Source organism: Bubalus kerabau, chromosome 6, assembly GCF_029407905.1.
Source record: "Bubalus kerabau isolate K-KA32 ecotype Philippines breed swamp buffalo chromosome 6, PCC_UOA_SB_1v2, whole genome shotgun sequence".
Classification (NCBI taxonomy): domain Eukaryota; kingdom Metazoa; phylum Chordata; class Mammalia; order Artiodactyla; family Bovidae; genus Bubalus; species Bubalus kerabau.
Window position 1 is genome coordinate 92,060,599 of NC_073629.1, and position 65,904 is coordinate 92,126,502.

The 65,904-nt window shown below is 46.8% G+C and overlaps 1 protein-coding gene across 1 annotated transcript; it reads right to left on the reverse strand.

Annotated features, from left to right (window-relative positions):
- Window positions 1–4,277: 4,277 nt before the first annotated feature.
- On the reverse strand, window positions 4,278–45,543 carry MROH7 (maestro heat like repeat family member 7). Its single transcript, XM_055586950.1, has 22 exons — window positions 44,245–45,543; window positions 35,211–35,284; window positions 33,962–34,045; window positions 32,992–33,071; window positions 32,554–32,683; window positions 30,414–30,509; window positions 29,687–29,791; window positions 29,339–29,474; window positions 26,268–26,380; window positions 25,687–25,863; window positions 25,187–25,341; window positions 22,667–22,805; window positions 20,252–20,442; window positions 18,930–19,067; window positions 16,807–16,921; window positions 13,193–13,333; window positions 12,332–12,511; window positions 11,304–11,459; window positions 10,897–11,019; window positions 7,125–7,227; window positions 5,142–5,204; window positions 4,278–4,602 (listed from the first exon to the last, which is right to left on the reverse strand). Exons 1-22 carry the CDS (start codon window positions 45,473–45,475, stop codon window positions 4,358–4,360), a joined length of 3,975 nt encoding a protein of 1,324 aa, XP_055442925.1. The 5' UTR covers window positions 45,476–45,543; the 3' UTR covers window positions 4,278–4,357.
- Between the last annotated feature and the right edge of the window lie 20,361 nt (window positions 45,544–65,904).

Consider the following 65,904-nt stretch of genomic DNA (forward strand, 5'->3'; position numbering starts at 1 on the left):
CTGCCCTCTAGGAGTTGATAAGGTAGAGGAGAGAAAGTGAAAGTGTTAGTCGCTCAGTGGTGTCCGACGCTTTGTGGACCTCATGGACTAGGCCTGCCAGGCTCCTTTATCCATGGAATTCTCCGGGCAATAATACTGGAGTGGGTAGCCATTTCCTCCTCCAGGGGATCTTCCCGACCCAGGGATTGAACCTGGGTCTACTGCATTGCAGACAGATTCTGTACTATCTGAGCCACCAGGGAAGCAGTAAGCAGAGGGGAGAGACAGACAACAAGTAAGATACGGGAGTTTGTCAAGTGGTAGCAAGAACTGTGGGAGAAAAGTTTTAAACAGGGTGGGCAGGCATTCAAGCAAAGGAAGAAGCTTGGAAGTGGCCCAGGGGGTGTCTGGGGAAGAGCCTTCCCCAAGAAGGGAACAGAGAGGGCTAAAGGTGCAAGGTGCAGAAAAGACAGTGAGTAGCAGGTAGGTAGGAAAGATAATGAGCTGTGATTCTGAGGGTTTGGGTTTTCCTCACAGTGCAATGGGACCCTTTGGAGAGCTTTGAGGAAAGGAATGATGTGATCAGACTATTTCTGATTGGGATTCAGAAATAGTCTGAATTGTGGTGGGCTAGTAGTAAAGAACCCGCCTGCCAAAAGATGCAGGTTTGATCCCTGGGTCAGGAAGATCCCCTGGAGGAGGAAAGGGCAACCCACTCCAGTATCTTTGCCTGGAGAATCCCATGGACAGAGGAGCCTATCAGGCTACAGTCCATGGGCTCAGAAAGAGTCAGACACGACGACTGAAGTGACTTAGGACACGTGCACAAACCCCTACCCCCCACAGCTGAGATGGCAACAAGGCCTCTGGGCCAGGTGTGCCTTGCTGCAACCACTTGGTTCCCGGCAAATGGCTGCTGGGCCCTGCATTGGATGCCCCAGTCTCAGGAGCTCACAGCCTGGTCTAGAAGGAAAGATAAGCACGCAGCAGACCAGTCTGAACCCAGTCTAGTCACAAGCCAGCTCAGTGGAGGAACAGAGGAATGGCTGTTCCTTGGGGGATTCAAGGAGGGTTCATTGAGGAAATGATGCAGATCTCAGAGCAGAGATGGGGAAGGTCTCTGCAGATGGATAGGGGCTGGAGGGAAGTTGGGCATTTTAGGCAGTGAAGTCCACGTGCAGAGACATGGGGGTGGGTAACAGCCTGCATGCTGAGTTAAGAGGAAGGTCAGCAAAGTAGGTGGGGTCATAGGTCAAAGGGTGAAAGGGTATCCTTTCACCCTTTATGCTGCAGAGGACGGTGAGATACTGACAGACATAAGGGAAAATTTGTCCTAGGAAGGCCTGGGTTGCCAGGTGAAGGATTGATAGGAGATGCTGGGTTAAGAAATTGACAAGGAGGATGCTGGTGAGAAGCCAGGGGAGAAGAGAGATCTGAAGCCCAGAAGCAGAGCTAGCAGGCTTGCTCTTTATTTGACGAATGAGACAGACAGCAGGGCTCAGGATGACACTTGGAGGGGCCATGAGCCCTTCAGGGCCAGGACTGTGTCATTTACCTTCTGTGTCACCTGTGCCCAGGGGAACACCTGGTCCGTATGCTCTCTTCTTGCAAATCTAAATTTCCTTTTCCACACTTCCTCCTCCAGCCTAGTCCCTAATGATTCCTGTATTATTCTCCTCTTCATTTCTTCTCTTCTTGAATACAGAGCCTGCAAAGTCATTTTGCTTCCATTTTAAAAGTGTGATTCCTATGAAATCCCATAAGAACTAGTTTTGCAGGTAATGATAGGGAAGGTTCAGAGAAGGGAAGTGCTCTTTGACCCTTCCAACTTGAGACTGTTTGGGGGCCGTTGCCAATAACTGAGCCTGCCAGGCATCTCTGTGCTTCGAAACCACCCAGACCTAAAACATGGCAGCTCTTCTTTGTCAAGGCCACCCAGACCTGGGCTCTGTCTAGTGAAAGTAGCAGTGTCTCTGGGTGGAAAGGTCTCAGGCATGGGAGTTGGGAGGCCTTTGGGATCCACACTTCTAATTGCTTCCTGGCGTGACATTAGACAAGAACCACCCATCTTTGAGCCCTGTCCTCATCTGTAGCACATGGATAATAAAGCCAGCCTGTCTTTCCCATGACTCTGTATGGCTACTGTGAGATTCAAATGGGGCAATGCTCATGAATATTCTTGGCAATGGACAAGGTTATGCAAAAGGACCACCCCCACTTCTTATTCTATCTCAGGCCCAGGATCCTGATGACCTTGGCCTACATTTGTTGGAAGATGATTGTGTGGTCATCTTACAGACTTACGTCTCTTCCTGCTCTGCACACGCACCCAGGGAATCTCAGCTCACACCTGTGCACAGATGAATATCCCAAATCTGTTTACATCTTGGATCCCTCTGCTGAGCTCCATGGTGTGCAGCCAGTACCTAGGAGATATCTCCACTATCATGGCAGACAAGCCCCTCAAGTTCACCATGTCCAGACTGAGCTCATCCCTCCCCAAACCTGCTCCTGGTCCTGAGGACCACTCAGTGGGGGACATCATTGGCCTGGTCATCTGCCCTGAAATCTGGGCACCATCCTGAGGTCTTGCTCTCCTTGCTGTCAACCACCAGATTCTGAAAATTCTTCCCCAGTCTCCCACAGGTCCAGTCATACTGTCCATCCTGCATTGTAGCCCAGGCCCCTGCCAGACCTCGAAGCCCCGGCCAGACGTCCTTGTCCATGTTCTTTTCCATCCCCCCCCCCCAGCACCTCCCCTCCGCTCCTGCATGAGCTTTCTTCCTCTCCTTTTTTTCATTTATTCCTCTGAGCCTTCCTCCTTTCCTCCTCCTATCACTCTAATGTGTTTTAATGTGCGTTTTTCAGTTTGTAAGTGTCCTTTGCAAATGTAACTTCTTTTGTACATGCATTTTATATGTTGTTTTTTTTTCCCCCTCAGCACTAGGTTTTAGGTCCCATCCATGGTGCTACATGTACCCTTACTGCTTCGAACTGCTGCATGGGACTCCACAGTGCCCATCCATCCCCTCAGGGTGGATCCCCAGGCTGCCTCCTGTCCCAGGCATCACAAATAACACTAAGAAAGACTTCCCCATACATCTCCCCTTATGGACCTGTGGGAAGATTCCCTGAGATGTGTGCCCACGGTGGAAGTGCTGAGTCATGGGCATGCATAAACTTAATGTGACTGCGGAGTGACAGGTTCCTGTCCAGAACGGCTACTGCCATCCCCACAGCAGCGCCTGTGTGTGCAAAGGAGGAAGCTCTCTAAAGCAGACATCCTCCTGCATCTCCCCCTGCTTGCCTCTCCCCTTCCTACCACACCTTCCCAGGCTCTCTGAAGTCATCTCCTTAACACAGGCTCCAAGGCCATACTAACCCAGCCCTTGTCCTCCTCTCCCCTCCCACTCTGAGCTCCAGAGCACCTTCAGATCTGCCGATGATTCTTGGTCTCATGTGCCCTGCTCTTCTCCATACATGCCTGATGTGTAGGCATCTTTCCAAACCCACTGGAGGGGGTGTCTCTTTTCTGGGAATCCTTCCCTGATCTCCCACCCACAGTTAGCCTCTGGACTTCACAGTCCCCACACCGCTGTTCAGCACAGCATTGACCTGCTGGGCTGTTGGTGTTTTACATCTCTAATACTTCCATGAGGCCAAAGTTTATCAGCCTCAGCACTTTTGACAATTTAGGATGGGCGTGTCTTTGCTGTGGGACTGTCGTGTGCACTGTAGAATGTTTAGCAGCATCCTTGGCCTCTACCCACTGATGATAACAGCCCCCTCCCCAAGTGGAAACATTGGGGAGGATGCCTTCAGACCTGTCCAAATCACCGCCAGTTGAGAACCACTGCATCAGACTATCAAATGCCCGGGGCCTGGGGCTGAGTCTCATTCATGTCTGTATCTCTGGCACTCAGAGCAGGCCTGGTCCAGGTTAGGTGTTCAGTAAATGTTGCCCAAATGAGTGGTGGCCAATCTCTGGGCAAAGACTCAAGGGTGGGGCTCAGAGATCAGGATTCTGGGATATGCATATCATGGGGTGGGGATGGGGGGGTCTCTTCTTTTCCTTCTCCAAAGCTTACCCAAATCATCATCTCCTTTTGTTCTTATTCTCTCCCTGTAAGGGAGGGGAAGCTGAGACATCTAGAAAACTTACTGTGTGACCTTAAACAAGCCATTCCACCTCTCTGGGCCTCAGCTTCCCCATTTATAAGACAGCCTACGGGCATCTATGAATGTTGACTGAGTCAATAATAAAGAACTTGCTCATCTCACAGGAAAAACTCCATGGGGAGAGGCAAGCTATTGGCATTTATAGTGAGTGTGGCTGGGGCCATGGCCACCTCCAAGGAGGGCTGGGGGCTCAGGAACATCACTGCTTCAAAGATATCTTCCAGGAGCCCAGCACCTGCATGATCCAGGAGCGCCGCTGGTGGGAAGTGGGCAAGTTCTCACAGCTAGGGCTCCAGCGGTGCGTGGTGGCCGGGTCACACACCCATGCATCCCCGTGTGGCAGTGGCCAGGAGTTTCGCCAGCAGCTGGCCAGGATGTTGTCCTGGGCCTGGGCAGCATAGATGCACACCGATGCTTCTGGGTCGTGTCTCAAGTTTTCCAGAGCTGAGTTATGGGGAGGAGAGAGGTCACTTGTTAAGTCTAGGTCCCCACCTGAGTCTCACACCTCATCCTTCTCACTTCATATCTTAGCTTGGGTACTCTGCTCAGCATCCCCTCATCTCCCAGCTCTTCAAATTGTGTGTGTCTTTCAAAGCTTGGATCAAAACCTGCCTTCTCCAGGAAGTCTTCTTGGACTGCCCAAGCCTTCCTTCATGCTCCCACCAGCTTTCCCAGTTATGAAATTAACATGCCCCCTTAAGAGTGTGAACTACCTGCTCTGCACTAAATGGTTTTTGATCTTGTTTGTTGAGTCTGGTTTCCTGGATTGTAAGCTCCCCTAGCAGGTGGACTGTGTGTTCTGTGTCTTATCGACTCCACAGTAGCTAACATGTACTCACCTGGGTCAGTGATAGCACAGCTGGACTGAGCTGAAGCCCCTGGCATTGGGTCGTGTGTAACCCTCCCCTCTCCCATTCCCTGCTGCGAGCCTACTCATTCCCACACTGGCTCTGGAAATCTCGCCAGTGCAGGACAGGACTCACCAGCTTTAACTTCATTCATACGATCTTCTGTCATGCTGCTCTCCATACAGGGGACCAGGGACCCTTGAGCATAATCCAAGATGTGAGTGGGTCCATCTCCTGATTCTGACCACCCCCCCTCAGACCAGACCTCCTCGGAAAAGCTCTCCTGGTCCCACAAACGAGGACACAAACAGAGAACTTCGTCTTGACCCTGGGTTAGATTTCTTGAGAGGGGTCCTGGGATGGGTGGAAGATCCAGTTGGCAGAGAGGGCAACAGGACAGAGACAGGAGCAGGGCCGCAGCTGACTCCGAGAGGTGGTCCTAGGAGATCCCTTCCCCAGGCTGGTCTGTAGTGTTCTCATCCAAGACTCAGGGAGGTGCTGCCTCGGTGCCCCCTCTCCAAGGAGCAGTAACAGGAGGGTACCAAGTGCCTCGCATACCTTCCCCTCAGGTGGTTGGTGGGGTCCCTGGAGAGGCTGAAACTCAGTTCCTCGGCAACATAGCTCAGCCCTCCCCTGCTGCAGTGGCTCCTGAAGTACCTGCAGATCCTTGAATGTGCCCTACCTCTCAGAAGGCCCCTCCCGGACTTTGTTCCTTACTAATTCCTATTTGTCCTTGAATATTCAATTTAACGTGGCTGCTCCTCTAGGAAATTTTTCCCTACCTTGCCCCAAGCTAGTTATAAATGCCTCTTTAGGCTCCCAGAGTCTCTGTCTCCACCTGTGTACACACTGTGATGTGTTTTACTTGTGATTCATGAACATCTCCCACCAGACGTGGGGTTTCTTCAGCTTAGATCTGCTAGGGATGGGGGAGGGGGAAAGATAGTCTGAGGGCCTTTGAGAGACTTGCTCAAATGCATGCGTATGTGCATATTACTAGGGCAAGTGTTCCTAAATTTCTATAGGGTCTCACAAAAGATCTGTAACCCGCAAGAGGTTAGGAATCAAAACACCAACATTCTTGGAAGTGATTAGTTTGGAACAAGATTTAGAGAAGCCAGAATTTAGGAAATACATCACACTGTTTGAGGAGCTCCCCCTGAGCATGTCCCCACAGCCCAAAGGATGCCCCCTCCAGCCTGGGCATTGCTTATCTGTCCCAGAACTGACCATGTTAACAGCTGCCCCCACATCTCCCCAGTCCTGACCATCGGCATCACCTCCTGAAAATTTCTTTGTTTCTCTAGACTAAGCGCAGTGCCTGACACAGAGCAGAGGCTCAATCAGTGTGTGAGGCAGAAGCCAATGGATACAGGCATGGATGACAGGACAAATGAAAAATTGCACATGAATTGGACAAAGGTACAAGGTGGGGGCCTCTCCAAGCCTCTCTGCAGTAGAGTCTCCTGCAGACCCTTGAAGGATATGTGGCTGTTTGGGGGAGGGAAGGGGAGTGGCTGAGAGGAGACGGCATACTAACAGAAGTGTCCTGTGGAGGATTCTGAGTGAAGGGAACCTACTTGGTTTTTTCCCCGGAAAGACAGAGGTTGGGGTTATGGGAAGAAGGAGGAAGGTGACTGTCACTGGGGGAGAATCTTTATCTGCCAGTCTTCACATTTTAAAAAATTCTCATCCAGGCCACAAAGCAGGAGTTGATCCCTATCTCGCCAATCGCCTTACAGATCTTACAGAGGAGGCTCAGTTGGCATCACACAGAAAGGGGATTATGGAGCTGAGATCCTAGTTCGCTTCCCCCTGTGCAGAGTGGTGCTTCCTGCTTCAGGGCAGGCTCCTGCTGTGCCTGAACCTTGCTGTACTGGGGGCGGGAGGTGGGGTAGGTGAAGCAGCGATTCTACTGCCTACACATGCCAAGGTTATGACCTTGGTCCACTTCCCAAGCAGTGATCTCAGAAGAAGGGAGACCTTGCTAATTTATATCAAAGCTGTGTGCTGGCCAAGCCTTGCATACAAAGGGAGGCATCCACCCTGGGCCAGAAGGGCCACTGTTTCCTTCCAAGGGGAGGAAGCAGCAGAACTAGGTCTGCCAGGGCAGGTTACCTATGAACATGACTGAGGACTTCCGGAGGGAGGCCCGAGGACTCTTGGCATACTCCAAGCTCTGACTGAGGAACGTGAAGGCGCTGTCTCGATGGGTGTCCACCTGGGACAAAGACAAACCAGAGAATGCTGGGCCCTCAGAGGGAATAACCACCCATCTACCCCTCCCAAAGCTAGGAACCAGGACCCAGTCAGGCAGCTGAGCCCTGGCCCTTTGCCTCCTAAATAACTCTGCTACCCATTCTGGACTCTTCCAGCAGCCAGACTTCATGTTCTCTTAGCTGACTGCAACAATCATGTTAATGATCTTCCTGCCTTGGGTGTCTCCTTTTCTAATCCACCTACCTGCTACATGCCAGAAGGCAAGTTCTAAATTGCAAGTCCAGCCAGAGCTGAGAATGGATATGGCATGTGAGGGACATGACTAAGGAGACGGGTCTAACTAGGGTGAAGGATTCAAGTTACAAAGCAGTGGGAATAAACTACAGACTTAGGAGGGTCTTAAAAGTCCTTCAAATACAAACAGAAATAGGGCTTCCTTATGCATTAAAAAATAAGAAGCCAGCATCCATTCTTAATAGGGAAATGACAAAGTAATGTTTTAGGCAAAATAGTCTGACAGTGGTGTTCAGTTGGGTTTGATCAAGTAGAAACCAGGGGGCAGGCAATCTGCTAAGAGACTGTTGAGGGAGATAAAGGGAGGTCTGGTCTGATCACTCTCCTATTGACAATCTGCATGTCAGGGAGTAACTGTGGTGCTGGAGAAGACCCTTGAGAGTCCCTTGGACAGCAAGGAGATCAAACCAGTCAGCCCTAAAGGAAATCAACCCTGAACATTCGTTTGAAGGACTGATGCTGAAGCTGAAGCTCCAATACTTTGGCCACCTGATGCAAAGAGCCAGCTCATTGAAAAAGACCCCGATATTGGGAAAGATTGAGGGCAGGAGGAGAAACGGATGACAGAGGAAGAGATGGTTGGATGGCATCATCGACTATATGGACATGAGTTTGAGCAGACTCCAGGAGATAGTGAAGGACGGGGAAGCCTGGCATGCTGCAGTCCATGGGGTCGCAAAGAGTCAGACACAACTGAGCGACTGAACAACAAGCAATAACAATGTCAGGGAGTAAACTCCTGGGATTAATGTGCAAAGTGTTCATGATCATGTTCTTTCTCAGCCTTAGGTCTTTCTCTACCACTGCCTCCATGCACACTATGCATGCTCCAATCCCAGGTCGAGGCACAACTCTGCCCAAGTCCGTGCCCGACACAAGCCATTGCTCCTGATTGGAGTCCCTTTCCCTCTTTCCTTCCTGATGAGTCCCCTCTCATTCTTTGAGGCTCAGCTCAGAAACCGTCTCCTCCCTGAAATTTTCCACAAGCCTCCGGCAGAGCTAATCTCACCACCCTCGACATCCCTGCAGCGCGTTGCACAGCCTTTGTCATGGCACCTATGACACTGGGCTTATAATTACTTATACCTGTCTCCCCCCCTGGATCTGTAGTTCCCCCCAAAGAAGGGACCTTCTCACTCAGCTCAGAGTCCTCAGCACCCTGGATGGAGCTTTGCATGGTACAGGTGTCCAGAAAGTATTGGATGGATAAATGAATGAATGACTAGGTTACTGACCCCTCCCTAAAGCTAAGGCTAGAGGTTGACCTTCATATGAGCAGAACTGTTGATGCTTGGAGAGCAAAGAAGAGACTGAGAATCCAGAGGGTCTAATACAGAGGTCACAAGCTGGCAGCCCACAGGCCACAAATGGCTGGCAGGGCAGAGGCCTGTGCTTTAACTAAATTGATTGTTAATTAAAGTCTTATAAAAATCTAGCTTTTCTTGTGAAACTGAAGGCCCTGCTGAGAGTTGGCTGCATGGTGGCTGGAGCTCTCCATTCGTGATTTCAAAGAGCCTGGCCCCTGCAGGTTGCCATGGCCCTACCACCCCTACATCACTTATCTGCCCAGTCACTGGTCATGGTTAGTATTTGAATTAGCAGCAATGACCAAACACTTCCTCCAGGCCTCTTTCCCTCTGTAAAAGGAGGTAACAACATTAAGCACTGGATTGCAGAGGCTTTGAGCACTATTGATAATGATTATTACTGCAAAATAACAATGTGTTCTTTTGTTTATTTGTTAGGTTGGTGGGGGAATGGGGATGCTGCATGCCCCACCCAGACCTCCCTTAGGGTGTGAAGGGTTTATTCCCCCAAGTACAGATTGCCTTGGTGGAAGAGAACTGCTGGCCCAGTCATGTCCTTTCCCAGGCCAGCTGGCAACTGATGACAAGGCAAACCACAGCCTCAAGACCTTCTTCAAGGGGCAGAACCAGAAACTGACAGACCACTCAGTCGGTGTGGAAACCTGACCGCCAGCCCCCGTGTGAAGAATCTCCGCATCATGCTGGCTGAGACCTTCCCTGAAACCACACTGCAGCTTGACCCCTCTGCCACTTCCACTCCCTGCCCTCCCTTCCACAGCAGCTGGTCCCAGGGTGCTCCCTAATAAACCTCCTGCATGCTAACCTCTGCCTCAGAGCCTGCATCCCGGGGAACACAGCTGGCGACTACAGGAAAGGTAGATGGGCCTAGATGGCAAAGCGTCCGAAAAGGTGCGTGAAGGAACCCGGCTGCATCCTGCAGTGCAGATTGTCACTGCGTGTAGGGCTCTCTCCTACCGCATAATGTTCTCAGGTGTTACCTGGACAGGGGGTTCTGTGGCTTAATAATTTGGGGAAACCATGAATCAACCACGAAATTTCCTCAGCACAGAGCATTTCAGAGTTCTAAGGTGCTGGTGAGACTGCAAATCTCCGAGAGGAAGATAATGACGCAGTCTTTCCCAAACTTACTTGTCTTGGATCTTTTCTCTCCTGGGGGGCATTTCTTGTAGGACTGCCATCACAGCGAATACACGCTGGAAATTACTGTTGTAGAAGAGGGAGCTGGTAGAGTCCCTCAGGCAGGGATATGATATAGACAGACTCGGGTTTTAACCAGATCATTCTGGTAGCCTGAGTGGGGAATGGATTGGAGGGGCTGAGATTCAAGACTGGGGGACTCACTGGATGGCTGGACCCATCTGAGAAACATTTATGACCTGAACTAAGGGAATAATAATGGGAAGGGGGAGGAAAAAACAGATTCAGAGGTATTTAGGATATTTAAGATTGATCAAAGTGAAGGTGAGGGGGATCAAGAAGCCTTGGATGGTTTTAGGTTTCAGCTTCGGGGATTTAGAAGGAGAGAGAACTGACCTTGGGAAGGCCTTAAGTTCAGAAGAGATATGCTGAGTTTAGTTGTGTGTAGTCATTGTGGGCAGGGGAGGGCTTCCCAGGTGGCCCTAGTGGTAAGGAACCTGCATTGCAACACAGGAGACATAAGAGACATGAGTTTGATCCCTGGGGTTGGGAAGATACCCTGGAGAAGGGAATAGCAACCCACTCCAATATTCTTGCCTGGAGAATTCCATGGACAGAGGAGCCAGGTGGGCTACCATCCATGGGGTTGCAAAGAGTAGGACAGGACTGAAGCGACTTAGCATAGCACACACACAGTCATTGGGGGAGATGTCCAGTAAGCCTTGGAGAAGGAACACCAGAAGTGGGGAGAGAAGTCAGAGGCAAAGATGAACTTCCAAGAGCCAACAACTTGTAGGTGATAATGGAATTGTCAGTAAGGATGCTCATGTAAAAAGGAGGAAGAGACAAGGAAAGAACTGGCCACCTCCAACACACTCATAAGAACCCACTGTAGTCTTAGAAGCACTCACAAGGTACTTGCAAATTTTGGCCACCGTCTGCTGCTGGTTGTCCCAGGGCTTCCAGCTGTAAGCTTTTTTTGGCAATTCCCAAGCCATGAAGCAAGAACAGCGGAACAGGGTCTTCACACATTTCTGGGGGCCAATAAGAAGAGAATACCAGAGCTATGCAATTCCAGAAGAGTTGAACTATGCTCCAGAAAAAAAAAAAAAGTATGAAACTGGATTTGGGGAAAACAATTCCTATCAATATTTGAAACATACAAGGAAAGTTGGGTGTTTTGAAAAGAAATACTGGCATGGGTACCTTTTGGAAACAGGCTTGGCCAGACTTGGTTGCATGATGGATTGTCTGTGATTCCAGGCTGGGTTCTGTAAAGCGGACTGCACCCTCAGGACTCAGGGCTATGCACACTCACCTGGCTCACCTTGGCGTTGCCCTCTTGCATGGTCAGCAGCAGGGGCACCAAGGTGCTGATCAGCTGCTCCTCCACAGCTGGGGTGCGGGGCGACCGCAGCTTCTGAACTACCTTGCCGTACAAGTTGATGCAGGAGGTGCGCACGTCCTCTCGTGACTGGAGAAGATCCAGAAGCTCAGGTGAGCTCCATCCTCCAGAAGGCTGCCTGCACCTCTGTGCCCCACGTAGAGGCTCATGGCCTTCTTCCCACTCATTCTGAGGGCCCCTCCGAGCACAAGACCCACAGAGACGAAGAACACTGAAGGCCACCTGATGGGGCTGATCTGGGGCTGGCTTCCCCCTCAATAGAGCCTGGGTCAGGAGCTCTGCCCACTCTTCCCAGCAGGGACCCCACTGTCCTAAAAGGTGCCTTTGTGCCAAGTAGAAAAATGCTCCCCTTTGCTGAGACCAATCAAAGAATTGTGACCCCCCCACTTAAGGGAAGAATGGGGGAAGGGAGAGTTAGGAAGTTTGGGATTGACAGGTACATACTGCTGTATTTAAAATGGATAACCAACAAGGACCTACTGTATAACTCAGAGAACTCTGCTCAATGTTATGTGGCAGTCTGGATGGGAGGGGAGTTTGAAGGAGAACAGATACATGTGTGTGTATAACTGAGTCCCTTTGTGGTCCACCTGAAGCTATCACAACATTGTTAATTGGCTATACTCCTATTACAAAAAAAAAGTTCAAAGGAAAAAAATTGTGACTCATCTAGATGGACCAATCACAGAGAGGCAAGTCTCTGGGGTAAGGAGCACACAAAAAGACCTCCCTCTATGAGAACCAATTAGAGAAGGAACTTTCTCTGTGCAAACCAATTACAAAGAATTTGGACCAGTTGGGATGAGCACCCCTTCCCCTGGGCTGACTCAGCCCTGCTCAGGTCCCAACGGGCCGTGGGAGCTATTACAACCCCCAGAGCAGTAAAGAACTGCCCTCCAGGTGTTACACCCCCATCCTTCCACCCTCACGGAATTCCTTACATCACTGAAGTGTGGCAGCAGAATCTGCAGTATCTCCACATAGACTGAGTTGTCCATCAGCTTCCGATCCTGCCCCTTAAAAATGGTCTTGAGGTTGTGGACCGCCTCTACCACCAGCAGCCCATCCACACTCTTCAGACCCTTCACCATGGAGGGCAGGAGGGCCTGCACCTTGGCAGCCTACGGAGAAGGAGTATTTGGGATGGGGGCTCCTATCTGATCTAACAGGTGAGGGGCCTGGCCTCTGAGTCACAGAGATGAACTTGGTCAAGCAAGTCCTACCTCCAGTCTTTTGCTTATGTTATCCCGCCTGCCTGGTACGCCCTCACTCAAACTTCTGTGTCTCCAAAGCCCTCTCTGGCCTCACTGACTCCTTCCTAGCCTGCAACCCTGAGGGCTTTTGCTGTCTCCCCACTTCTTGGCACTATCCATAGATGATACTCTGTGTTGTTAGTTTTCTGAGTCTATGTCCTGTCCCTTTGTCCCTCTAAATCATAAGCTGTAACGACAGTGCTTAGTAGAGAAAAACACAGCACTTTTTAAAAGGCTAATGAAACAACAACCTGTGACTCAGCTTCCTAATCTCTAAATTAGGAATAATTACTGCTATCCCCAGCCCCTCCTAAACATACTGCTCTTAGGGTCATTGTGAAAAATCTGAATTCGGAAAGTACTTTTCAAAAAATAAAGCATATAGGGAATTATTAAGGGATATCCATTTTACAGATGGGATAATTAATACAGAGACAGATATGAGCTCTGATTCCAGTCACCAGCATTGGAGAGTTGGGAATGGCCAAGCTCCATCCTTCCTCTTGTCGAGACCCTGGCTGAGTGGGCTCTCCCCTGCCTTCCACTCACCTTTTCAGTCCTTTGAGCCAGGATGACCAGGCCTCGGATGGACAGCACCTTCATGATGGGGTCCCGGTGGCTCAGGCCTTCTGCCATCCGCCCCAGAGAGTACTCCTCAGGGATCCGCCGTACCTGCTCCATCCGGAGGAGCTGAGGGAATAAAGAGGATTACTCGCCAGCACAAGGAGTACCCTCAGTGCCCATGTGCCTCTGGGGCCTCATTCACACCTATCCACCCTCTAGTCTGTATTCTCACCACCAACGAGCTTCTAACCAAGCTTCCCATCATTCATGGAATGACCCAGGCTGTTGTCCCTTCTGTGTGGCCAGGGATGCTCTTCTGCCAGGCCTCTCACCTCCACTCTAGCCCCAGCTCACCATGCACGGCTCCAGCCAAAAGTCAGCCCCCTGACGCTGTGTTTGAGAGACCCAGGCCTCACCTAGGCTGACTGCTCCCTTCTCTGCACCCCTGGGGACCCTGAACACAGAAACCTTATTGCCCCCATGTGCTTATGCACCTGCCCCCTGTATCCTATCCCCCTGGAGCTTCTTTGAGGACACAAACTGAGCCTTCCTTCTTGGGCACCAGTTACTGATACAAGCTCTGGGATGGAGTGTGTGCTCAGGGAACCCTGGTTGCATGAGTTCACAACCAAGAAATGGTTCCTTTCCTTCTTGGAATTGTCCTCCTCCAGTGCCCACCATTGCAAGGTTAGTACCATCAGCCCCACTTTGTCCCAGCCCCAAACCAGGCATCATCCCCATCTCCTTCCTCTCCCTCTCCCCTGCCACCTCCAGCACCCAATCAGTCTTCAACTCCTGCCTAGTCATCCTCATAAGCACTTCTCCCATCTGTTCCCTGGCCCTGCATCTAGTGTGACTATTGAGACCACGTGTCTATGATGAAAAGAGAAAGCTGGAGAGAGCAGACAGGACAGCTGATGGGGTGGGGGTGGGGAAGGCAGGAAAGGTGGGGCTCCACCTACCACCCGCCCTCCACCCATCCGTAGAACTACACTCAGCTGCTCTGCAGCAGGTTCTGGGCTGTGACTAGAGACACAGAAATGTGACGATCGTAAGAGCAACAGAGCTGACTTGGGGAGTGCTTCCTGCGCTGGCTCTTTACATGAACTCACTTACTCCTCATCAAAACCCTTTGTGGTTGGCAATTCATCATCCTCGTGTTGTAAATGAAGAAAGCAAGGCACAGACAGGTTCAGCAACTTGCCGAGGGTCACACAGCTCCCTTGAGGACTCCACCCACCACTGGGAGAAGCAAGTACCCCCTCAGGCACAGCATGGGGTCTAGGGGAGCCGCGAAAGGACATCTGAGCAGCATCAAAGCATCACTGTAAACATGCTGGGCCACCACTTCTGAGGAGAGAGAGAAGGACTTGAAGCTGGGTGAGGACCCCAGTCCCAGGGAGGGAGGGCCACTGCTCAGGGCTCCAGGGGAGTGCTGGAAAAGATTAAACCTACAGTCCCTGACCTTATGGAAATGCCTCTCCCAGAAGGCTAACCAAGGAAGAGGAGCCAGGTGGGCAGAGCTGGTCTGAATCTCTCTGGACAGCTTGAGCTGTGTGACCTTGAAAACTTCCCCTTATCTCACCAACACATGAGCGTCACGATTCCTGCTTTGTGGGGCTGCTGTGCAGATGAGTGGGGTCGTTCAGCATGGTGTTCAGCACATGGTACGCCCTCAAGAAATGATACTTTCCCAGCTCCTCACCAGGGTCACGGGGATCCCGGCAGAGCTGAGACTGTAACCTGGACTCCCTACCCCAAGACACATGCATATCCTCCTGAGGTGACACATTCTGCTGGTGCCTGCAGGGCCAGGCAAAGTGCTTACCTGGGTACCCACTCACCCATCCGATCGCCTCTTCTTAGAGGCCTTCTTGGGGCTGGGTCTAGGGATGCCAGGCAAACATGATGTGGCTCCTGTTCCCCAGACTCACAGTCCACTGGGGAGGCAGAGCTGGAATTGCCACGCTGCCCCTGTCCACCTGGCTGCCTTTACTCAAGGCCCAGTTCAAATGGCACCTCATCCAGGAAGCCGTCCTTAACCTTCCACTGTCTGAGCAGACAGTGAGCCTCTGAGCCCCACTGTACAGACCCTGGTGATAGCCCAGACCCACTGTGTGCCAGCTAGAACGTCACAGGAGGACGGGGTGGTGGTTAAGCAAGTGGGTTTTCCAAGTGTCATCGACTAGTGACTGGAGAAACAAAATGTGGTATGTACATACAATGGAATATTATTCAGACTTAAAAAATAAGGAAATTCTGACCTGTGTGACAACATGGGTGAGCCTTGAAAACATTATATGAAGTGAAATGAGCAAGACATCAAAGGACAAATATTGGTGGTTCCGTTCGTATAAAACCTAGAACAGGAAAATTCATAGAAACAGAAAGTAGAACGGTGGGCACAGGGTCTGAGGGGACTAGGGAAGGAGAGCTGGTGTTTAATGGGTAGAGAATTTCAGTTTGGGAAGGAAGATGAAAAGCTTCTGAAGATGGATGGTGGTGACAGTTGGCACAAAAGTGTGAATGCGTGTCACACTGAGTGCACAGCCGGTGAGCTATACACTTCAAAATGGGCAGCGTGATCACTTTTATGATATATACATATATATTTATTACATCCATAAACACAAGCACACACACAAAGCTAAAGAGTGAGTGTGTATTTTAGAGCCCAGATGTCTGGCTTTGAATCCTGGATCTGCCACTTACCAAGCTGTATGGCCTTGGGAAAGTTGCTTAAATCTGTGCCTTGGTTTCCTTCTCTACAGTAGGGGATGGAATAATATGTGCATCATAGGATTATTGTGAGAATTAGATGAATCAGTATGTGTAAAGCTCTAAGAATACACCTGAAAGGTAGTCAGTGCTCAATAAAATTGTTGGCCATTATTATTGGCAAGTCTTCCCTTCTGGGGCTGATACTACCAACCTTCTCCTGACTCAACTCTCTCCAGTACCTGCTCTAGTACCACTATACACTCACTCAGCTTAGATGTCACTTCCTCCAGGAAGCCTCCCTGATGTTTCCCCACCCAACTCACTCAGCTTAGATGTCACTCCCTCCAGGAAGCCTCCCTGATGTTTCCCCACCCAACTCACTCAGCTTAGATGTCACTTCCTCCAGGAAGCCTCCCTGATGTTTCCCCACCCAATACACCCAAGACTTTTGTTCACCCACCACAGCCTGAATTGCCCCCATTAGCACAGGTCACTCTATGGTACCCTGTGATATAACTAGGATGTCCTCTGTCTCCCCTCCCACACCAAGAACTCCTGAGAGCAGGGCAGAACCAAGTTTATATTTGTGTCTCCAATCTGGTACCTGGTACATGGCAAAGGATGGTGGTTGCCCAGGGTACTAGGGGAGTCTGGGAAGACTGAAATGGGGTGGAGGGATGGAAAGAAGAGGAGAGATAGGAAGGAGGAGGGAGAAGACCCACGAGATCTTTTTACTCAAGAAAAATCATGTTCAGGAAAGACTCTAAAGTATTAAGTACTTATCACACAAGAGAAATGACCAGCCATGGGAATTGAGGCCAATGCTCTTGAGAAGGCCCCGGGTAGCCCCTGCCCCGCTCTGGGCACCCGGTCGGTACCTCCACGAAGAAGGCGGTGGCGGTGATCTCGTGCTTCTCGTCGCCTCGCTCCAGGAGCGGGATGAGCAGGTAGAGGATGCGGCACAGCTCCTGGCAGGAGTAGTGCACCATGGCCCTGGGGGTGAGGGAAGCAGTGCCCTCAGGCGCTCCAGCCCCAAGGGGACCTGCTGCATGGGGGCCTGCCCCGCACTCAAAACTCTGAGCAAGCCCCAGTCCCCTGTGTTCCCGCATCCCCAGGGTTTTCCACCTGAACAGGATCTCAGAGGCCATTTGATCACATTGCTTCATTTTACAGGTGGGAAAACTGACATGCAGAGTGGGAAAGTGACTTGCCCAAGACCACAGAGAAAATGAGTAAGAAAGACAGGCTTACAACCCCTGAATGTGCAGGACCACTCCAGGAGGAAAAGACAGGAAGGAGAGAATGTGAGGACCCAGTCACCGGGCACCAGGCAGCAAGCCAGACGCTTTCAAGTCCTTACTGCATTTGATCCTCACCATTACCCTTTGAGGCAGGTTACTGTTGTTAACCCATTTCATAGATGAGGAAACAGAGGCTTTAAGTGTGAATTGCCCAAGGTCATAGAGCTGGAAAGTTGTAGAGCTGGCGCCCCAACCCAGGGGTCCCTACTCCAGCTGCCTAGTTCATTCTACTAAGCCAGTGATGTTCCAAGCGTGGCCCCTGGATCAGCAGTATCAGCATCATCAGGGAACTTGTTAAAAAAAAAATGCACATTCTCAAGCCCTCATCTCAGACTAACTGAATTAGAAACTCTAGAAGCGGGGCCCAGGCATCAGTGTTTTAACAAGCCCTGTGGATGATTCGCCCTCAAGTCTGCACTATGCTCTGTTAGTCAATGAATCCAGAAAAGTGTGTCAGCCATGCATAGAGTCTGGAATAAGATAGCCTGGGTTCAAATTCTGTTAACACTAGCTGTGTCACTTTGGGCAAATCACCTAACTTCTCTGGGCCTCAGATTCCTTATAGGTAACTCTGGGAAAGTAATAGTGTTATTCCATCAGTCATTGCTGCTGTTGTTGTTCAGTCACTAAGTCATGTCTGACTGTTTGCGACCCTGTGGACTGCCACACACCGGGCTTCCCTGTCCTTCACCATTGCCCAGAGTTTGCTCGGACTCATGTCTGTTGATTTGATGATGCCATCCAACCATCTTCTTCTCTGTCACCCCCTTCTCCTCCTGCACTCAGTCAGTCACGGTGAGCATTAAATGGAATAGTCTGTGAATAGACGGCTCTTTGCAAGGTGCCTGGAGCATGCAAGTGCTCAATAAATGCAGTTGTATCTTGAGACCCAAGAGGACAGCGCCACCCTTGACGCTCAGGGTCTACGGCTAAGAAGCAGGATCTTGCTACAGGAACCACATTAGTGAAATCAAGGTGCTGCTGCTGCTGCTGCTGCTGCAGCCCCTTATCTCCTTTCCCTAAGGAGGCTGTGTGTGGCAGAGAGGTATTTCCCGGCCTTGCCACTTCCAGGCTGTGTATACCTTTAGTGGATAACTATCCCTCTCTGAACCTTGGCACCCTCCCCTGCAAAATGTGCATTAATAATCCTTGCCCCACAAGTCAGCATAATGATAACAGAAGCAAATGTGTTGAACTCTTACTATATGCAGAGGCTGTTCAAGGTATTTTAATCCTCACCCCAAATCTCAGAGCTGAGTCCTGTTATTATACTGCTGGTAGGAAAACTGAGACACAGAGAAGGAAAGGAACTTTGCCCTAGGTCACACAGCTGGGAAATGGTAAGCTGGGATTCAGAAGCAGGCAGACCTGCTCTCAAACCACACTCTAAACTGCTCGGCTAGACCATCATTTCTGTATTAGCATGGGAATTAAATTAATAATGTGGTGAGAAAGGTGCTTTATAAATAACCCAAGTAGCTCCACAATGCCAGGTACTGTTACAACCCCAGTTTGTAGAACATATGCCATCTTTCACATTTATATTGTCTTCCTGCTGATGGAGACAATACTCTGTCGATCTGAGAGAAGAGGTGAGAGAGCAAGGAAAGGGTCTTGCCCAGAAAGGGATGCAAACCCAAGTCCGTCTGAAGACACTGAGGTCTCTTCCCTCCCTCTGACCCCTGCCCCGGGGTCCTCACCTGGCCAGCAGGGACACTCCGCGGTGGTGGTTCTCTGCCTGCCCCATAAGCTCCCAGCCGCCGTGCTTCTCCAGAAAGTTGGCCTCGTATGAGCAGCCCATCTTCAGCAGCAGGGTTTTCACCACTTTGACCACCCAGCTGCCAAGACAAGGGGGGCTGAGATTTCATGTCACCCTGCTCCCAGCAGGCCAGACCTTAATATATAAAGAGCTCTTACAAATAAATAAGAAAAATTCCCCAAAGTCCTGTACACAATTAGGCAAAGAACAAGAACAGTTGCTCACAGAAAAGGAAATAGAAACGGCATTTAAACTCAACCACATTCATAGTAAGAGAAATGCAATCTAAAATTACAGCAAAATACCATTTTTTTTCAACTTTCAGATTGGCAAAGATGCGATTGTGATGGCAAAGTTGTGGGGAAATGAAGTGTCAAATACTATTGGCAAGCTGGGCGCTTTAGGAGGTACTTCATCGTTCACTCACTGATCAAGAACTTTTCCCACCATATCTTCCTGTTCCACCATAATAGTTAAACACAGAAACCTTTTAATGTGCCCATTCTACTTTCCGGAATTCATCCTATGTGTACAGTCACATGTAAATATCAAGACATATAAACAGCCTCACTCGTGGCAGCGTTGCTTGTAAAAGGCTGTGAAGCACCTAAATCGAGAGGATCCTGGTTAAGTGAATGGTGGTAGATTATAACCTACACAGAGGGATATTATGCGGCTGTTAAAAATAATGAGGCAGCTCTGTGTGTGATGATCTCAAAGACACAGTATGTAATAAACGCAGAAATATATAACTCTGTAAGGGTCACCACCATGGGTGTGAAAGTAGAGAATGAAAACACATTGGCTTAGCTCTGCATCAACCCCGACCGAAGGGCAGGAAAGAACCCAGTTCTTACGAAAGAAAACTGGGGTAAAGAGAGGAACAGAGACTGTTTTACCGTCTTTGAAGATTTTTACTCATGTGCCTATATTAACTGTTCCAGTTAACAAATGAAAATCAAATAGTTCAGCCTTGGTTATAAATCTAATACAAATCATATCTCTAGGGAAGGAGGAGAAAAATTGAAATGGTGATCTCCTTGGAGAAGGCTGATTCCTTCCTGCCATCCAGCCCTAAGCAGAGAACATGTACAGCAGATATTCACAAATAGCTCTTGAACACGACTGGCTCTGTCTCATAAAAGTGCACTTCTGTTTTCTTTTCTAGCCGCGGAGCTAATTTCTACCAATCAATTGCCCTAAAGACTTTCATAAGAGCCTTTGCTGGTGGCTGTCCCCCCGCCAGGAACAGCAGGAACATACCGTACAGGGACGAAGCCAGGGGTCTGGGCATCTTTCTTGGCATCCTTGCGGGAAGCCACGCGGCAGGGCAGGCTGAGGCCGATGTGGTAATGGACCTGAATGAGCAGGGCCAGGAGCAGTTGTGGATAGATGCGCCTCACACGGCCCATGCAGCTGTTGACAGACAGGAGCTCACACAGGCCGCTGGCTGCCTGGAGGTGGAGGGGAAGCTGGTGAGACATCGCCACCCACCATCCCAGCACTCCTGACTGGGCCTGGGCTGATTCTCTAGGAGGCTGGTCCTCGATCTTTGCTCTTCTCTGGCCCAACATGGGCAAGACCAGATTCCCCCACCACTGCATCCAGGCCCGCTGGGTGAGCCCTGCCCCAGAACAATCACAGCGACCCTTTGCTGTTGACACAGCCCTGAAAGAATCATGGTGGAAAGATTTCTTCCCACATTTATGAAGTAGAGTCTTAACCCCACTGTGCAGGGCAGGAGACAAGATCAGAGGCGTGAAGGGACTTGCCCAAAGATACCCAGCCCCTTGGGGCAGAGTTGAGGCTTGAACCCAGGTTTTCAGATTACAGGAGCCCTGCCTCTTACTGGTTCATAACATCAGTGCCTGGTCAGTGAGGTGGGGTATCAGTTGCCTCTTTGTTGGGGGCTGTTAAAACTAGACTTCCCTCACTGTCTCCACTGAGTGACTTGAGAATATGCCAACACACAGTAATCAGAGGAGTGCGTGATGTGCAAACCAAGGATGGAATGGGCGCTGGTGTCCTAGTCATAGAACTCAGTGCTGGGGGAGAGAGGCAGAGAGATCCAGAGGTAAAGCATGGGATTCAGGGGCAGGAGATCTGAGTTTGAGTCCTGGCACCACCACTCAGTAGCTGTGTGACCTTAGGTGAGACATGGAATGTCTCTGAGCATCAGTATCTTCCTGTGTTAAGCGATAATACCACCCGCTCCTCTATCCACCATGTCTCTGTTCATTGGCTTTCCTCTACCAGATTGTTTTGCTCTCTGCTGAATCCCCAGAAACTGATGAGTATGCCTGGCACATAGTAAGTGCTTAATGTTTGTTGAATAAATAAATCAGCCCAACAAAAAAATTTTTTGAGGGTCTACTGTATGCGCTGGATTCAGGCATCTCATAGATTAATCAAATGACCCACTCTATACACACACACTATTGTTAGATTACAACTGGGGTGAATTCTTCCAAGATGAAGTATGTGATGTGTATGTGCTCAGTCACTCAGTCATGTCCAGCTCTTTGCAACCCAGTGGACTATAGCCCACCAGGCTCTTCTGTCCATGGGATTTCCCAGGCAAGAATACTGGAATAGGTTGCCATTTCCTTCTCCAGGGGATCTTCCTGACCCAGGGATTGAACCCACATCTCCTGCATTGGTAGGCAGATTCTTTACCACTGAACCACCTGGGAAAGAAAGTATAATATGCACAGATTTGATCTGGTCAGAGAGGGCTTCCCTGAGGAGGTGGATAGCTTAAGAAATAAGGGATGAGAAGAAGCTAACTTGGCGGACAGAAATGTAGGTAGAGAAAACAGCATGTGCAAAGGCCCTGTGACAGAAGATAGCACAGTGATTAAGACCTGACAAAGAATAACGAGGTTGGAGCCATGCAAGCAAGAGGATCACACAATATAGTGAGGCCAGCGAGGGTTGCAGGGCCTAGCAGCAGCAGCAGGAGCTCTGTGTTACCCTCAAGGGCAATGGGAAGCCATAGAGAGAGTTGAGAAGAGCAGATGTGCACTTCTCAAAGATTTTCTTAGCTGTGATACAGATTGGAGGGGCTGGAGTGGAAGCAGAGAGGTGAATGGGGTATTATCCAGCTGGCTAGGACCAGGGTGGTGGTGACAGAGCCAGAGAGAAATCTGTCTGTCCACTCAGCCCCCTTCCCACATCAAAGCCCGTTGCCTCCGTGTTCCCAGGGCCAACCTCTGAGAGTGGCAGCAGATGCGCTTAGACATTTTATGTCTCTAAAAAGAATAAATGAGTTACCTCGTTTAATTTTCTTAACTGCCATACAAGGTAGATATTATTTCTATTTACAGATGCAGAGACTGAGCCTCAGAGAGGTGAAGTGACTTGCTGAGGTTACAAAATAGTAACAGAGCAAGGCCAGTTCTCAGCCTAAGGTGTGTGAGTCCCGGGTCACTCAGTGCCCACTATTCCAGGCTGCCGTGGTCACTGTAAGTAGCAGCAGGATGGTGCTGCTGGTGGTCCGGTGGATCACAAACAAGAGCCCGGGGACAGACTTGCTCAAGGCCACCCACTTAGCTCCGGGCAGAGCCGGGCACTAGAAGATGGGTGTGCAGAGCTCAGCGAGAGCAGGAGGAGGCCGTGTTGGGGCAGTGATGGAGCTGCTGGGCAGGGGAGGAAGTGGGCAGGAGGAGAGCTCCTCACCGCCAGGGGCACGATGGAGGCCCGGCCCTTCTTGGTCATGGGCTTCTCCTTCAGGCTGGTCAGGAGCAGGTCCAGGAGGTCTCGGATGTCACAGCTGGGCTTGCGCAGTATCAGCTGTCTCCACATCTCTGCTCCATTGCTGACAGGCCAAGAGTAGGGACGGTTAGTGGGGACAAGGGTAGCGGGGCCAACCCTGCCGCCGAATTATTTTGGGAGGAAGAAGGGAAGATGCCTTTGAAATCGCATCCATGAGTGTGCCGAAAAATTTCTTGAATAATCTAAGAAGCCTGGGGCTAACAATGATCAAAAGCCCCACTCAGGTACTCTGCCAGGTGTTTTGCATACAGGTTATGACTTCAGCAAATATTGAGCATCTGCTATCTGCCAGCAGACATGAGCAAGATATTCAAGAAACTCAGGGTCACTGAGTTCTTACAGGGCCCCTCACAGTGGATTGTCAGTCTCATTTTACAGATGCAGAGTGAAGGTTCAGAGAGGTAAAATCACGGATCCAAGACTGCACAGCTAATGAGCTACAGAGTCCAGAAGTGACCAGGTCTGATGACTCCAATGCCTGTTCCTGTTCCTCTATGCCTAGGAGCCCTTCAGGGCCTGGGTCTTGCATTTGTCACATAACATCAAGGAGCTCCCACTCCTGACCCTTAGAAAGCTATACACCAGGGACTTCCCTGATGGTCCAGTGGTTAAGAATCCGCCTGCCAATGCAGGGGACATGGGTTTGATCCTTGCATTTTGGGAAGATGCTGCATGCCGCAAGTGCCAGAACTAGAGAGTAGCCCAGCTCACCACAACTAGAGAAAGCCTGGGAGCAGCAACGAAGACCCAGCACAGCCAAAAATAAAAAAAAAATAACAAAAAAATTAAAAACAAAAAAGAAGGTGGTATACCAGTCAGGGAAAAGCATCTGGATTAACCCGCACCAGGCTATAGGTTCTATCCTGGGGAGGTGAAAAGTGCTGACAGCCCAGGGCACTAAAGGGTTAACAAAAACCTTCCACCACCACCCCCCCTCACCCCTCAATCTGGTTAAGAGTTGAACCTTCCATTAACTTTCCAGCTCTGTTCCCCTGGAAACTTGATAAAGATAGTATGTCAACTATGTTGCTAGGCAACATTGCTTATGGTAAAAATGACCCAATTGGTAAATTGTGTCTGGGTGAAAAAGAACTGCAAATGAACTCTAAGGACCACTGGGGACGCTGCGGCATTGAGCTTCTCAGGGTGCAGCGACTCTTGCGACTGGGCTTGTCCCTGTGAGAATCTGGGAGGCAAAGTCCACAGAGTCATTATAAGAGACGCGAGTTCCTTTAAAGCCCAAGCCACTTAAGCCAGGGTAGCACCTACATCTTTCAACTGGGAGGCCCAGGGCCAATACTAGGATGAGGAAAGTCAGGCATCCAGGGCACTACATTTAAGGAGGTCCTCACTCTCAGGCATGCACAGGAGTGGCATTTGCGAGCGAGGCCTCCTTAAATCTCATCCCAGCTCTGTCTAATCCTCCTGCACAGGCTGCTGTAAGGATACCGCCCTGTCCTACATCCTCCTGAAGTAACTGAAGTCAGATGTGGTCCTGGCAGTCTTGAGTCTGAATGTTTAGTGGCTCTAAGAAGAAAATTCCCTGGCTTGCAGTGAAGCCAGAAAGGGTTAAATTCTTCCGGGTGGGAGATGGGAGTGTGTCACTCCTGCACTGCTCTCCATTTCTGTGAATGACACCAGGTCTCCTGGTTAGAAGTGCACCCCACTTGCACAGTTCTGCATAATTCTTTTCCATTCACTCTCAACCAACCGCCTTAAGACGTGGATCACACACTTCTGCCTTGTTTTCATTCAGAGGTGTGGGAGCATTTCCTGGGCCAGGAGCCTGGAGCAGCCAGATTTGTCTCTCTTGCCCACAAGCTGATCACCATCTGGCCACAGTCCCCTCTGCCATCAGACCAGAGCTCCCTGAAGGCTGACAACATGGAGCACAGGGCATGCACTCAGCATGACTGGCTGCTTTACTGATCATGCCCACCCATTCGGGGTGAGAATGTGGGTGTTATTTTCTCCTTTTACATATGGGGAAAAACTGAAGCCCAGAGAGGGCAACAAAGCTACCCAAGACCACACAGCATCTGGAGGCAGAGTTAGGAACAACATTTAGTTCTTTTTCCCATGGCATCATTGAAGAGCTCTGGGCTTGGGGTTGGTCAGATCTGAGTTTAGGTCCTCATTCTGCTGCTTATTCAGTAGGTTCCTAAGGCTAGAAACTTTCCATAAGCCTCAGTTTCCTTATCTGTAGAATGGGGTTATTATACTTGTGAGAAAACAAATAAATGTTCAGCACAGACACCTGGCAGGAAGGGCTTAAGGGTTGTCATAAGCAACATAGATCATGGAAGAGGGACCACTGGCGGGCGAGGGACTCCCCTGGGTAGAAGGAGGGATTCCCAGCCCCGGAATAGGGGGCTGTATCAACTCTCTGAGAGGCAGTGACTGGAAGCACCCATCACTTGGTACCTGTCCAGTGGGAGGGGACACATGAGCAGGGCGATGACGACCTCGGTCATGAAGGAGCTGGCCAGGAGAGAGACGGGCAGCAGAGCCACCTCGCGGGCTCGCGGCTCCTGGATGTGGCTCAGGTGCACATAGATGCCATGCATGATTTCTGGGATCTGGGGCACAGCCAGACCACCAGGGAGCAGGCAGAGGGCCAAGCGGAGAAGCCAAGGCGGGATAGGGGAGCAGGGAGATGGGAAGAGGGAGAAGAGGGCGATGAGGAAGAGGAGGGCACAGAGGGGAGAAGTGGGGAGACAGGCAGGCAGAGCGCCTGCCCCTTCCCTGGAGACAGCTTGTCTTCACTGCCCTCCCGCACCCCTCACCAGACAGTTGAGCCCTTGGGGGCTGATAAGCAAGTTGAGAGCATCTAGAACTCATTCACCACCCACCCAGCCCTACCTGCAGGATTAGCGAGCCCTGTGGGGTCTCCCAACCCAGCCCCTGCCCCCAGGGGGCCTTACCACCTCCAGCGCCCTGTGTCGGTACCATTCCAGCACCGAGCTGAGCGTGACCTCCGAGGCTAGCTGCATCATCTCCCCCAAGTCCTTCTCCCGAGCCTCAGAGCCACCTTTCAGCCCTTCCAAGGCTGCTAGCAGCAGGTCCTTTACCTGCTGGGGCCCCAGGAAATCTCCGAATTCCTGAAACAAAGGCAGAGAGATCCTGACACACGTAGGCAGACCCGGAGTGAGACCTGCATCAATGCACAATTGCCGCCAGACATGGGCAGAGGTCAGCAAAGGGACCACATACTCGGTTAATCATTGAGTGTCAAACCCTTTGATGAACTGTGACAAAAAGAGGGGGTGACATGACCCCTGCGCCCCCAGAACTGGGTGCCACATACTATGGCACAGACCAGAGGGGTGGGGAGCCCACAGGATGGACCTATGTGGTTGAGGAAGGCATGTAAAGGAATATAAAAGGGATTGAGCCTAGAGGGCTGGAAGGAGAGGAGGCAGCACTGGAGAAGGCTGGTGCTGCCCCTCCTCCCTCGTCCCCATCCCCCAGGAAGGCCCAGGGCTAGTGGGTAGCAGGTGGTCACCGCAATCACACGAAGAATATTCTGGCATGGGCTGACAGGGTTGTAGGGCCCCAGGAAACGCTTGTTGCTCTCATACAGCTCCTTCTTATTGGTCTCTTCCTTATCTCTGGCTCCTGCAAAACAAGAACCTTTTCAGTGACACCTAACTACCTATTTTGTTTCTTAACTTTTTGCTAAACATGGATGTCAAATGTGCATAAATCATAGGTAACCAGCATGATAAATCTTCTTGATGAGCACATCCAGGTAGCTCTCACCCAAGTCAAGAAACAGAACACAGTCAACAACCCCAGAAGGCCCTCCCATGCCCCTGTTTCAGGCCATAATCCCCCTCCCTCACTCCTATTCGGACTTCTAAATCCACAGATTAGAGCTCCTTGCTGTTGGACGTCATATAAATGGACTCCTTCTCTATGTTATCCTTTATGTCTTGCTTTCACTCAACATTTATGTGGGTGAGATTCACCCACATTGTTGCAAGCCGCGTGGGTTCATTCATTCCCAGTGCTGTACAACTTTACACAGTATGAATATACTACCATTTACTGGTCTACTGTTCTACTTCTGATAGATATTTGGGTTGTTTCCAGCTATTATACATAGTGTTGATATGAATGTTCTATTATATCTAGTCCATGCCTTTTGTAGGCATGTAGCTAGAAGCAGAGGCTTCCCAGGTGGCTCAGTAGTAAAGATTCCACTTGTCAATACAGAAGACATGGGTTCAATCCCTCGGTCGGGAAGATCCCCTGGGGAAGGAAAGGGCAATACACTCCAGCATTCTTGCCTGGGAAGTCCCACGGACAGAGGAGCCTGGCGGGCTACAGTCCACGGGGTCTCAAAAGGGTCAGACATGACCTAGCAACTAAACAACAACAACAGCAACAAGCTAAAAGTGAAATTGTGTCCCAAGGTGGGTAGAGGTTCTGCCTTAGAGGATATTGCCGAAAGTTCTCCACGGTGGGGACCGGTTATGCTCCCATCAGCAAGTGTGTGAGAGTTCAGTGGCTTCACATCTTGCCAGTGAATTTTCTTTTCCACTTTTGCTGAGTGTGTGGCAACACCTCTTTCTAAACTTGCAGTTCCCTTACCCCTGGTATTCCCAACCTCCCTTTTCTATTTTTTTCTTCTTTCTTTTATACTCATCATCATCTGACTTACTATATATATTACTTGTTTATTTTGTTCATTGTGTTCTGACAACAAGAAGATAAGCTCAACAGGAGGACTACTGAATTAATTTTTTTTTCCTTCTGTGTCCCCAGTGCCTAGAATAGTGCCTGAAAATTGGAGATCCTTATTTTCTACTGAAGGAAACACATTTTAGGCACATTTCCTGAGTCTTGTGGTGGTCCTACCTGGATTCCTCAGCATGTACAAGATACAAGACGTGGGCATGAGGAAGGGTCATTGAGGCAGAATAGCATACAGACCAAGCAAGCAGGTTGTCTGCAAAAGGAAGGAGCTTGAGACCTGATATCAGGCAATGTGCGTGCATGCTAAATCACTTCAGTCATGTCCAGTTCTTTGTGATCTCATGGACGTAGCCCATCAGGCTCTTCTGTCCATAGGATTCTCCAGGCAAGAATATTGGAGTGGATTGTCATGTCCTCCCTCCAGGAGTTCTTCCAGACCTAGGGACTGAACCCACATCTCCTGTTATCTCCTGCATTGGCAGGTGGGTTCTTTATCACTAGCACTACCTGGGAGGCCTAGTATCAAGCAGACCAAGGTTCAAATCCTAGCTTTGCTGCTTCCTACAGTCCAGAGGCCTGGATAAATCACTCCTTGAGAATCTAACAGTGGGAACTTATCCTTAGAGTCACCACATAAAATACAAAATACCCAGTTAAATCTGAATTTCCAATAAACCAGTAATTTTAGCAAAAGTATGTCTTAAATATACCAAAAGGTACTTACTGTTTTTCTGAAATTTGTATTTAACTGAGTGTCCTGTATTTTTATTTGCTAAATCTGGCAATACCAATCGAGTGTATACTATTCCTGTCCCCAAGACTGAACATTAACATGACTTATATCACCTTTATCCATCACTCAGAAGATATACGTGGCTCTTGGGCAGAAGGGAAAGTCTCCTAGGGACTAAATCTTTGCCCCAGATGCTAGAAAACAAGAAGAGCAGGGATACCATATATATCCCAAAAGACTGAAACTAATAAGATGGGGAGGGATGGCCCATGATGTGTGGAACGAGCTGGTCATTTTACACATATGATCTCATTTACTCTTCCAAAAAGCCTGTGGTTTGCATCCTACTGTGTCCTTTTTACAAATGAGGAAACCCAGGCCTCAACAAGAAAAGTACTTGCCTGAATTTGTACAGCCAGGAAGGGCCAGAGCTAGGTCTGGTACCCACCAGGTCACTCTGCTTCCAGAGCCAGGGGACTTTAAACAATGGGCCAAGGTCCCTTGGTTTGGAGCAGGGTTGAGACTCTGGGGGAAGGGGGAGGCAAGTAACAGTCAATAGTGCACACCTCTAGGGGCAGCGAGTGCCAGCTGGGTTTCTGTGTCAGCCCTTACCATATCACTCGCTTCCCGCAGCTGTTTCAGAGATGTTCTCCCATCTACAGGTTTTAGCCACTCCAGATTCCAAGACAGGACCTGTTCTTTGTTCACTCATCTGATACATGTTCACTGAGCACCCACCATGTGCCAGGCCCAGGGCGAGATCTTGGGCACACCATGGTGAAGGAGACACAGACTCAAATGAACTATAGACTAACAGGGAAGACAGACCAAAAACCAGGACACTGGGGCTATCATTCCTGGCTGCACATGGTGGCATGGGAGTGTGAAAATGAGAATCACAAATTAAACTAGGAAGGAAAAGAAGAGGCTTATATAGAAGCATTGCTTAAATCAAAATGTGTTTGTCACCTCTGTCTCCTAGTTCTGTGGGGACTAAACTTCACACTGATTTCCAGACCCCTTTGAACTTTGCGTTGGTCTCGTCCATCTCCCACCAGTGCCTTGTTGCCAAGGGTCCACTCAATTCCTAGGCTGAGTACCTGCTCAAAAGCCTTGTGTTAGAGGCACTCCAAAGGGCTTACGTTTTTGAAGCTCCAAGATGGTGTAGAGGATGGTAATGCCGTCCAGAGCCTCCCGGCCAATCTCCTCATCAGGATCCCCGATGCGAATGATGAGCCTCCCCAGAAGAAGCCCCAGTGCCGGGAATCCCGAGGACATCTGTTTGTGTCATAATCTTAGGGATTGAGACTTATAGGTTCAATAATGCTATACAGTAAACGGTGAACAGAGCTAGATGGCCTGGCCTGGAGAGCTGAATCCTCTGAGGAGTGAGGACCACCTAGGAATGTCTGGGCGGATGCATGGGCTCCCTCAGAGCCGAGAACATTCTCCCTAGCAGTCCTCCCCTCCCCACTCCAAGAGCCACTCACAAGGAAAGGCAGGGTCAGAAGTGCGTGGTTCAACACAGAGACATTGCTTTTTACAGCCCGTGCTCTCTCGTGGGCCTTCCCAGAGTTCATCCAGGGCCCCAGAGGCTGTGGGGAGAAGGGTATGACTCAGAGCTACGAGCCGGATGCTAGCCTCTGCCCCACTGGATGGGCAGGCCAGCCTTCACCAACCCACCACAGCCCTCCTCCTCTTCTTAAAGCATAGGGACACATGGGGTCCAGAAGCTGAGGACAGAACTGGAAGACCAGAGGGAGGACAGAGGTCAATGGGAGAGAGAAGAAAGGTGGAGAGTCTTGAAGATAGGAGAGAGACATAAGGACAAGAATTTAGAAAGCAAGGATATGGGGGCAGCTATCGCAGGAGTTGCAGGAGTATGAGGGAGAGGGAGAGGGTGAAGAAGGAGTTTGGGACACGACCTGTGAGAGGGGCTGCTGCTGCTGCTGCTAAGTCTCTTCAGTCATGTCCGACTATGTGCGACCCCACAGATGGCAGCCCACCAGCCTCCCCCATCCCTGGGATTTTCCAAGCAATAACACTGGAGTGGGTTGCCATTTCCTTCTCTAGTGAGAGGGGCAGGGAAGCAGAAATCTGGCACAACATTACATCCTGAAGTCAAATCACTCTTTCTGGGTCCAGACCCCCAGCCCCAGTTCTCCTGAGTCAATTCCCCATCCTCCTCCACCCTTCTTCTCCTCCCTGCCCCCACACCTCCAAGATGCTCTTCAGCCCTGCAGGAGTGGGGTCCTCAACAAAGAGGGCATTGAGAAGTGTCTTCAGGGCATCCAAGGTCTGACAGTAAAGTATCTGTGAACAGGAAGAGGACCAAGTCACTAGGGAGCCTCTGGGGCAGACCCCAACCCTGGGCAATTCCTGATGTGGGTCAGGGGAGGAAGGGGTACTCAAGCCCAAGAGTGCTGCTTTCTGGTCCCACCATGTGAGACTAACCTTGACGTGTGATATTGGGCAACTGGCTTCCCCTCCATGGGTTACAGGTTCTTTATGGAGAAACTGGTAATTATTATCCGTGAACTTCTTAGCTTATAAGGGCAAGAAGCAGAGGCCCAGGAAGAATCTACTGAGAATTACAGAGAATCTACCACAGGCCAGGTGATTGCCTCATGATTGGCACAACCCTATCACTTTGTCCTCAAAGTGTTTTTCTCATTGTGCAAATAAGGAGATGTTCTTTAAAAACTATTTATTTATTTGGCCGTGCCTGGTCTTAGCTGTGGCATGCGGGATCTTTATTTCTTCAGTTGCAGCATGTGGGATCTAGTTCCCCAACCAGGGATTGAACCCCAGCCCTCTGCATTGGGAACTCACCGGGAAGAGACACTTGTCCAAGGTCATAGAACCAAAGTTTCAATTCGTGAAGAACATGAGAAGATGGGTGGGAAAATGCTCAAGAACCGTGAGGGCTAGATCAATGGACAACCAGCCCTACTTGTTTTATTGTCTCCAAGGAAGTGTTCTGATTCTTTTTAAAATTACCACTCCTAGATCCAAATAGATTTTCTAAGTTGCCCCTTCCAGGAGTCAGCTCTCTCCTCCCCAGTTGTTTGTTCCTTCCCCAGTCACACCACAGTCCTGAAATTGTCTTAGGAGGGTGCAGGCATGACACCCACACAAGGCTAAGGGGTGTCTTTGAGGCCCTCTCTCCCTGCCTCTCTTCTTCCCATCATCTCCACATCTTCCTTCCAGGTCGTCTTTTTCCAGGCTTTCTGAGTCTGAGCACACCAGGCTTACACCACAACCACCAAGGAAGCCTTGTTCACCAACTCCCTCCTCCTACCTGCCCATCTGCAGTCCATCACCGTGCAGCACTGACCTCTGCTGGCCTGGCCTGGTACTACAAGACGGCTGCAGGCTCTGTTCCCACCCATCCCTGCCTCCCCTTTGGGTCTCCTCTCAAGTGCACCACCTCCAAGACTCAGAGCCATCACGCTGTGGCTGGTCTGGCTCCAACTGCTCTCTCACCTCACCCTCTGGACTCCAGCCATTCTGCCTCCTTATCACCCTTGCAGTCATCATGTTCTCTCCGTCCTCAGGCTGCTGCACAGGCCGTTCCCTCGGCCTCTCACGCTCTTCCTTCTGCCACCCCCTTCAGCTAGTTAACTCTTCTAAACCTCTCACCTCTAGCATTACAACCTCTGAACCCCAACACGGTCAGGTTCCCTCCATTTCAGGCTCTAAATAGTATCATGTACTTCTTGCTTGCACCAAGTACTGTTGTAATTCTGCATTTATTTGCATGATACTTTGAGAATCTGCCCCTCAGCCCTACAGTATCTCAGCCCTGTACTTCTGGATTAGGTATTAGTTAAAATTTGCTGGATAAAAGGATGTATGCATGTGCCTCACCCAGAGCTGAAATCTCTCTCCCTAACCTCCCCCACTGACCCCATTCCACATGAAGGGTCTCCTCTGATCACTCTTCCAGGGACCATCCTGCGGGGGGTTGAAGGTGCTCATGAGAGCCCCTTGAGGTTCCACTTCCAGGCCTCAACCCAAACTTGCCCAATCCTCAGGCCTTTTCTTCTTAATCCTGGCCACCTCTTAAGCCACGCCAACATCCGCCAACATCCTTCTCATGGGGCAGAGCTCAAAGTAGACAATGCTTCAGATGAGGGGTCCTTTATTCCACAGACTCACTCATTCACCAAATATTTATCAAGTGCCTGCTCAGGCCAGGAGAAGGGAGGTGAATGGCCCAAGCTGCTCAAGTAGGAGGTTGAAGATTCCAATCTACCTCTCATAATGCCCTTCCTCTCCCTGCTGGGAGTCCAGGGACGTGCTTCCCTCTGAGGACAAAGGCCCCAAGGCCCTGCTTGGGAGGGCCCTGCCTCACCTGTAAGGCATCTGCCTTGGCCTGGTCTTTCTCCTGCATGGCCTGCATGGTAGGCAAGGAGAACACACTCTTCACGCACGTGTTCACCAGCTCCGACCGTTCCTGCAAACCCAGGACAGGCTGGGAATGACTGGGGAAGAGACAGAAAGTGAGGGCATGGCGTGAGGGGGCACCTGAGGCTGGAGGCTGGAGGCTGGAAGTGAAGGGTGCAGGGCTGGGACAAGGGCTGAGATTCAGATCCACAGAAGGGCAAAATGAGGTAGGGAGGAGGATGGTGGTGGCGTACAAGTCAGATAGCCCCAGCAGGGCCTGGGCAAGGGGAAGGGAAAAGGCCTGGGACTAGGAAAGGGCCACGCACAGCAGAGAGGCCTCTGAAGATATAGGCAGAGCCTGAGGGTTGGGAAAGGGGCTGAGGGCTGGGAAACGGGCCGAGGTCACCTCAGCTGGGTCAGGGTCTCCATGGCCTGCTGGCGGACGGAACTCATGAGAGAATCCAGCGGCTCCTCCTGGATCTGCTTCTGGATGGGGGACATGGAGGTGTCAATGAGGGGGGCAGGCCACCACAGACCACCAGCAGCCACTTCTCAGGGAATGGGGCCACTCTTCAGCCTGGGCCGGCTCCACTCCCTGCCTGGCCTCCAGTGGAGGGAGCCAGCTGACAGCTCTAACCCGGTCCAGAGCCCCCAGTTCAAGGCCTTCAGAACGGGCCTGACCTGCTGCACACATGCAGGGCTCAGCAAGAACTGTTTCAGCAGCCCTGTGGTAGGGAAGTCTAAACCATGGACTGGCCCCCAAACACTGTGCATGACCCTTGAAAGTGGTCCAGTTGAATTCCGGTTACTTCTCACTTTTGATCTAACACCAACGCCCAGTAGGTGCTCAATTAATGTTAATTAAATGAAAGTATCAGAGGCACAGATTTTTTTTCTCTCTTTATAGCTAACTATTGATATAATTCTGGAAACTTCAGTGGCTGTCCCAGCCCAGACACTTGGGTGGATAACTGAGAAGTGACTGCATTTAGCTGAGAAAAAGAAAGTTCCTTCAGAAGTTCCCCCATCAGAAGAACCGTGGGGGGAAATAACACATAAAATAATAATGACTGCTCCCAGGGGCCTAAGATTTTAGAGTGAACTAACCTTTGGGTTGTGTCCTCCACTGACACAGGTTTTTTATTACAGTCACTTGTGAGATATTAAGAGTGAGATTTAGAGAAAGGAAGTGACTTGGCCAAGCTCCCTCAAGGTAGGTGGGGGGCAGTTCAGGGTGGAGCTGAGACCCAGGCCCAAGTATCTGTGCCTTGATGTCCTCTGCCCACCCCACCCCAACCCCGCTTCATCAGTGGGTGGACTCAGGACTTCTGCTCCCCACCACCCTGATGCCACAGATCCGCAAGCTGCTTGCGCACCATCATCTTCTTCATCAGGGTCTTCTTCTCTTCTTCCTTGTCCAGCACACTCTGGCTCTTCTGGAGGCTGAGGGCACTCCCGACCTCAGGGGCAGTAGAGGGCAAAACCACAGGGTGAGAGCCACGCGGAGCCTAGCCCTGGGGCTGCCCTTACACCCCGTCTTTGCACCTGCCACCTGCGGTCAAGCTGCCTGTTCCCCCCCAGCTGCCAGCCCCCAGCATCAGCTCAAGAGACATGAGAAACCGCAAGGGAACTCGGGGTGGGGAGGGTGGTAAAGATTGGAGAAGATGGTAGTGGCAGCAGGTTGAGGATAATCCCTGGAGGTCAGGTTTGGGGGAAGACCAGATTTCAGGTTCAGATTGTAAAGCACCTGTCCACTAAGGAAGAAGAGGCAGGAGCTGGTGGGACAGAAAGGGTTCCAACACCTCAAGTTGAAATATCATCATTAGTGATACCTCGTGAGGGCCTTCTAGCATCTACCCTTTGTAAGGACACCCAGTAGTCGGATTATGGCATTCTGCTACTGGAGAGGGAATACATTAACCAATGTCCCATTAATCTATTAGTTCTCTTTATCTTAAGGTAGAAGAAGAAAAAAAAACATGAAAGAGACAAAATATATAGTAAAGAAAGCAAAACAAGTGTATCTGATGGGCAGTGTGGTGGTTTAAAGATGCTACAAGTTCTTTCCCATTCCACCTGGCCAGAAGACAGGTTGTATGGCCTGGCCTGGGCGGGCGCCCTGCTCCAGACGCTGTCTGCCAACTAGGCTCACTCACATTCCATGTGTTACACTCACTACCAGCCTGTCGAGTCTTCTCCCACTGGCCCTCACCAAATCATGAAGATGCTGGCTTTCTCTGGCCTCCCAAGGCCTGCTACATGGCCAAGACCTGGGCTGGGCCTGTGTCCTGAAAAGGGTCATTCCCCTTTTAGAGACCTTCACAATTCATTCAGTTGTTTTAAAAAAAAAAAAAAAAAAACTGTTATCAAGCACTTAGGATGTGCCAGGCACTGCTCTAGATTCTAGGAATACTGCTGAGAATAAGACAGACAAAACTCCCTGATTTATGGAGAATGAATTCCAGTGTGAGAGACTGACAAGAAATAAGATAAAGTAATAAAGCCACAGAGCAGAGAAGAATCCAGCAGAGAAAAGAGAAATGCTGAGGGTCGAGTGGGAGGTGAAGGGAGAGGGCATCCCAGGAAATCGGTGGCGGAGGGGGGGTGGTTTGGCAGGAAGCATACCAGAGCCATTTTGCCACGATCATTTCTCTGCCCTGGCACCTCCACCAGGCATGAGGCTGCTTCATCGAAGGCTCCTGCATGTCGCAGTTCCACTGAGGAAAGAAGAGGGAGGGTAAAGATTCAGTGCAGCAGAATCCCATCTCCCCTTCCCCATGGGGCTCCTTCAAGCTTTATTTCCCCAGCAGCCAGACTGGGCCCCTATCCCTAAAACCCTTCAGGGGCACCCCGTGTCCCAGAGCATAAGGCTCGCATCCTTATTAGCGCCTTCAAGGCCCTGCCGGGTCAGTCTCCCCTGCCCACCTCCGCAGCTCACTTTCCCCTACTCTCCCCTCACTCACCATGCTCCCACCATGCTGGCCTCCTTCCAGGCCCAGCAGGCTTTGCTCTCAGGCCTTTGCACAAGCTCTTTTCCTCTACCTGGGCCTCTGCACTGTCACACCCCCTTGCCCAGGTAGAGGACAAGCTCTGCTTGCCCACCACTCCTCAGAGCGGCCTTCCCTGACCTTCAGAGTAATGGAGGGCCCACTGTGATCCTGTCGTGCATCATTCAGTTCTCTTCTCTTGCTTGTTATCACATTTTATAATTAAACTCTTACTTGTTATAGTATTGGTTGGCCAAAAGTTCATTCAGCTTTTCCCATAACATCTTACGAAAAAACCTGAATGAATCTTTCAGCCAACCTAATAGATAATTGCTATTTTGTTAGCCCCACAATTCCTCATCTTTCTTTTGGTGGCAAAGCCTCTGTCTTCCCTGCAGGCTATTCATTTCATATAGGTAGGTGAAGCTACAAGGCCCACCCATCACCCCTCTTCAAATAAGGATGGGCTTTACTCTTGAAATCAGTATAATATTATAAATCAACTAGACTTCAATAAACACACAAATGAATAAAGGTGGATCTGGAAACCATGCTTGCTCAGTAAGAGATTCCCATGCCCCCAGCTACAGTGATTGGTCCAAGTGTGGGCACTTGGCTGAGCAGGGCCCATAGAGTCCTTGACTTAAGGCAGTGAGGGGAAGCCCAAGGAGAGAGACCCTGGAGCTTCAGGGACATCTTGGTCACCAGCCTCCGGGGCTACTGGAGGATGGAGTCAACAGTGACATCTCGGTGGTAGTGAATACAGCCAGCACTAAAACCTTGGCTTCTTCTAAGCACCTTTGTCCACTAAAGGGAACAAAGAGGAGAATGAGGTGATTCTAGGACTCGGGCAGAGAAAGTGCAGGTGAGTCTGAGACATCTTGTACCAGAAAACAAGGAAATGAGCCCAAAAACCGTGAGGATATGTCAAAAAGACGTAAAAGCTTGCTCAAAAAGTATTCCTTGGTCAAACAGGGGAAAGCTTCAGTATCACAATAAATGATGGTAACGACAGATTATATAGTCTATCGAGTAAACCAAGAAATGATAAGTCCATGCTAATATAAAAAAAGAAATAACTAAATTGAAAAATTTGATGAGAAATGGGATATTTACATAGTTTCAAAAGATCTCTCTAGTATTTTTTGCATATTTATGACAAAGGGGTAAATAATGACTTTATAGTGGAAAACCTTGGCAGCAACCATTGAACTCAAGTGATCAAAGTCAACCAGTAATGGAACAAATCAAAATCATACACCACCAGATAGAATGCAGCGAGAAAAACCCAGCATCATGTCTATGCTATTCCCACCAAAGATGCATGACATGAATCCGATCATGAGAAAACATCAGACAGCCCAAAATTAGGCAAATCTTATAAAACAGCTGGCCTATGATCTTCCAAAGTATCAAGGGCGTGACAGTCAAGGAAGATCTGATGGCTGAGGGAAACAAAACAGATGAGACATAAAAGTGCAATGAATGATTCTGACCTGGATCCTTTTTTAATAAAGGGTATTTCCGGGACAATTGGTTACATTTGAATGGAGCCTAAGGATTGTATGGTAGCAGTGTATCAGTGTTAATTTCCTGATTTTGATGGTTAATTTTTATCCTTTTTTATAAGAAACACATGCAAATTCAAGATTGATAGGGTATCATTTAGCAACTTATCAATTCAGAAAAACATTTTATACTGTACTTTCAACTTTTCTGCAAGTTTTTTATTATTTCAAATTTTTAAAAGAATGATGGATAAATAGAGGCATTTTCAGTAAAAATGGAAAGAGTTTGCATCAGCAGAGCTCACTAAAGCAAAAGGGTGTACTTCAGCCAAAAGGAAATTAATCCCAGATGAAGGTCTGAGATGCAACAAGCAAATGAAAAAAAAAAAAAAAGAGGTTAATATTTGGGTAAATATAAGAACATTAACTGCATAAAATAATAATAATGTTCATAGAGTAAAGAAAAGATAAAATTAACATACATTACCAGGAGAGCATATAAATGGGAAAGGAGGCGTTAAATGAGGTTAACATGTTTAAATCATCTGGGAGGAAGATAAATGCATTGACTAGTTTGGACATTGTGATTAATTAAATATACACATTGTAGTTTGTAGAGAATCAGTAACAGACTTTAAACAGTATATAACTTCCACACAAATAAGGAAGAAAAGAGAGAGGAAAAGCAACCCAAAAACCAGAAAAGGAGAAAAAAAGAAATATAGAGCAAGCAGAATAAAGAATACGATTACTAGTCAACTATAGGCCAATTAAAAATTTAAAAAATTTTAACTATGCATAATTATATTAAATATAAATGAACTATGGGTTGGAAACAGTATTATCTAATTCACTTTTTTGATCTAGATGCCATTTCGCTTTTTGTTTATTTATTTATTTTTGGCTGTGCTGGGTGTTTGTGGCTGCACGGGCTTTTCTCTAGTTGTGGCGAGCAGGAGCTACTCTCTAGGTGCGGTGCACAGGCTTCTCATTGCGGTGGCTTCTCTTCTTGCTGAGCACAGGCTCTAGGAGCATGGGCTTCAGTAGTTGTAGCACCTGAGCTCAGTAGTTGCGGCTCCCCAGCTCTAGAGCACAGGCTCAATAGTTGTGGTGCACAGGCTTAGTTGCTCTGAAGCATGTGGGATCTTCCCAGATCAGGAATCCAACTCCTTTCTCCTGCATTGGCAAGTGGATTCTATACCACTGAGCCATAGGGAAGCCCCAGAAACATATTATATAGAATTTGGCAAAACTAATACAATTATGTAAAGTTTAAAAATAAAATTAAATTAAATTAAAAAAAAAAGAAGACAATGCTACATAAATTATTTGTAGATTCAATGAAATTTCAGTGAAAATCTAACAGATTTATACTTAGTTTTATGGAAATTGACAAGCTGTTTCTAGAATTAAAATGGAAAAGTAAAGCACCTAGAATAGACAATCCTGACAAAGAACAAATAGACAATCCCAACAAAGTGGAGGAGTCTCACTACTAAATATAAAGACTTACTCTAAAACACGGTAATTAAAGGCAATGGTTAAGGATAGACAAACGAAGGAATAGAAAGAGTTCAAAAATAAACCTACACATACACAGTCACTTGATTTACCTCAAGGTAACACAGTGGGGGAAATTATGGTTTTTTTCAATAAATGGTCCAGAGAAATTAGATACTCACATGGGGGGAAAATGAGCCTTTTAAGTCCCTCTGTCAAATTGTTTCCCAAAATTAATGCACAATGCATTATAAATTTAATGTGAAAGACAAAATTGTAAAACTTATGGAGGAAAATATAACACTATTTTCATAACCTTTGCATACACATATCAGGATTATATAAAGAACTTCCACAAACCAATAAGAAAAAGACAACACAAATTTTTTAAATGAACAGAAGACTTGAACAGGCACTTCATTATAAAGGATATACAAACTGAAAATAACCATATTGAAAGATGCTTAACATCAGTAATCATCAAAAAATGCCATTGAAAATCACATGGAAATGGCATTAGATACCCACCAGAATGGCTAACACTTTAAAAACTGACTACCAAATGTCTGTGAGGATGTTGAGCAATTGGAAGTCTCACATGTGAGAGGGTAAATTAATTCAACCACTTTGAAAACTTTGCAGTATCTATTAAAGCCGGACATGTGCTTTTGCTATGACCCAGAAATTCTTCTTCTAGATGAAAAAGAGTTATCTTTGCACTAATATGTACAAAAGGGTTCAAAGTAACTTTATTCATATTATCCAAAAAGTAGAAAGATTCCAATGTCCATCAGAATGAATCAACAAATTGTGGTAAGTTCATAAGATAGAATACTCCAGAATAATAAAAAGAGTCAGCTACGACACATGCAACTGCGGATGAATCCACTAGACATGATGTTGGGCTAAAGAAGCCAGAATCAAGACAGTATAAACAACAGTAGTTATTGATAGAAAGTTAAAAAACAGACAAAACTAGTCTATGGTGATACAAATCTGAAGAATTGTTCCTTCTGTGACTGTTGATAACTGAGGGCAATCTTGACCCCTATTTGCCATTTGGCAATGTCTGAAGACATCTTTTGTTGTCACAACTTGTGTGGGAGGATGTTCCTACTAGTATCTTCTGCAGCGTCTAGGGATGCATCTTACATGTGTAGAACAGCCCCAATACACCCCCACCCACACCCACACAACAAAGATCTGTCTAACACAAAATATCAATAGTGCCAAGACTGAAAAACCCTACACAAAGAGCCAACTCATTGGAAAAGACTTTGATGCTGGGAAAGATTGAAGGCAAAAGGAGAAGGGGATGGCAGAGAATGAGATGGTTAGATAGCATCACTGACTCAATGGACGTGAATCTGAGCAAACTCCAAGAGATAGTGAAGGACAGGGAAGCCTGGCACGTTGCAGCCCATGACTTAGCAACTGAACAACGAACAACCCCAGGAGAAGGGGAATTGGTTGGAAAGGATCACAAGGGAAGGTTCTGGGATGCCGATAAAGATCTGGGTCTTGATCTGGGCGGGATTTACCAGTGTGTATATGTATGTAAATATTCATCAAGCTGTACACTTAAAATTAGTAGTTCACTTTACATCATGTTATATATCTTGGAAAACTTTTTCAAAGACAAATACAGTTTGAAAATACATTGTTTTTAAAAATACAAACAGATAAAATTATCCTACTGAAACACAAAGATTGATTCTAAATAGCCAAAACAATCTTGAAAAAGAACAAAGTTGGTAGACTCCTATTTCCTCCTTTCAACCTTACTACAAAGCTGTAGAAACCAGAACAGTGTGTTACTGGCATAAAGACAGACATAAAGACCAATGGAATAAAACAGAAATAAATCCCTATATATATGGTCAATTGATTTTTGACAAAGGTACCAAGATGTTTCAGTGGAAAAAGAATGCTCTTTTCAATACATAGTGTTAAAAAAACTAGATATCCACATGCAAAAGAATGATGTTGGACCCCTTCCTCACACTGTACACAAAAATTAACTCAAAAATTAAACTTAAAAGCTAAAACTATAAAACTCTTAGAAGAGAACATAGGGAGAAATCTTCATGACATTGGATATGGCAATAATTTCTCTTATTTTTCAGACTACAGAATTATTCCATTTTATTCAGCTCAAAAAATACAATTCTTTTCTTTTTTACATGTTGTTTGTTTTTATTACTTTAGGAAACAAATTGTTTTTTTAAAAGAAATTTTTATTTATTTATATTTTATTTAAATAGTTATTCACTTCAGTCGCTCAGTCGTGTCCGACTCTTTGCAATCCCATGAATCGCAGCGTGCCAGGCCTCCCTGTCCATCACCAACTCCCAGAGTTCACTCAGACTCATGTCCATCGAGTCAATGATGCCATCCAGCCATCTCATCCTCTGTCGTCCCCTTCTCCTCCTGCCCTCAATCCCTCCCAGCATCAGAGTCTTTTCCAATGAGTCAACTCTTCACATGAGGTGGCCAAAGTACTGGAGTTTCAGCTTTAGCATCATTCCTTCCAAAGAAATAAATCCCAGGGCTAATCTCCTTCAGAATGGACTGGTTGGATCTCCTTGCAGTCCAAGGGACTCTCATGAGTCTTCTCCAACACCACAGTTCAAAAGCATCAATTTTTCAGCACTCAGCCTTCTTCACAGTCCAACTCTCACATCCATACATGACCACAGGAAAAACCATAGCCTTGACTAGACGGACCTTTGTTGGCAAAGTACTGTCTCTGCTTTTGAATATGCTATCTAGGTTGGTCATAACTTTCCTTCCAAGGAGTAAGCGTCTTTTAATTTCATGGCTGCAGTCACCATCTGCAGTGATTTTGGAGCCCAGAAAAATAAAGTCTGACACTGTCTCCACTGTCTCTCCATCTATTTCCCATGAAGTGATGGGACCGGATGCCAAGATCTTCGTTTTCTGAATGTTGAGCTTTAAGCCAACTTTTTCACCCTCCTCTTTCACTTTCATCAAGAGGCTTTTTAGTTCCTCCTCACTTTCTGCTGTAAGGGTGGTGTCATCTGCATATTTGAGGTTATTGATATTTCTTCTGGCAATCTTGATTCCAGCTTGTGCTTCTTCCAGTCCAGTGTTTCTCATAATGTACTCTGCATATAAGTTAAATAAGCAGGGTGACAATATACAGCCTTGATGTACTCCTGTTCCTATTTGGAACCAGTCTGTTGTTCCATGTCCAGTTCTAACTGTTGCTTCCTGACCTGCATACAGATTTCTCAAGAGGCAAGTCAGGTGGTCTGGTATTCCCATCTCTTTCAGAATTTTCCACAGTTTATTGTGATCCACACAGTCAAAGGCTTTGGCATAGTCAATAAAGCAGAAATAGATGTTTTTCTGGAACTCTCTTGCTTTTTCCATGATCCAGTGGATGTTGGCAATTTGATCTCTGGTTCCTCTGCCTTTTCTAAAACCAGCTTGAACATCAGGAAGTTCACGGTTCACGTATTGCTGAAGCCTGGCTTGGAGAATTTTGAGCATTACTTTACTAGCACGTGAGATGAGTGCAACTGAGCATTCTTTGGTATTGGAGTATAAACAAAGGCAAAAATTTCTTAAACATAACACCAAGGTAACAGACAATAAAAGAGTAGATGAATTGATTCTCATCAAATTAATCACTTGTGCATCAAAGGACAATGTTAAGAGAATAAAAAGACAACTCACAGAATGGGTGCCAATATTTACCAATTGTGTATCTGATAAGGAATTAATATTCAGAATATATAAAGAATTCCTAAACTCAACAACAAAAAGCAACTAAATTTTGGGACTTCCCTGGTAGTCCAGTATCATGACTCCATGCTTCAAATGCAGGGGGCATGAGTTTGATCCCTGGTCGGAGAACTAAGATCCCACATGCTGTGTAGCATGGCCACAAAATTAAAAATAAAACAACCAAATTTGAAAATAGGTAAAAGACATTATACAAATGTTCAATAGGCATATTAAAAAAATGTTCAACATCATTTATTAGTCATTAGGGAAATGCAAATCGAAATCACAATTGAAATATTACTTCACACTCTTTAGGATGGCTATTATAAAAATGTTTTCTAAAAAAAAAAAAAACAAAAATAAAAAGTGCTGGCAAGGAGAAATTAATAGTACAGCAATAGAAACCCTTGTACATTAGAATCTCTGTACATTGTTGGAGGGAATGCAAAATGGTACAGCTGGTATGGGAAATAATTTAGTATTTCCTCAGAAAGCTAAACAAGAATTACCATACGATTCAGCAGTTTCACTCCTAGGTATATATCTAAAGGAATTGAAAGCAAGGATTCAGAGATTTTTGAGCTGATGTGTATAGCAGCATTATTCATCATAGCCAAATATTCGTCCATGGACAAATAAAATGTGGTACATTCATTGGAATACTATCCAACCACAAAAAGAAATGAAGTACTGATTCCTGTTACAACATAGATGAATGTTATGCTAAGTAAACCTTATACAAAAGAACAACTGTGTGATTCCATTTCATGAGTTACCAAGAGTAGGCAAATTCATATACAGAAAGCAGGTTAGAGTTCACGTGGGACTGGGGAGAGAGGAATGGGGAGTTACTACTTTATGGTAAGACCTTCTATTTGGGATGACAGACAGTGGTAACTTTACACAATATTGTGAGGTGACTAATGCCACTGAATTAAACACTTAAAAATGTTTAAAATGGCAGATTTATGTTATATATATTTTACTACAATTTTTAAAAGATTTATCATATAATATACCAAGAGCCATTGAACTGTGTACTTTAAATGGGTAAATTGTATAGTATGTGAATTAGATCACAATAATAACTGGACTCCACAAGTAAAGGAATGAAGTCGAACCCCAATTTCACTCCATTTCACTTGAACAGATGGATATATTAATAACATTCCAATAAAAATGCCAGAGAGATTTTTTGAGGACCTAGACAAATGTATTTTAAAATGTATACAGAAGAATGAGGGTGTTTGAATAGCCTCCAGGGCATGGTGTGGAGGCTGTTGTCCTTGGAATAATTTTAAGAACTTTAAAGAGGGATTCTTTCAGATATGAATGCATATCTGTAAAGCCATGGTAATTTTTTAAAATTGCAATGTGATATTGGTAAATGAGCAAATAAAAATATTTGGAGATATAAACAACTGGGAAAAGATCTTTACAACATCAAAAACTGATGGATTCATTTACAGAACTCTTGCACATCAAAAGTGAGTCACGGGTTCCAGACAGGACCCCAAGGCTTCACTTAGGTGGGAACCTCAAAAACTCAAGTCTGCCTGCTCCGCTGGTCAAACTCTGACCTGAGAAACCAGACCTGAAATTCATCAAGAAAGAAAAGAAGGTATAGTTAGATGACTTGTAATTTTGTACAGAATAAAGTATCATTATATGGAATATTATATTACAGTTAATAAAACTGAAGCTCAGAGAGATTAAGTAGCTCGTCCCAAGTCACACAGCAGGCAGGGGCTGGGCACTAGATCTCCCGTGTATAATTAATGTATTGCATGTTATCCATTACATGCTGTGTCCTTCCTTTCCCCTCTCCTCTTCCCTCCCTGCCCTACAAATCTGAATAGAGTTCTTCCAGGTCGGTGTCCTCTCTGGGGCTGGCACTCTGGCCTTACTCACCCTGAGGGATGCTCTGGAAGGCCATGGAGTCCTTATTCGTGGTGTTGCCGGTGGGGAGCCCCGGTGGGAACTGGTCCACCTCCACACGAGTCATCTCACTCCAGCTCTCCAGAGTCCCCTCCAGAGGCATGGTGTGGATACTGCTGTCCTCAGAACACTCCTGCTGGCTGCTCAGCGTCAGGGTGGAGGTGTCGCTGAAGATGAGGCTGGAACCCAGGCTCAGAGTCTCCTTGGAGCCCAGGATCAGGGTCATGCACGAGGGTGGTGAAAGGGTGGAGGTGGGTCCATGGGTGCTGGAGTGCAGGCTGATGTCGTCGTTGGAACCAGGAACCAGGGTCAAGCTTGAAGCCTGAGTGACGGTCATGTTCAAATCAGACTTGGGGTTGCCATTTGAAGCCACGCTGATGGTTCCCTTGGAACTTGTGTTCCAGACTGCACCAAAGGCTCTTTTTGAAACAGATCCAGAGATGTTATGTGAAACCACAGTGATGGTCTCGTTCGTGTCTTGCATAAGGGACTCAGGAGAACCTGAAGCCGCGTTCAGGTCCAGCTTGGATATGTTCCCTGAGCCCATGCCGAGCAGCTGATTGGAGTCAGGATCCAGAAAAGGGGTTGAGGCTGGAGTAAGGAGAGTTTTTGAGCCTGGCCTGGAGATGCTGTGGCCCAGAACAAGGGAGTCTTTGGAATAAGGCCTTAAAAATGGGTTTGTCTCAGGCCTGGAAGGATTGGAGTTGCTCTGACCCAAATCAAAAAGATTGCTCGAGAGGGAGTTGACAGCCTCCTCCGAATTTGGCCCAGCATGGCTCCCCGAGCTCATACCCTGGGCCTCCATAGAGTGGGGGTTCAGAATGAGGTTTGAGGCTGGACTTAGGGTCCCCTGTGAGTTAGGCCTTGAGAGGTGATTGGAATCCAAAGCCAGGGCTTCACCAGAGTGGGCAGCAGTGATCTGGAGGGAACCTGGAGTCGTGGACCTGCTGTCATCGGGTCTGGGGGTGTTATCAGACTCCAGGCCAGGGGCCTCCTCTGAGACCGGAATCAGAGTTGGATTAAGGTCTGGAACAAGAGCCATGCCAGGACTCAGGGATGGATTCAAGAGAGCAACAAGGTCTGTGTTCAGGCTGGGCCCAGAGATGATGCCAGAGCCTAAACCGGGGGCCTCAGTGGAGTTGAGATTGGGTGTCATGTTCGCGTCTTCACAGAGGACCAGACTAGTCCCTGGACCCAAGGCCATGCCCGATCTGGAGGTCTGTCAGTGCCACTGCCCCCTCCTGTCCAATAGCTGACTGTCGAGCTCCCTGAAGTGCTCCTGAGAGAGGGAAAAGGCAAGTTCAGCCTCACCTATTGAAACCTTTCCATGGCTCCCCATGGATGACCTCTATGACCACGCCCAGCCCACCTGTCCAGCTCCATCCTACATGGCTCTCCCCCAGCTCTCTCAGCTCCAGCCTCATACTCTGTGTTCCCTTCTTTGACCACACCCCACTCCCTTTCAGCTCACAGTCCTTAAATGTAGTTTCCCTGGCCTGGAACCTCCCCCTACTCTCCTCGCTGATCCTACTCCTCCAAGCAAATGATACACGGCACTTTATTCCAATGACTTGTTTAGTGGTCCAGCCCCTGCTAGAGATGAGTGGGGACACTGGTGAGAACTATGCTGGGAGGGATTGGGGGTAGGAGGAAAAGGGGACAACAGAGGATGAGGTGGCTGGATGGAATCACCGATTCGATGGACATAAGTTTGAGTGAACTCCGGGAGTTGGTGATGGACAGACAGGCCTGGCATGCCGCGATTTATGGGGTCGCAAAAAGTCGGACACGACTGAGCGACCGAACTGAACTGAACTGAACTGATGCACATCTTAGTCCCTGGGGCATCCCCAGCACCTAACGTAATACTAAGTCCACAGTAGGAAGTCCATGAATACTAGACAAATGAGGAACCTCTCCCACCTTAAGGTAGAAAGGGAGAAGGGGAAGTCTCCTTATTTACTACTTCCAGCCAACCCTTAAGTTGCTAGAACTACTCTGTGAATGGCTGTGGCACTAGATGCCCAAAGGAGCCTTGGCAGAGATGCCCACTGCCCTTAACAGTTTGTTCTGGGTGAGGCAAACTAAATGGAGGAGAACCTGAGGATGTCATCCAAAGCAGAGCCTGTCTCAGCCCGGCAATCTCACTGCTGGGTGAACTCCCCAATTCCCCCACCCCATCCCACTCCGGAAAGACTAGACAAAGGAGGAAACTCTCCCACCTTACCCTACCCCACCCCCACACCTGGGCCACCCTCCCTATGGGAACCGTAGGGACAGCTCACCCGCATGCATGGTGTTCTTAAGCAGGAGTGGGCCCCTGTGAGGAGATGCGAAAGGAGATCAAGTCAGGCAAGAGTGGCTTTTTTGGTACTTACTGAGCAAAGTCTAAAGGCCAGGCACACACATCTGCTCACAAAATCCCCCTGCATGCACACACACACATACACACCCAGAAGTTAGATATGCTTACTCCATTGTATGCTTAAGGAAGGGGAGGTCAAGGGGAGGTCAAGTCACACACCCAGGTTAAGTCTGGCCCTCCACAGGCTAAACATCCTTCTTCAGTCATTTTCCCTAGCTAACACCTACAGCTTCACCCCTTCAGATTTCAGCTTATAAGCTACAAGCCTTCCAGGTCCCCCAGACAGGTGAGGTCCACCTGTAAGTTCCCAGGGCATTTTGTCCATTTCCCCTTTCTTGGCACACCATATCTGGTTTCCTCGCTAAACCACAAGAGCCACAAGAGTCTAGCACCCCCACCTGCCCTAGAGCCCGAGCTCCGCAGCAAGAGAAGCCACCACAATGAGGATCTCGCACTCTGCAATTAGAACACAGTCCCTGTTGGCCACAACTAGAGAAAGCCCTCATGCAGCCACAAAGACCCAATGCAGCCAAACATTACAATAAATAAATAAAATAAAAAGGAGTCTAGCACAGCACCTGGCACACAGTAAATGTTCAATAAATGAGCTTGTTATTTCATCCTTTTATCTCTTCTTCATTCATTCATCCATTCCGTCGCTAGCTCATTTCATCATATATTCATTTCTTATTCATTCATGCACTAACTCATTCACTAAATCATTTACTCATACCATACATTTTGCTGTGCACATTATGGCTTGGCTTTGAAAAAAATAGAGATTCATAGTCATGTTGTCCTGGGTTCAAATCCCAGCTCATCCTCCTACTAGTGTCAGTAAACCTGGGCAAGAGACACTCCCCACTCCCATCCTCCTTGTCTCTAATATGGGGAACATAAAGCCTGCCACCCAGGGTGGTTAAAGTCTCAGCATCTGGCATGGAGCCCACTTGGCCCACTGAAGGTCTTCTCTAAATTAGTTACTCATTCTGTTACTTTCTGTGAGGCATTATGAGCAGAGTAAGGTACTTAGAGCCCAGTGGGACCTTCCTTCACCCCCAAGCCAGCAGTTCATGCAGAGCTTTGCAACTTGCCTCAGAGGAAGGAAGTTTCACTTACCATCAGCACCAGAGGTGATTTTACCCTGAAGCTAATGAAATTTAAAATTTCAAGGCTCCTTGCTCATACAGTTCTTTTCCAAAGGGCCTGTACATAATTTTGTATTCATAATTTTGTCTTCTACTTAAACAGGAGCCTCAAAATTATAAAAAGCCTCAGGGCTCCAAAATACCCTGGATCATCCCTCGTGTATTCTCCTCTCTGTACACACATACACACACAAACACATGTCATATTTATCAAAAAGAGGCATTTTCAACCTGGAAAAAATTTGAGTCAGGTACAGCCTATGATGCAGTCAGTAGGATTTTGAAAGGCCTACCTGGTTTAACCTGTGAAAGAACATAAGCTCTACTCCTCTGACACAATAAATGCATAATACTGGTCACTGGGCAAAAAGCCATGGGTCTCAAGCCAGGCTGACCCTCCTTTATCCAGAAGAAAAGAGCAGATCTTCCTCACTTTCTTCTATTTCCTCAATCCTCCTCCTCCACCCTGCAACACACAGGTGAGTCTTCAGAGCTTAGGTAGGCAGCCCACATCTTATCCTCCACCAAAGGGATATTGTGCATTAGGAAGATGGTGGTTGTTGAGGTGGGACCCAGGGGAACTAAAGGAAGTCACTATACAGCTGCTTATTGGCCTTTGCCCCTAGGTCCTGGAGCCCCCGTTGAGGAGAACAGAGGGTGGCCATAAACCACCTAGCCCCATCAGAGACTGAGAATCATTGACTGGTTCCCATCCTTTCTCCTCCACCTTTATGAAACCTTCCAGGCCCTGGTAAGGGTTTCTGGGGCTCTCAGAAAGAGGAACTTTCAGTGGATCTTCCAGTTCCTCATTGAGAACATGTCTATCAGATGTATGGGCCTGGAATGTGTCAGGCACTTGTATGAATATGTATACACGCATGCACGCACACACATCTGACATTGCTGTACCTTGGTTCTAGAAAATCCAAACAGACTTTGCCATCATTCCTCCAAATCAGATCCTCTTATTCTCTTACATTGCAAGGCACTGGAACCATAATCCAAGCCAGATACAATATCATCCTTGACTATACTCTTCTTGACTTGCTTAATCCAAATTTTGCCAAGTTCTGCTAATTCTGGCTCCAGAAAATTTCCCAAGTATCTCCTCATATCTCCATCACCACTGCTAAACCCTAGTATGGCTCCCACTGCTTTGGGACTCTGTCTTGGAATTGCCCTCTCAACAAGGATCCCTGTGCATAGGGGTCACTCCCAACAAACCATTTTCCAAATTGAGCACAAAGTTCTTCCTTTAAAATTGCATTCAACAGTATGGTACTGGCAAAAAGATAGAAACATAGGCTAATGGAATAGAACTGAGAGTCAGGAAATAAATCCATGCATCTATGGTCAACTGATCTTTGACAAGGATGCCAAACCTGTTCAATGGGGAAAAAATAGTCTCTTCAACAAATGGTGGTGGGATGACTGGAAATCAACACCTGAAATAATAGATTTGGCCTCTTTCACACTAAATATAAAACTTTAATCACAATGGACAAAAGACCTAAATATAAGAGCTAAAATTGTAAAACTCTTGGAAGAAAATATATGGATAAATCCTCATGACCTTGGATTTGGCGATGGTTTCTTAGATATGACACCAAAATCACAAGAAACAAGAAAAAATAGATAAATTGAACATTACCAAAATTAAAAACTTGTGTATCAAAAGGCACTATTAGAAAGTGAAAAGACAACTTACAGAAGGGGACGAAATATTTACAAGTCATATACCTGATTAGATCTAGTATCTAGAATAACAACTAACAATATCTTACAACTTACAACAAAAAGATAAACAACCCAATTTAAAAATGGGCAAACAACTTGAGTAGAACACTTTAGTCATTCAGTTCAGTTCAGTTCAGTCGCTCTGTTGTGTCCAACTCTTTGTGACCCCATGAATTGCAGCATGCCAGGCCTCCCTGTCCATCACCAACTCCTGGAGTTCACTCAAACTCACCTCCATCGAGTTGGTGATGCCATCCAGCCATCTCATCCTCTGTCATCCCCTTCTCCTCTTGCCCTCAATCCCTCCCAGCATCAGAGTCTTTTCCAATGAGTCAACTCTTCACACAAGGTGGCCAAAGTACTGGAGTTTCAGCTTTAGCATCATTCCTTCCAAAGAACACCCAGGACTGACCTCCTTTATAATGGACTAGTTGGATCTCCTTGCAGTCCAAAGGACTCTCAAGAGTCTTCTCCAACACCACAGTTCAAAAGCATCAATTCTTCGGCGCTCAGCTTTATTCACAGTCCAACTCTTACATCCATACATGACCAATGGAAAAACCATAGCCTTGTCTAGACGGACCTTTGTTGGCAAAGTAATGTCTCTGCTTTTGAATATACTATCTAGGTCAGTCATAACTTTCCTTCCAAGGAGTAAGCATTTTTTAATTTCATGGCTGCAATCACCATCTGCAGTGATTTTAGAGAAATGTAAATCAAAACAACACTAAGATAACACTTCACACCCACTGTGGTGGTTATAATTTTAAGAAATGGAAAATAGCAAGTGTTGGCAAGGATATAGAAAAATTGGAACCATCAAACATTGCTGGTGGGAATGAAAATTATGTGGCCCCTATAAAAACCAACCTGGCTCTTCCTCATGAAGTTAAACTAGAATGGCCATATAATGCAGCAATTTCACTCTTATGTATATACCACAAATAACTGAAAATTGATGTTCCAACCAAAACTTGGACACAAAAGTTCACCAGCTGTAGTATTCACAAGAGCTAAATGTGGAAACAACCAACATGTCCATTGACTGGTAAACAGATTAAAATATATATATATATGGTATATCCACACAATTAAATATTATTTACCCATAAAAAGAATTGAGTGCTGATACATGCTAAATATGGTAAACTTTGAAAATATTATGTTATGTGAAAGAAGCTAGATGCAAAAAATCACATATGATATGAGTCCATTTATATGGACTATCTAGATAATCAAATCTAGAGAGATTAATAGCAGATTAAAGCAGACAGACTGTCATGGGCAGGAGAAATGGGAGAATGGGAAGTGACTTCTTAATGAGTATGGGGTTTCCTTTTAGAGTGACAAAAATATTCTGAAGCTAGATAATGGTGATAATTGTGCAACATTATAAAGGTACCAATTGTCACTGATAGTAAATTCTATGCTATGTGTTTTGTACAACAGCTTTTTTTTTTTTAATGCATGTAACAGATAAGAGAGAGCCCCTGGACTTCAAGGAGATCAAACCAGTCAATCCTAAAGGAAATTGGTCCCGAATATTCATTGGAAGGACTGATGCTGAAGCTGAAGCTCCAATACTTTGGCCACCTGATGCAAAGAATAGACTCATTGGAAAGGACCCTGATGCTGGAAAAGATTGAAGGCAGGAGGAGAAGGAGACAACAGAGGATGAGATGGTTGGATGGCATCACTGACTCAATGGACTTGAGTTTGAGCAAGCTCAAGGATTTGGTGATGGACAGGGAGGCCTGGTGTGCTACAGGCCATGGGGTTACAAAGACTCGTACATGACTGAGCCAATGAACTGAAGTGAACTGAACAGACAAGACGGCATAGACTCACTTTTCCATGCTCTTCCTTTGTAAATACAACTAAATATCCTGGAAATAGTTCAACAGACAACCAAAAACAAACCAAAAAAAGGACTCAAATCTAGAAAGAAGGCAGTGGACTAGCTAGAAACCTCAGGGCTGGAGGGATGACAAGGTGGTGAGTTCTCTAGGGTTTTCTTTTTATCTCCCATATATTCCAGACTGGGTACCAGAGAGGCCTGTAACACAGATCTGCCAAGAGCATAAACACACTTGCAAGAAAAGAAAACCCTGTTTTCTCTGCCCAAAGGACCAGAAAGAGAAGCCCAACAAAGAGCGAGCCCGGGGGGAGTGCCACTCCCTATTCCATGCCCAGGGCAGCAGCAGTTCAATCCATCTGCAGTGGCAGTGACAGTAGAGCCTTGTATCATGGGCCCGCCACTGAATGGCAGAGAAGTGACTAGGGCCCACAGCTCCTGAACCCCACAGGGACACAGTTGGCCCCGAGACGTGCCTCATTCCCCTGCAGATAACAGCAGTACAAATAAACAGGAGCTCCAATAGCTGAAGAACAAAGCAGGCTAGTGCTCTGGAAGCTATCGTTGAAACCATGGTCCAGCAAAGTAGCCCAGAAGCTACACTCTAAACCTTAACCTGCTAAAATAAAAGTTTTAAATAGGCTCAAGACTCTCTTAACATAATATCCAAAATGTCAAGGATACAAGAAAAAATTGCTTGTCATACCAAAGACTAGGAAAAGAGCATCCTGATGAAACAGATGTCAGAATTTGTGAAAATGACTTTAAAGCAGCCATAAAAATACTTCAACAAGCAAGTACAAATCCTCTTGAAACTAATGATAAAATAGAAAATCCCAACAAAGAAATCAAAATTATTTTAAAAATACAGTAACCAAAATTAAGATAGAAATTATTTTTAAAATTCAATAACTGAAAAAAATTTTAGCTTGCTGGATGAGCTCAATAGTAAAGTGAAGATAACAAGATAGAATCAATGAGCTTGAAGACAGACTAATAAAATTTACTTAATCTGAACAGCAGAGACAAAATAGACTGAAAAAAAACTGGACAGTTTCTCAGGTATCTGTGGAACAAAACAAAATATCTAATATTCATATCATCAGAGTTCTGGAAAGAGAAGAGAAAAAGTGTTGAAAATTTTCAAAGTAGAAATGGCTGAAAACTTCCCAACTTAAGGAAAGATATAAACATACAGATTCAGGAAGATAAGAAAATCCAAAATGGGACAAACCCAAAGAAACCCATGCCAAAATACATCATGATTAAACTTCTGAAAACTAAAAGCATTGAAAAAATTATCTTAAAAGCAATCAGAGAGAATTACCTATAGAAGAACACTAATTTGAATGAGAGTAGATTTCTCATCTGAAGCCATGAAGGCCAGAAAGAAGTGGTACCCATTTTTTAAGTGCTGAAAGAAAAGAAGTCAACCACAACTTTTATAACTGGCAAAGTCATTCTTCAAGGATGAGGGGAAATAAAGATACTCTTAGACAGTACTTCCCTGTTCAATGGTTAAGACTCCCTGCTTCCACTGCAGGCAGCATGGGTTTGATCCCTGGTAGGGGAACTAAGATCCCACATATGCTACAGTGTGGCCAAAAAAAAAATGATAAAGGAAAAATATGTGTAAATTCAACCATGCCATCCCCCTCTTAGAACCCCTCTGTGACTTTTCATGGCTTTTTAGACTGTGGGGGTGTCGGTTATATTTTCTAAAAGACAGATTCCCAGGGCTTCCCTGCTGATCCAGTAGTTAAGAATCCATCTTGCAATGCAGGGGACACTGGTTTGATTCCTGGTCTGGGAAGATACCACATGCCTCGAGGCAACTAAGCCTTCAAGCCACAATGAGGGAGCCCACAGAGCCCTACAGGCCGTGCTCTGCAACAAGAGAAACCACTGCAATGAGCAGCTCAAGCACTGCAGCTAGAGAGTAGCCCTGGCTCGCCACAACTAAAGAAAGCCCACTCAGAGCAAAGGAGACCCAGCATAGACAAAAATAAAAGCTAATTGATTAAAAAAAAAAAAAAAGATTCTCAGGCTTCACCCTTAGAAATTCCACTTTGTAGCTCTGAGGGGACCCAGGAATAAGTATTTATCAAGCCCCTCCACTCCTCCCCAAAGTGACAATCACATAGCTGATGGAAAGGCCACAAGTGGAGACAATCAGATCTTCAATCTGACGTCTGTGTTTCATTTGCCAAGAGCCTCAGCCCACAGGCCTTACCCTCCACTCTTCAGCTACATCCATCCCTTCTCCCAAGCCACATGCTTGAGCCCCTTTCAAACTTCTTCTGGTGCTTCCAATGGGGCCTTTGCAGATACCTTTTCCTCTTCCTGAAGACTCCCACCCCTTCTGCCCCCAGACTGCCCACCACTTCATCATTCCCCTGGCCAACATCTAGTCACATTCCAGATGCCAGTTTAGGTTTCTGTTCCTCTAGGAACGTTCCTAGGACCCTCAAATGTGGCTGAGGTGCCCTCCTCGTGTGATCACCTGTATCAGAGAATTGCTCTGTTTACCTGTGTGTCTCCAGTTTAGAAAATGAGCCACGTGGATATCTATTACCCCTGTTTTCCCAAGACACTGCCTAGTACCCAGAGAAGATTCAGAAAACATTAACAGAACAAGGAAATGAATGAATGACAACTCTTCAAGACAGGTACCATCAACCTCATTTACTGGCACGTCAATTCAGACTGCTCAGGGGATATAAGTAGATTTTTACAAAGCCTCCCACAAGTGGCAGAGGAAGGATTCAAACCCAGGTATACTTAGCTCACAAGTTTCCCTACAGGATCCCAGAGATTTCCGAGGTATGAGTCACTCAGTGAGACCACATCTTCCCACTTCTCATTCCTTATTCCCTCTGCCGCTCTTAGGCCTCTGTGATGTGTTAAGTCACTTCAATTGTGTCTGACTCTTTGCAAACCCATGGATTATAACCCATCAGGCTCCTATGTCCATGGGATTCTCTAGACAAGAAGACTGGGGTGGGTTGCCGTACCCCACCCCCTTGAGGGGATCTTCCTGACCCAGGGATTGAACCTGTGTCTCATGTCTCCTATGTTGGCAAGCAGGTTCTTTATCACTAGCACCACCTGGGAAACCCTCTTAGGTCTCTATTCTACAGGGAAAATCCAGTGAAAACAACACATCTCTCCTAATGCCCAGCTATAATGCACAAATCCAGGGCTTTGGAGTCAGCTGAACTTGAATTCAAAACCTGCTCTCTCTCTCACCAGAGGTGTGAATCAGGGAAGGAAGCTTCCCCACACTGTATGACTATCTTAATATTCAATCCATGAGATAAGCATAGAGAATAAAATGTGATAACGCACATAGGAATTTTCATAGCATCTGACCCCCAGCAGTTCCCCCAGTAAGTGTCCATCCTCACTGTCCCTTCCTCCCTATGGGTGACGGTTGGGTGGTGGCCTTGAGAAAAAGACCAAGTCTAGCTTTCAGTTCTCTGCACCCTCTCCCCCTAGTCCGTGGTATTCCCTCCCTGGATCTCACTCTCCCTCTCCTCCCCCAGACTCCCACCCACCGCATTCTCAGAACTTGATAGCCTAAATGCTTTGTCCATGAGCTTTAAGCAACTGTTGTAAAGTTCAATGCATTACCTCCACCTGGGGCATCCACATGGTAACAGAAAATTCAGCCTTAAGTCAAAGGTACGAAGTTCTAAGAGTGGAATTACAGCCAGAGGGAGACTTTTACCCAGGGGGGTGGGGTCAAGGTGGTAACTGCCTTGTGGAGGTTGTGGCGGCTGCCCCCACCCCTGGGACTTTCCCAGAGCCACCCCTCTGCTTACCTAGGCTCCCCCTCACCCCAAGCTCTGGTGTTGCAGTCTTTGTGAGGTCACCATGACTCAGAGTTCCCAGCCAATGAGGCCTCTTCTATGCCTACACAGTCGGAAGAAGCAGGGAGATATCCTTTCTAAGAAGGAGGCATCTTCAGCTCCTCCACCATGGCCTGGAAATGACCTAGCTCAGACTAGCTCAGATAAAGTCTGACTACCTCACCTGGCATTCAAGTCTTCTCATAAAATTCCCTCACCCTGCAACTCAGTTGTTGTTGTTCTGTCGCTAAGTCAGGTCCAACTCTTTGCAACACCATGGACTGCAGTACACCAGGCTTCCCTGTCCTTCAGCATCTCCCAGAGTTTGCTCAAACTCATGTCCATTGAGTTGATGAAGCCATCCAACCATCTCATCCTCTGTCGTTCCCTTCTCCTCCTGCCTTCGATCTTTCCCAGTATCAGGGTCTTTTCCCTGATGAGTAGGCTCTTCACATCAGGTGGCCGAAGTATTGGAGCTTCAGCTTCAGCATCACTCCTTCCAGTGAATATTCAAGGTTGATTTCCTTTAGGGCTTACTGGTTTGATCTCCTTGCTGTCCAAGAGACTCTCAAGAGTCTTCTCCAGCACCACAATTCAAAAGCATCCATTCTTCAACGCTCAACCTTCTTTATGGTCCAACCCTCACCTCCGTACATGATTACTGGAAAAACCATAGCTTTGACTATACAGATCTTTGTCTGCAAGTTGATGTCTCCGCTTTTTAATATGCTGTCTAGGTTTGTCATAGCTTTTCTTCCAAAGAGCCTTTTAATTTCAAGGCTGCAGTCACCGTCCGCAGTGACTTCGGAGCCCAAGAAAACAAAGTCTGTCACCCAACTCCACCCCATTCATCCTGGCTGAGGGCCTCAATGTCAGACGCCCAGACTCTGGCCCGTCTTCTCAGTAATGTCCTGCAGGACAGGCTCTCCCCTCTGCCAGCCACCTGCATCCTGCAGCCAGGTCATGTCCATGCACCTGGTCTGGTCTCCTCACAGTCTGCTTCTGCTTGCCTATCCATCCTGTTTCTGCTTCCTTTTCAACTTTTAAAGTATGCACTAAAGCATCATATATATGTCAGATTCCCTGGTGGTTCAAACGGTAAAGAATCTTCCTGCAATGCGGGAGACCCTGGTTCAATCCCTGGGTCAGGAAGATCCCCTGGAAAAAGAAATGTCTACCCACTCCAGTATTCTTGCCTGGAGAATTCCACAGACAGAGCCTGGCAGGCCCTAGTCCATGGGGTCGCAAAGAGTAGGACACAACTGAATGGCTAACACAAAACATGATATACAGGCAGAAAACTGCACAAACCAAGTCAATTTTGGATGACTCTTCACCAAGAGAGCACACCCATGTAGCGGGCACCCAGATCTACAAACAGGAACTACCAGGATCCCAGAAATCCTCCAGTAAGTATCTCCTGCACCAAGGGTAATTGCTAGCCTGATTTCTTACAGATCTTTTAGACTGGCCTGCTTCTATACTTTATACAAATGGGATTATACAGTACAAACTCTTTTGTTTCTGGCTTCTTTGATTCAATATTAAGTTTGTGAGCTTTTATTTGTTTTTGCATGTGGTGGCTGTCCCTTCTTCTAAATGTTGGCTCTCTTCCAGTCTCTTCCTCCTTTTAATCTCTTTCCAGAGCCTCCAGGTAGTTAGTTGTTCTTCATATTTTGTCCAAAGTTCATAATTGTTATCTCTAGGGGGTTGGTCTGATAGGAGCTACCTTGACATTACTGGAAGTACAATAGAATCTCTCCTCTATAATATTTTTTCTTTTTTCCTTTCTTTAGGATTACTGATTTTGTCTTTCTTCTCTCACTCCTTCTCCCACCTTTTCTATTTTTATGAAATTTACATATTCTATGTCTATTCCTTACAATTACTCTAGCCATTTTAATGTGCATACTTTAAATAGAAAAATCCAAAATTATACTCCAAAATATCCAAAATATAACAGATAATACTGTTATCTGCAATCCTCTTTCAGAAAAATCAAGAAACAAGAGACAGCAGAAGAGTTTAACACTAATCAGCCAACTTACATACCATTGTTATCTTTTATTTTAGTCCTGTTCTGATGTTTAAATTTACCAATTAGAAGTATTTCAGCTTCAGCTTGTATTGTATTGTATTGTAGCTGAAGCTCCAGTACTTTGGCCACCTGATGCAAAAAGTCAACTCATTGGAAAAGATCCTGATACTGGGAAAGATCGAGAGCAAAAGGAGAAGGGGACAGTAGAGGATGAGATGGTGAGATAGCATCACTGACTTAATGGACATGAATTTGAGCAAACTCCAGGAGATAGTGAAGGACAAAGGAGCCTGGCATGCTGCAGTCCATGGAGTCACAAAGAGTCGGACATGACTTAGCAATTGAAAAACAGCAGCAATTAGATATCATGGTTTTATGCAATCGATGTTTAGATTTAGCCACTGTGTGTGCATGTGTGCTAAGTTACTTCAGTCAAGTCTGACTCTTCTCAACCCTATAGACTATAGCCCTCCAGGCTCCTCTGTCCATGGATTCTCCAGGCAAGAAGACTGGAGTGGGTTACTGTGCCCTCCTCCAGGGGATCTTCCCGACACAGGGATCGAAAGGAGGTCTCGCACATCTCCTGCCTTGGCAAGTGTTCTTTACCACTAACGCCACCTGGGAATCTTCAGATTTAACCACTACTCCACAAATATTTTGTCTGATCATGTAAGCAGCAGGACTCTATCAGGCCTTCCTGGGACAGAACCATCCCCTCCTTTTCCTTCACCTGTCTCTTGTTTTTTTCCTTCACCTGTCTCTTTAGCCTCCTAGGCCTACACAAGTTCCAAATAATAAATTTAATTATAGAAGTGAGAAAGTGCAGAAGCAAAGGAAAAGTCAAGCAAGACAAAATAATACGTTTAGCCATTAAACAAACGGCTTCCCAAGCGGCACAGTGGTAAAGAATCTGCCTGCCAATGCAAGAGACACAGAGACTAGGGTTCAATCCCTGGGTCAGGAGGATCTCCTGGAAGAGGAAATGGCAACCTACTCCAGTATTCTTGCCTGGAAAAATCTCATAGACAGAGGAACCTGGTGGGCTACAATCCAAGGAGTCGCAACGAGTCAGACATGACTGAGTGAGCACATTAAACAAAGTCAAGGACTTTTCATTCCTCCTCAAGGGCTATAGATAATATCCTGTCCCATGTCCTTGGAGCTGTTTTGCAGAGAATGAAACCTCCACCAGGTGGAAGAAGTTAACTGTGTGCTGCCCACAAGCATGTAGACCCCAGACTGCTTGGAACCAGAAGGTTGATGATGTTGACCCCCAACTACCTCACCATCAACCAATCAGAAGAATGTCTACCAGCTGATCACACACCCTACCATCTGCCTCCCTCACCCTGTCTTTGAAATCCTTTCCCTAAAGCCATTGGGGAGTTTGGGTCTTTTAAACACTAACTGCCTAAAGTCCTTGCTCGGTGCCGGATAATAGACGCTGCACTTTCCTTCGCCGCAACCCAGTGTCAGGAGATTGGCTTTATTGCACACAGGGGTGTGAGTGGACCCAAGTTTGATTCAATAATGATCATTTTTTAAAATTTAATCTCAGATCTTCCATCTGGGATCAATTTCCTTCTGCCTGAAGAATGAAAAGTAAAAGTTTTAGTCACTCAGTCGTGTCCAACTCTTTGTGAGACTGCCAAGCTCCTCTGTCCATGGAATTCTCCAGGCAAGAATATAGGAATACTAGAGCCATTCCTGAAAGACCTGAAGAATAGCCTTAATAAATTCAATAAGAATTTATTAGTGATGGGGCTTCCCTGGTGGTCCTGGGGTTGAGAGTCAGCTTGCCATACAGGGGACTCAGGTTTGATCTCTGGTCCAGGAGTATGAGCCCCTGGACACCAACTACTGAGCCTGCGCTCTAGAGCCCAGGAAGTGCAACTGCTGAGCCCAAGAGCTGCAGCTACTGAAACCCCTGTGCCCTAGAGCCCCTGCTCAGCTACAAGAGAATAGAAGAGAAGCCCGTGCACCCCAACGAAGAGTAGCCCTCACTTACTGTAATTAGAGAAAGCCCACATGCAACAATGAAGACCCAGCATAGCCAAAAATAAAATAAACAAGTAAAAATTTTAGAAAACAATTTATTAGTGATAAACTCTTTTAGTTTTTGTTTACAAAAAATATTTTATCTTCATTCTTGAAAATATTGTCACTGCATGCAGGATTCCAGGGTGTCTGTTATTCTGTTTTAGCACATCGGAGCGAATCTCCCACTGCCTCTGGCTCCCACTGGAAATTATTCCACTGGAATCATTTCCCAGTCTCATATCCTACCATTTCCTCCTACAGTTTCTGCTTTAGCAACACAGCGGTTCCCCCAAACTCACAGTAACATTTCTTACCTTTATGCCTTTTCTCAGGCTGTTGCTTCCATCCAGAGTGCTTTTTTCCTCCCTTTCATCCCCATTTCATCTGCATGACTCCTACTTATCTGTCAAAACCCAGTGGTACCTTCTGTAAGAAGTCCTCCTTGGGCCCCTCCCTGCAGCTCAGTAGGACTTTCTCTCTGCTCTTGCAGCGTAGATCAGAACTGTATTATAGTGTGCTATAAATCTCTGGAAACTTGATTGTTTCCCTCTCTACACTGAGAATGCTTTAAGAACAGAGACCACATCTTATTTATCTTTGCACACCAGGTACCTGAGGCCTGGCCCATACGTGGTGCCAAATATACTTGGCAAGTATTTCAATACTTCAGGAAGTATTTCCTGAAGAAATGTTTTACTCTCACTTTGTCCTCCCAAACCTCACTCTTGCTCTGTTCTTTAACACTTAATCTGTTCTCTGCCACCTCCTCTCCACTGGGGTTCTGCCTCTGATGATATGGCTGAGTTGAAAGTCTTGTCCTCGATCTTCATTTTCTGCCTTCCCTAGAGCATCTGCTTTATGATGCTCAAACTTAGGAATCCTCCTTCCTTGATCTCTGGAGCACTTCACTCTGCTGGTTCTCTCCCTGCCCCAGATTCTTTTTCTCTTGTGTCCCTTTCAGTGTCCCCATCCTCCCCCTACCCCCCACCCAGCACCTTACTTTTGTGTCCCTTGGGATTCTAGGCTTGGGTCTCCCCTCTCTCACTTGGGATCTTATCCATACTCCTTCCTTTAATTATGGTATCCATGTTTGTGACTCCTGGCTCAGTCAGGGTCCATCCTGGAAAACAAGAAACCAGACTATGTATTTAAAACAGAGGTAATGTTTAAAACAGAAGAAGCAGGGTCTTCCCTAGTGGTCTAGTGGTTAAGACTCCTGCTTCCTCTCCAGGGGACATAGGTTCGACTCCTGGGTGGAGAACTAATTTTGCATGCCTCTTGGCTAAAAAATAATTTTAAAAAGAAAACAGTTTTGTGGTGATAGCGAGGAGCCAAATGAGCAGGAGGCAGGGATGCCACAGTGGGCGTGGGAGCCATTCATTGCTAGACATGTTCCCTTAAGCAGAGGGAAAGGGATGACGAGACTGCCTCTCCCTTCTCCCACCCGCCTACTGAAACGGAGCAGGACCTTATGGCTCCTGCCCCCAACCCCCACCGTGTTCTCTGTCTGCCCTTTGTCTGTGCAAAACTTTAGTCAGAGAATAAGTTTAATCCGAGAAGTGAGAAATGCTGAAACAAGGAAAACAGTCAAAGGAGATCAAATAACAATAATGTAGTCATTAAGCATATGACTTATGAGCCCAAGAATCTTCAGTTCTTTCTCAAAGGCTATAGATAATATTCTGAGCCATATCCTGTGAGCTGTCTTATAGATACCAGAACACCAGGCGAAGAAGTTAACTACATGAGGACCAGACTGTCCCCAGGCCTGGGGCTGCCACAATTCTGAGAACTGATGCCAAGAAAGGGGAACAAGTGCACCCCTGAACTGAAGATAAACTGTACCTAAGACCACCAAGATGATGTGATGATGGTAGTCAGGTGACCAATTTGAAGATGAGTGTTAGAGATCACTGTACTGTTTCTGCATGTAACCCCCTCCCCCCACTCTGTCTATAAAAGCTCTCCCCGCCTGCTTGTCACGGGGTGAGTTGGCCTTTGGATAGTTGTCTGCCACCCTCCCCGCCCCTAGTTGCCGGCATCTGAAATAAGCAAACTTTCCTTTCCACCAACCTGGCCTGTTTACTGTCTTTTGAGTGGTGAGCAGCTGTACCCCTCAGTGCACACCTTTGGTAACACTACTCCTGCCAGTACCACCCCTTGGCTGACGCAGCTGGAAGGCAGACAAGGGGGCAGGGTTGAACTCAGTGCAGGGCCAGGGAAGAACCAGGAGTGGATCTGCGGACACCCTGGGCTGAGACTAACATAGCCCCATCCCTGGGCTTCCCGCCCCAGCTGGTTCACCATCTACATACCGGACGTGACTCATCACGTTTTACTTGAATCTTCTTCCCACAAAACAGTTTCCTCCTCCCAACTTTCCTATTTCTATCAGTGATCCCTGATTCTCCAAGAGACAGGCTGAAAGCTTCCAGCAAAGCCTCTGACTCCTCACTCCCTCTCCTCCTTCCTCCACGTGGCGTCAGTTTCCAGGTCCAAAAGATACTTTGATGAAAATATGCACAGATCCTCCCCTTTCCTCACACCCAATTCAGATCTCCTCTTTCGCTTGTTTTTCGTATGTGTGCATGGCATGTGGGCTTTCTCTAGTTGTGGCACACAGGTGTACTTGCCTCATGGCATGTGGGAGTTTAGTACCCAGACCAGGGATCAAACCTCTGTCCCCTGCACTGGAAGGTGGATTCGCAACCACTGGACCACCAGGGAAGTCCCTTGTCTGGCTTCTAACAAGAGCTTCTTCCCTGGATTCACTACTTCCGTTAACTTTTTCCTGATTCATGCTACACCACAGCCTGCCATCACCAGTGAATCAAAGATGACTTTTTCCACCCTGCAGCCTTATTGCCCCACCACAGGCTCACTCAAACCTCATGACGAACAGCCTTCTCCCACTTCCCCTAGGATGTCCTAGGATGCTCTCTCCTTCTGAGCCTTGGGTCATCCTGCCAGTTATCTGGAATGGCACTTGGTCTTTGCCTCTCCCACAGTGGAAACCCCACCCAACCATGCATCTCCACACTGATGTAAATCTTAGGGAATGAAATCTTAACAGCAGATTCCAGAAGTCTTAAAAATGTGCAATTCTACTTCTGAGAATCAGGCCTAGAACAACATCAGGAATATGGCCAGAGAGGCTCATTGGAGCATTTGCTTATTAAACAATCCAGGTATCCAACATGGAAGGTAATGGTTCCATAAACTAGGGAAACAGCCATTGAATGAGATTTTATACATCTATTAAAAGTGAAAATTGGGGGACTTCCCTGATAGTCTGGTGGCTAAGACTCTGAACTCCCAATCTTGGCAGCCCAGCTTTGATCCCTGGTCAAGGATCTAGATCCCACATGCCTAAAAGAAGACAGGAATCCTGAGGGCCACCAGTAAGACCCAGTGCAACCAAATAAATAAATTTTATTTTTAATGATAAATGTAATCATATAGGGAAATGCTCATATTATATATGTGGGGAAAAAGCAGATTACAAATTCACATTTTATAAATTATATACATACATGTACAACAACACATCATCTTTATCAAGCACTTGGTTGGTACCAGGTACTGTCCCGAGTGATTTACATGTGTTTATTCATTTAACCCATACGACAACCCTACAAGATAATAAATGAGGAAACTGAGATACAGAAAGGTGAAGTGACTGCCCCAGGTCACACAGCTAGTGGGTGTCAGAAGGAAGTACAGGCAGCCCAGAGTCTGCACATTGAGCTGCGCCGTCTCCCACGAGCCATGGAACTCCAGCCTTCTTCTTTAAACAGGCAAATTTAAATATTCTGCGGCAGATGATACTACCTTAAAACCGAACAAGTACGATAAATGTTGGGATGTGATACAGAACAGTATCACAAGACAATTCCTTTTTTTTGTTCCCTTGTTTTTTTCTTTTGTTTTACAAGAGAATTCTTTTTGAAGGTTGTTTTTTGGTTTTAAAGCTTATATACTACATATGCCTGGAAAAAATCTAGAACAATATCCATCACAACTTTAATAATAACTTTCTCAGGATGGCAGTATTATTGTTGTTTCTTTCTTTTTTTTACTACCTTTAGTTTTTCTTCAAAATCTACAATATGTATATATTATTAGTTTACTAGTGTTTGGTTTTAAAAACAATATATGATCCAATTAGGGCAGCAGCTGTGCCATACTGGTGTCTCTATCCCCAATATCTAACACAGTAAGTCACACAGACTAGGTGCTCAGTAAAAGTGAACTGAATGTCCTTTAGTTATGGATCCTGCCTCCTGGACAGTCACCCTCTAAAGGGATTTCAGGACAATGTGAGTCCACAGAACTCAAGGATATGAAATGACAGCGGGTAATTTTCACAGGAAAGAGGCCTCTAACTATAGGAAATCATTTCAATGCTGCATTCTTAGGAATCGGTAACCACTTTTCTCTTTGAAACTAAGCCTTTTGAGTGATTTATTACAAATTTACAATGACAGTTGTCAACACCAGTTGGCTTTTCTTTTCTTTTCTTTTTTGGCATGAGGAAAGAGTCTGTTGATTGCCTTGCTGCTCAAAATAAAATAAAAAGGGGAAATAAAAGCTAACCCTCGCCATGGCAGGTAGAATAATGGCCCCCCAAAGACAGCCACATCTTAACCCCTGGAACCTGTGACCTTACTTTATATGCAAAAGGAATTAAGATTACAGATGGAATTAAGATTTTAACTAGCCAACCTTAAAGTGGAGAGATGATCCTGGATTATCCGGGTGGGCCTAATTTAATCATAAAGGTCCTAAGTGGAAGAGGGAGGCAGAAGAAAGTAAGACTGAGAGATGCTAATATGCCCAACCTTGCTGGCTGTGGAAATACAGGAATAAGGCTAAGAACCAAGGATGCAGGCCAGCTCTAGAAGCTGGAAAAGACCAGGGAACAGATTCTCCCCTAGGGCCTCAGAAAGAAACTCAGCCGCACCTTATGTTGATTTTGGCCTAGAGGGACTGGAAGATTAAAAATGTGCTCTTTAAGCCACTAAATTAACACATCCACCAAAAAAAGCCAAAATTCTAGTAATAAATGTGCACTAAAAAAGTCTTGAATTGAATGAAAGCAACCAGTTAAAACTGCTTGCTGAAACTATTTTTAAAGAAAGAATGATCACCTCTTTTAGGGGAAATTTCTCCCTAAGAAATCCTATCCAAACTTCAGTCAGTAAATTCAGTCACTCAGTCATGTCTGACTCTTTGCAACCCCAAGGACTGCAGCACACCCGGCCTCCCTGTCCATCACCAACTCTCAGAGTTTACTCAAACTCATGTTCATTGAGTCGGTGATGCCATCTAACCATCTCATCCTCTGTTGTCCCCTTCTCCTCCTGCCTTCAATCTTTCCCAGCATCAGGGTCTTTTCAAATGAGTCAGTTCTTCTCATCAAAGAACTGGCCAAAGTATTGAAGTTTCAGCTTCAGCATCAGTCCTTCCAATGAATATTCAGGACTGATTTCCTTTAGGATGGACTGGTTGGATCTCCTTGCAGTCCAAGGGACTCTCAAGAGTCTTCTCCAACACCACAGTTCAAAAGCATCAGTTCTTCGGCACTCAGCTTTCTTTATAGTCCAACTCTCACATCTCACTTAAAGGACACTTACTTCTTGGAAGAAAAGTTATGACCAACCTAGATAGCCTATTAAAAAGCAGAGACATTACTTTGCCAACAAAGGTCCGTCTAGTCAAGGCTGTGGTTTTTCCAGTAGTCAAGTATGGATATAAGAGTTGGACCCAAACTTCAAGGTCCAGGTCAAATTCCACCTCCCCCAGGAAGCCTCCCAGATGCCTTAGCCTTGGTCAGTTTCTTCTCTCACGGCCTTAACATTGCACCCAGATTCTATGCCTCAGAGGAATCCATGTCATATTCTCCCTGTGGTTCAGGGGCCCCAACTGGTGATTGTTGATTGTTTAGGAACACTCAGTCATCTTTCCTCACTGAGGTACCTCTAGGCTGTATATCCCCACTCCATCTCTCAGGGCACAGTGGGAAGAACTCCCTGCAGCACCAGCTCTAAAGATCACTGTTCCACATCTGAAACGTGGGTGCTTCTTCACGACCTCCATTTCTATCCTTACCATATAGGAGGAAGGTATAAGCAGATATGATAGGGAAGACATGCCCCGAGAAAGAGAACTGGGCATGACTGTCTTGACATAAGAGAAGCCATTTTGTGATCTAAGCCTGGACACAATGCTTGTCCTTGAACAGGTCTCAGTAATCAACAATCTTACGGGAAGTAAGGGAGTGTAGGAACAAAGGAAAAGCCCTCAAGAAACAATAGTTCAGATAAAACAGAGTCCTGACAAAAAAAAAAACAAACCAGAGTCCTAGTTCTTCCTCAAGGGATATGTGTAAACAATCTGACAGGGAGTTCTGCCAGAACTAAGGCTTCCACCCAAGTGGAGGATGGGATGATGTTGACCTTCCCTTATCTTCAAGGTTTCAATCAACTAAAACTTAGATTCTGTCATCATTAGCCCCAATTCTATGCAGAATTTTCCTCTGTGCAAGCCCCTTCATGAATATACCTGTATCCTTTCTTACATGCTACAAATAATAAATC

Excerpts from the sequence above, each read along its gene's own strand:
- MROH7 (XM_055586950.1), bottom strand. The coding sequence starts at position 45,475 with ATGGCCTTGGGTCCAGGGACTAGTCTGGTCCTCTGTGAAGACGCGAAC. Across the intron at positions 34,046-35,210 it reads ATCGTGGCAAAATGGCTCTG|GTCGGGAGTGCCCTCAGCCT; the intron begins GTATGCTTCCTG and ends ACTGCCCCTGAG. Across the intron at positions 33,072-33,961 it reads CCCTGATGAAGAAGATGATG|AAGCAGATCCAGGAGGAGCC; the intron begins GTGCGCAAGCAG and ends TCCCCCATCCAG.